Below are 72089 nucleotides of genomic sequence, written 5' to 3'. Positions count from 1 at the left end.
ATATCTCTCAACTTACCATTGCCTTACCGTGCCCATGAAGGTTTTCACCAATCAGACTCTCTCATTTTAATTTCTACCTTAATTCCTTATGCCGAGGAAGACAAGTAGTTCCCAAAATGCATTATCATATGAATTGCTTGCTTAGCCTTATCATTCTCAAAGATTGATCTGAAGGTCTTTCTTTGGTATTAACTTTACTTTTGGATAGAATTAGAAAGAAAGGGTGGCATGAGGCTCAATTGACACTTAAAGTTGGATGGACCTTACAACTTTTGGAATCGACTCAAATGGCGAAGATTAACTCATGCCCCAGTTTCTTTGATGGGGTAATTCTAAATTCTTTATTTGGTTGGACTAAACCTAGAGTAGGGCTGCCTACATATCTAACCCCCAAAAGAGGAAAATCAGGTCAAACGTAGTTTTGACAACTTGTTCTTTTGCTTGATTATGATTTCTTTTCTTCTTTTTTAATTTTATTGACTCTTTTTCTCTTTGAGACTTTTTCTGATTCTATATACTTTTTTGATACTCTTCTCTTTTTGTTCTTTTGACACACTTTTTTTCTTTTCTTTATTTTTTTGAAAATAGACTGAATTTATCCTTTTGCTTGACACTTTTCTTTTGAACTCTGTTGACTTTATCTTGATTTTAAAAGAGGGGTATTAAATAAAAATAGAAATAAAGCTCAAACGGGGTAAACAAAGAATGACACGATGTTTGGATAGTAGAATTGGAATGCCTTCATCATATCAATCCGTAAAAATATAAGAACAAAACAGTAACACCTTGAGTCTATACCCCAAACATCACAGGACGCTTATGACCTCGAAGGACCACAAGTTAATCCATGTCTGGTACCCGCTGAGAGCACTGAATAATAAGATTGAAATAATACAAAAATTAGGTTGAAATGCCATAAGGTTCATAATCTAAATACTGATAAATATAGCAACTGATAAAAACATCTGATAACTGAATACTGTCTGAAACTAGTCTAGTCTGAGAAGCCTCTAGCTGAACTGTCTGGATGTGGAGTTGATGGGAGAAATCCCCAACTAGCTATGACTAATAACATACTAAATCTACTGCAATATTGAAATAAATAATATCCTCGATGGATGAGGACTCACTACTGAATATGTTGCTGCTAATTGAATTTTGCTAAGTGCAGTCAGGAACCTGAGCATCCGAACCTATGATATGAGACATCATAGTATAAGAGAAGAGTATGCATCAGTACTTTGAATGTAATGGTATGATAAGAGAGGTAAGCTAATATACATGGGTTCATATGCATGAATAATTACTGACTGAATGATATAGATATAACTGAATGAGAATACATGGATAATTGAGACTTCTGTGAATACCGAGTATGCAATACTGTGCATATGCATATGTCTACTATATCTGAGATCATATTCAAATTGAATACTGAGTACTGATATCTGAGTGACTAATATCTGAGATTACCGATAACTATATTACTGATAACTAGCTGACTGTTTCTGACATGCCTGATTCTGTAAAATAGAATTAAGTTCTATAATGAGTCTAAAACTAAACTGCAACTATGAAAGTATTCATCTAACTGACATACCCTGATTATAAATTGAGTTGGGTTCCAACCTTTAACCTCAGTTGGAAGGGTGTTAGCACCTTGCCAAGGGATACTAACAATGCTGGGTCAACCCTAATATGGCAGGAAGAATCATGAATTATATATGTATGGTTGCATCAACCCTAGTCTAGCAGGAAGACGTCTTACCCTACGCTGGCTACGTAGTTCTGTAACACAAGGACTGTTTCTAAGAGTCAAACCCTCTGATGGCAGGAATGCCCCTATCCCTAGGTTTGCTCGATGCTGAATCCTACTTTTAATTGAATGGACACTGCACTGATCACTAGACTGTATTAGGCTTGACTGAACTGTTATTGATCATATTGATTGACTGAACTGGACTAAGTTAACTGAGTTTTATAACTGACCGAGTAATACTGTTCGTGACATTACCTAGACTAGTCTATAGATACTATAATTCTTGGTGAACATCTGATTATCGGGTATTGAATACCCCCGGGACTCGATAGCATCAATAGTAAAGCATGGGATAATCTTAAAAGTATAATAATAATTTCTTGTTAACAATGCATTCACTTATACATTTTTTCAAACACTTGAGAGACATGAACTTGTACATGAATGAGAACACATGCTAACTTGTCATGATATGACTATTCAATTTACATAGGCATTCTATCAAACACTTGGAGAGCATAACTAATGCATATGATAATGGTCATCACATAAGCATCATGAATACAATACTCAACTTGCAGTTAGAAGGTTTAATATGAGGATCACATAATTCAACACACATACTATCTTGATTTTTATAAAACTTGCAATTGATCATGGATTGAATCCCCAGAAATCAATACATACATGAACACAATCAAATTCCAACATGTAAATCATATAATCATAAACTTGTAGTTTAAAAAGGGTTCTTGAACTCCAAGGGTGGAAGGAAACCCAAGGATGAACACCTAACATATCTTAGTAATCAAATTCGTGAAGATTGATAGTGTGTTCTCGAAGCTTGGACTTGAAATTGAATGACCTAGGATTTTATTCTTGAGAAAATTTGAGAATAAATAATGAATTTTGCCTCTAGGGTGGCTTAATCTCGTGTTTCAGGGCTGAATACAAGTGGAAAATTGACTTAATTACCGCTTTGGACGCAGGATTAAAAGAGCAAAAATTATGCCCAGTAATGCGCAGACCGACGCGATGCATTGATGGGGTAGATGCATGGCCAATGCGATGCATTGAATTGTGTCGGCTCACTGGAATAAACATGCTTGAACTGGTGACAACACTGTCGATGCAATGGGCAATGTGGCACATCAAGATCGCGTTGATGCACTATTTTAGACACCCAAATGTGCCTTAAACGACGTCCAAAATATCCGAAACTCATTCAAAAACACCTATCGACATCTCTGATCATGAATCAACTTAGAAATTGACATTTTAGGATCGTAAGGGTCGAAAATAAAGTCATTGAAATATCGAGGCCAAATGAGACTAAGTGTAAACACTTAGCTGAAATTTTCTAAGTCTAGGACCTCTTTTCATACTGTGTAGGATTGGATTAGACTAGGACTTTCACGAGGTCTTACAATATCTCCCCCTTAGGAACATTTATCCTCGAATGAGACTGACTAAGCTGAGAATACTGATAGACTGAGTTTATATACTGAATATGCACAACTGAAGCATGATTACATTACTGAAACTACTGATAAACTAAGTTTTCATACTGAACATGCATAACTGAAGCATGACTGAATTCTGAAGATATGACACATGACTAAGCTATTTTATGAAGGTATGCATGATATGAGAATGCAATGCAGCTGAAATTGATACCAAGTTTGTAAAGGTAATCTGAGCATGGAATTGAGTAAATCTAAGGAAGATTGTTACCTTGAGCTGAGTCTGAGTTTGTGGAGAAGAGGTGAGGATACTTGGTTCACATATCTGCTTCTGCTTCCCAAGTAGCTCCCTCAACAAACTAATTCCTCCAAAGAACTTTGACCTAAGAAACTTCCTTGTTCCTCAGTCTGCAAATCTGATGATCAAGGATTTTGACTGGGACTTCCTCATAAGAGAGACTGTTCTGAACGTATATACCCTCTATAGGGACTACAATTGCTGGGTCATCAATGCATTTCTTTAGAAAGGAAATGTGAAACACTGGATGTACTAAAGCTAAGTCGGAAGACAACTCAAACTCGTAAGCTACCTTTTTAAAACGGCTAAGAATTCTATAAGGACTGACATACTCGGGACTGAGCTTCCCCTTCTTGCTGAACCTTTTCACTCCCTTCATGGGAGATATTTTCAAGTACATAAAATTACCAATCTCAAATTTGAGATCTTTCCTCCTTACATCTGCATACGACTTTTGTTGGCTCTAAGCTATCTTAAACCTCTTCCTGATCAACAGAACCATTTCTAAGGCATCAAATACTAAGTCAGGCCCTACTACTGCGGCCTTACCTACTTCAAACCAACCAATGGGAGATCTACATCTCCTCCCATAAAATGTCTCTAACGGAGCCATCTGAATGCTAGAATGATAGTTGTTATTATACGCGAACTCAATCAAAGATGAATGGTCATCCCAGCTACCCTTGAAGTCAACCACACACGCTCTTATCATATCTTCTAGAGTCTAAATGGTCTTTTCTTCTTGAACATCTGTCTGAGGGTGGAAGGTTGTACTGAGGTGAACTTGGGTACCAAGACCCTTTTGGAAGGATAAAAGGTGAATTGCATACCTCGATCTGAAATAATGGACAACAAAACTCTGTGCAATCTAACCAACTCTCTAACATAGAGCTTGGCATAATCCTCATCTGAATAAGAGGTATGAACTGGAAAGAAATAGGATGATTTGGTCATCTTGTCCACAATATGAACTGGCAAGAAATAGGCTGATTTGGTCATTTTGTCCACAATAATCCAAATCGAATCATGTTGACGACGAGTAAGAGAAAAACCCATCACGAAGTCCATGTTGACTTCTTCCCACTTCTAAGTGGGAATACTAAACTCCTGCATAGATCCACTAGGATTCTGATACCTAATCTTAACCTGTTGACATGTAGAGAACTTAGCCACAAACTCTACAATGTCTCTCTTCATCCCACTCTTCTAATATATCTCCCGCAAATTGTGGTACATCTTAATAGACCCTTGGTGAATTGAGTAACGCAAATCATGTGCTTCTGCAAGAATTTGCTGCCTCACGCCATACATACATGGCACACATATTCTACCTTGGCAACGCAACACACCATCTTACCCTTGGGAGAAAACTCTACTTTCTGATCTTTGACTAACTCTTTCAGCTTAACTAAACTAGGATCCATGTCCTGCTTTTCTTTTACTTCGAAAACCAAAGATGATTCTAAATTATTCTGCACCCAAACACTCTCCTTATCCGAATCAACCAAACAAACACCCAACCTTCCAAGCTGATGAATTTCCTAAACTAACTTCTTCTTACCAACCTCAACATGAGTAACACTACCCATGGACAATCTACTGAGAGAACCATCCACTACATTAGCCTTGGCCGAATGATACAGAACACTCATGTCATAGTCTTTCAACAACTCTAACTACCTTCTCTGATGCAAGTTCAAGTCTTTCGAAGAAAATGCACACTGCAAACTTTTATGGTCTGTGAACACATTAACATGTACCCCATACAAATAGTGCCTCCAAATATTTGAGGCAAAAACTATAGCTGCTAACTCAAGATCATGGGTGGGGTAATTTCTTTCATGGGGCTTAAGCTGTCTAGAGGCATAGTCTATGACCTTACCACTCTGCATCATAACACACCCCAAACCAACTCTAGAAGTTTTATAATATACAACAAACCCGTCTGAACCATCTGGTTGTAGTGACTTGAGTTTTCAACTCTTGAAAAATCTTAGCACAAGAATCTGACCACTGGAACTTGACTTTCTTCTGAGTCAATCTGGACATAGGAGATGTAATATACAAAAATCCTTCAATAAACCATCGGTAATAGACATCCAAACCCAAATAACTCCTGATATCTGATTGGATGGGTCAGGGCCAGTTTCTCACTACCTCGATCTTTTGAGGATCAACTCTAATGCCATCACCAGAAACTAGATGATTGAGGAAAGCTATTGACCTTAGCCAAAATTCACATTTACTGAATTTGGTGAATAACTGATGGGCTCTAAGGATCTGTAATACTATTTTGAGATGGTATGCATGATCGTGTTCACTGCGGGAGTAGACAAGAATGTCATCTATGAAGCCTATGGCAAACATGTCCAAGTACTACTTGAACACTTTGTTCATCAAGTTCATGAAAGTTGTTGGGGCATTGGTAAGACCAAGTGACATGACTAGAAATTAAAAGTGACCATACCAAGTTTTGAAAGTTATTTTTGGAATGTCACATTCTCGAACTCTCAACTGATGATAGCATGATCTGAGGTCTATCTTACAAAAGTAATTGGCACCCTAAATTGGTCAAACAAGTCATTGATTATAGGAAATGAGTACCTGTTCTTCACTGTACTTTATTTACCTAATGGTTATCAATACACATTCTGAGAGAATCGTCTTTCTTATACACGTATAAAACTGGTGTTCCCTACAGGGAATACTGGGTCTGATAAATCCATTATCTATAAGGTTTTTCAACTATTCTTTTAGTTTCTTGAGTTTTGTTGGTGCTATTCTGTATGGAGAAATAGAGATAGGCTGGGTATCTGGAAGAAGGTTTATTCTGAAGTCAAATTCCCTTTCGGGAGGAACTCTGAGAAGGCCTTCGAGAAACACATCTAGAAATTCACATGCTACTAAAACTGACTCGAGATTAGGGGTCTCAGAACTAGAGTCTTTAACTCGAATGAGATGATAGACACACTTCTTAGATATCATCTTTCTCGCTCTAAGATAGGAAACAAGCTGACCCCTAAGTGCTGAAGTACTACCCCTCTATTCTAGGACAAGTTTATTCAGGAACTGAAAATGGACCACACTATTTCTACAGTCAACTGAAGCATAGCATGAATGAAACTAATCCTTGTCGAGAATAATGTCAAAATTTATCATCTCTAACTTTACTAAGTCTGTTGAAGTAACTTTTTGAGATACCATAATCGAACAATTCCTGTAGACTTACCCACTAGGGTAGAGACTGAGAAGGGCTCTGCTAGGATTTTAGGACTGACTCCAAAGTCAACAACTATATAAGGAGTTACAAAGGACCAAAAAGCTACTGTATCTAGCAAAGCATAAACATGTAAATGATAAACTTATAACATACTAGTGACCACATCAGAAGAACTTTCCTGATCCTATCGGGAGTAAAGTGCATAGAGTCTATTTGGGTGTTGCCCACTGGTGGCACTGTAAGTGGCACCCTACTGAGATGGGCGACTTGACTGAGATGGGGGGCGATTATGCTGACTTTGTGAACCCACCTAAGGAAACTCTCTGACCCTATGGCCTAGCTTTCCATATCTGAAACATACATCACTGTCGTCTCTGTACATACCTTGATGGTTTCTGCCACACTTCTAACAAAGAGGATTTGTTCGGGCACTGCTGACACTACCCTGAGATTTAGAGCCTGGTGCCCTATCTTTATTACCATTTTTGAATTTGGTACCAGAGCACTGGCTGAGGACGAAGCCGAAACTGAAGATTTTGGGTAGAGCTGAGAACGATTACGACCCTCCAACTTAGGCTGAGTGAAGTTGAAGCTACCCATTCTAGCCCTCTTATTCTCCCTGTCTTTCTCCTTAGTCTCCTTCTCATCTATCTATTGAGCATAGACCATAAACCTAGCCAAGTCCATCTCCTTAATTAGTATCATGGTCCTACACTCCTTGACCATATTGTCGGATATCCCAGATAAAAACTTCCTCATCTTAGATCTGCTATCAGCTACCACATAAGGAGCATATCTGGCTAACTGAGTAAACTTGAGAGAGTAATCCTTCACTAACATGATACCCTGCTTCAAGTTAATGAATTCCAATAGGAAAAACCTATCTAAAATGGTAGTAGCAAATTTCTCCCATTCTATAGGCCCTGTATCCGCACCCCTATCTACCTTCCACTACTTGAACCATGTGTGAGCCATATCTTACAACTGATATGCAGCTAACTCAACACTCTCTTAGAGATTTTTGTTGTTTATTATTGCTGCTGCTTTATTCATCATCTTCTGCTTCATTATCAACATCTTCTACTTCATTATCATCTTTATCTTCTTCTTGTTGACCATTATTGTTGTTGCTGTTGTTACCACTACTGTTGCTATTTAACCAATTTCTTAGGTTAAATTTTATTTCGTACGTCACTTTTCACTTTGGCATTACTTCATAAGAGACTTTGGTAAGTCAAATTATGATTTATAGTTGAATTTGTCATCTGGGTAACTGCTATTGTACTATTTTTTTCAACAATAGATACTCATATGTTGGATTCATATTTATGGTTCTATAGTACCGTAACATGAATCGAAAGATGGTCATCTATTGCAATATATGACTCATCTGTTGCAATAGATTAGTTATCTGGTGCAACATGATAAATATCTATTGCAACAGATTAGTAACCTGTTGCAACAGAACCTGAACTCAATTCTAACAGACGTATTGTTTATTATAACAGGGTAAATATTTGTTGCAACAGATTATTAACCTATTGCAACAGAACATGAACTCAATTCTAACAGACAATAAATATCTGTTGCAATATATTAATAACCTGTTGTGATAGAACCTGACCTCGATTCTAATAGATCATCATCTGTTGTAACAGGTAAGTCATCTTTCGCAATAGGTTAATTATTTGTTGCAACATGATACTCATCTATTGGAATCAACTTTAAAAGTGCCTCAGTACTGTAAAATTTATCCCAATAGGCGCTTCATCTGTTGCAACAAATATATAGTCTGTTACAACAGATGACTCGTCTATTGAAATCAACTTCAGGAGCATAATATGAATCCCAACAGGTAAGTAATCTATTGAGACTTATTACACGTCTGTTGGGATTTATTTACGGTACTACGAAATCACTATTAACTTTTTTTAACAAATGACTTTCTATAGGTACCACTAATGGAGAGATCAATAACAATAGGGGTTGATTGTCATAGCCAATGGATCGAGAAGAGCAATTGATATGTATGACATTGGAAGGAGGGTGAAATTCTAGAGACAATAGCTATGACAGTCCAAAGTGATGTTTCGTATGATGATTTTGTGAACTTAATCATCAGCTATTATGGACTGAATTATTAACTGAAAGAACTCATCATCAGCTATATGTACAGCTTCTTTGAAAATAAGAGGGTACTGTCTTTCAAGATAACCAATCAGGTTTAGTTGCATGCTTATCTTAATGATTCATCCAGGATGGTGTTAAGGGTGTACGTGATTGAAAAGACGAGAAAGAATAAGAACCAGAATGTAAAAGAACAACAACAACTAGACATCTTTGATTATAGGTTGGGTGATCTAGACATGAATATTTTAGATGATGATCAAACACCTACCCTCGTTGATGCGACCAATATGGTGGGCAGTTCTTATCGATCAATATAGCTTGGCAATCTTCGAAATGACGAGATCGGCTTTTTTAAAGAAATGTCATTCAAGGACAAAAATGAACTACCCACCACTTTGTTTGTATCTTTCTTGAAAAAAGATTCCAGAATAAAGAAGGTGCTTAATTCGAGCAGTGTCTTTAGCTGTTTTGATTTCTTCTAACAACTGATTCATCAGTTATAATAGATAGAGAATTTGATTCATCAGTTGTTTTGTGTGCAGATAAATAAACAACATGTCTAACATATCTTGATAGGGTAGGAAGAATAAGGTGTGTGTAGATGAATGAATCCACTTTCATCCGTAGGAGTTATGTATTATTGATTATGTTACCGTGACAGACATACATAAAGTGCAATAATTTTGTGAATGCAATTTTTAATCGATTAGACACTGATCCTTCAAACAAGATCCTGCATTGTACAGTTTAGTTTGATAGGTGCGAACCGATAAGGCTGAAGGATTCCAAGACGGTGGTGTCGATACCCTGTTACAATTTAATGATGATTTATGCTCATATTTTTGTGGCAAGTTTGGGGAATGGTTCAAGTTTTTGGCTGCAGTATAAATATCCAATAGTGATTGGACCGATTTTAATAGCGCAATGGACTTCTTAAAAGGCCTCCTAAGCCTCACACTACAGCAAACAATGATGTTACCAATAGAAATTCCCCTGGTCCAAATTTATATGGATGGGTTGCTGGAAGAGACTATTATACAACAGAAGATGCTTGAGAAAATAACTGTGTGGGAAGGGGGAGATGGAGAAGGCCATATATCATCCCAGACCTTGTTTAAGAGGAAATACATGAAAGCAAGTAAGGAACTTCTAGCAAATCTAGACCATGAAATTGACATGATAAATAAAAAAACTGAATAAGCTTCAAATATTGAAGTGTGTCCAAATATAAAAATCCATCAGTCGTTGAAGAAAAAAAAGAATGGTCAACAGGACTGGAGATGGACACTTTGCTAATACTGCAACTAGCGAGCGTGTCCTCAATGAAGACTCACAAAGTACAGGACCATACCTCTAAGGAAGAAGCTTTTCGAGAACAGGAAATTGGTAAGATTGTCAGTCAGAATTGAAACTTGGACCAACAACTCCCAAATTAAAAATAAGGGAGGCCAAGGCATCAATTTCTGAAGTCTAACTTGCATACCATGCCTTCTGTTTTTTGCTATGATCAGGTCAATGGCAGTAGAAACAAAAAGGTTTGAAGTTGGGCAGAAATCCCAAGCCTTGTTGTTTCCACTACCTTTGACCTGACCAAAGCCATAAAAAAGAGGCATGAGATGCAAGTTTAACTCAAGAAAATTTCATCTTGGCTTGATCCCGTATTTTTAATTTAGGAGTAGTTGGTTCAAGTTTCAATTCTGACCGACAATCTTACCACCTTCCGTGCTCGCAAAACTGCTTCCTTAGAGTTTTGGTCCTGTATTTTATGGGTCTTCATTAAGGCCTCGCTCGCTAGTTGCAATCTCTAGCAAAGTGACCAGCTCCAGTCCTCTTGACCATTCTTCTTTTTCTTCAACGACTGATGGATTTTCATTTTTGGATACACCCTCACATTCGCAGCTCATCCAATTTTTTCATTTTTCATGTCAATTTCATCTGCCAATTTTGCTACACTTTTCTTTCTACTATGTGTTTCCTCTTAAACAAGGTCTGAGATGATATATGGCCTTCTCAACCTCCTCCTTCCCGCACAGGTATTCTTCCAAATACCTTCTGATGTATAATAGTCTCCTCCAGCAACCCATTCATATAAATTTGGACAAGGGGAATTTATATTGGTTCCATTATTATTTGCTGCAGTGCGAGGCTTCGTAGGCCTTTCAAGAAGTCCATTGCGCCATTAAAACTGGTCTAATCACTATTGGATATTTACATTGCCGCCAAAAGCTTAAACCATTCCTCAAACTTAACACAAAAACATGAGCATAAACCATCATTAAATTGTAACAGGGTATCGACACCACCTACTTGGTCGCTTAGCCTTACCAGTTCGAACCTAACAATCTTAACTGTAAAATATCATATCTTGTTTGAAGGATTAACACCTAATAGGTAAAGAACAAACATTCACAAAATTATTGTATTGGATGTGTGTTTTTACGATAGGTTGATCAGTAATACATACCTCCTACATATGAAGTGATTCCATCTGCAAGCAACTTATTCCTCTGAACTCATCTTTACTCTAGCCTTTAATACTGGTCAGGCAAAAAGGGATCTAGTTTTACTTTATTTTATCTTTAAACAAGAGAAAAATACATTTGATATCGAACAAGAGAAGAAAAAAAAGAACATTACAAAAGGGTAACACAAAATTGAGTGAATTAATCGATAACCAATCTGATGCAGCAGATTACCCATATGTTCAACTGATGAGGCATCTATTACAACAGATGGATGACATATTGTAATAGATGAGTCACCTATTGGAATAAATCAAACCAATCTTGCTACTGGTTTGATTTCTTCAAACAATTGCTCCGTCTGTATAAAAGGGTAACACAAAATTGAGTGAATCAACAGATGACCAATCTGATGCAACAGATTACCCATCTATTCAACCAATGAGGCATTTGTTGTAACAGATAGATGACATGTTGCAACAGATGGGTCATCTGTTGGAATAAATCAAACAAACCTTGCTACTGGTTTGATTTCTTCAAATAATTGCTCCATCTGTTCCAACAGATGATTCACCAGTTGCAATAGTTGAGGAAACTGTTGCAACACCACCACCAACAGCATCGACAACAAAGAAAAAAACCATCAATAATACAAGTACCACTTGTTCCAACATGACCCCCCCCCCCCCAACAACAGCACCACCAAAGTAACAAATAAAAGACATAAAAAAACTATACTGACAACAAGGCTTTTTAAGTTCTCCCAATAGATAACTTTTTTTTGCATATTTTAATAAAAATAATAGTTCGTTCATTGAAGACTTAAAAGTCACCTTTTCTTCAATTTTCTCAATAAATAGGAAACTGATAATGGGTAAATCATTAATAGCAACAGATGTAAATATCTAATTTAAGTGACATACAAAGAAGAAGACGAGATAGAAAGAGCAATAGTGAACCATACATGCAATGTCAAAAAAGTAAAGGGATCAGAACATCTAGTTCAGTCAAGAAAAGATATTGATCGGTTGAGATTAGAAAGGATCCTCATTCGAAAGAAGAGAGAAGAGAGAAAAAAAAAGGAAAGAAAGAGAATTGAGAATAAAAAAGAGAAGAGAGATAGATGAGTTGAGTCTTACTTTATGGCTGAAGGAGAGAGTATTCTAGATATGGGTTTTAAATATCTATTAATACTTTTAAGGGGCACAAGGAGACGGTGACATTCAAAAGATCAGATAAGACTACTCACTCAGGAGATTTTTGAGTTATCCAAGTAATATTTTTTACCGCCTTAGTATTTTATCTTTTTTATCTCCAACAAGAAATACCTAAATTGCTTTAAAAAAAGGATCTTAAAACATCTAAGTCATACTTTGCAACAGATGACAATTTCTATTTGAAAATTTCCATAGCTCGGTCATCTGTCGCAATAGATGGTAGCGCCTATTTGATAATTTACAATAGATGAGTAATATGTTGTAACAGATGACTTAATCTATTTGATTATATCCAACAGAAAATACATCTGTTGTAACAGATTGAACATTTGTTTTATACAATTTTAATTAAGTTTATATTTTCAACTATTACCTTAATTGATTAATCTAGGAAAAGGGACGAGTTCTCATAGGGTCAATTACAACTTCAGTTGAGTCTTTTAGCAATTGCATGATGAGACAGTTTTGCGTTCCTCCCGACCAATGTCATCGATCGATCACTCTGAGCTTAACCGATTCTTATTACCTTTTGTGTTCAACTAATACCTTAATTGATTAATATAAAACCAGGGACGAGTTCTTATATGGTCAACTAAAACTTAAATTGAGTCTTTTGGCAATTGCATGATGAGACGGTATTGTGTTCCTCTCGACCAGAGTCGTCGATCGATCTCTCTAAGCTGAACCAATTCTTATTACTTTATATGTTTAACTAATACCTTAATTGATTAATCTAGGACCAGGGGTGAGTTCTCATATGGTCAACTACAACTTCAATTGAGTCTTTTGGCAATTGCATGATGAGACGGTATTGTGTTCCTCCTGACCAGAGTCATCGATTGATCACTTTGAGCTGAATTGATTCTTATTACCTTATATGTTCAACTAATATCTTAATTAATTAATCCAGGACTTGGGGTGAGTTCTCATAGGATCAACTACAACAGATGGCAATGCCTATTTGATAATTTACAACATATTGGTAATATGTCGCAATAGATGACTTAATCTGTTTAATAATTTACAACAGATGGGTAAGTTGTTGCAACAAATGACTTAATTTGATTGATAATTTACAACAGATGATTAATCTGTTACAACATGTTAAACATTTGTTTTTATACAATTTCAATTGAGTTCATATGTTAGACTAATACCTTAATTGATTAATCTAGAACTAGGGGTGAGTTCTCATAGGGTCAACTTAACTTCAATTGAGTCTTTTGGCAATTGCATGATGAGAGGGTTAAAAATTACGCATATCTTTTATAATTTTAACATATAATTAAGATCAATTCGGACCAAATTAACATTTTTAAAACTTGTCATTCTTTTCCAAAATATAAATCAACCTATACAAATCATTTGAGGGAAAAATATTTCATCAATTCAAATCTTGAGTTCTTACTCTTTTCTCTCTCAATAATATAGTACAGACAACAACTACTCAACAAATTGCTCAACCCTTCACAACACATCAATTTTTTTCTCATTTTCAACCACATAGGTGTATTTTTGATTTTATTCTTGCTTGTATTAGTCGTTTTCTCTGTCTTCGTAGGTAACAGAGTTCTAAAAGATTATTATATTTGTTATTTTCTAAAAAAAAAATAAGGGCTTTTAAGTTAATGATGAAAAAGAAAACTTTTAGTTGTATTATCTTTGAGAATGGGTTTACAATTTTGAGTTTTGATGGTAAAATTATAGGAAGAACTCGAGAAAACTCTAGTTTTTGTTGCAGTGTTCCGTTGACTGTCGTGGTATTGTAGGATGGTGTTTGTGGTGTTGGTGGTTGTGGTGGTGGTGGTAGTCGTCGTCGTGATAGCACTGGTGGTGGCTGCTGGTGGTATTGGTTGGTGGTATTTGTAGTGGCATTGGTTAGTGGTGTTTGTGGTGGCTGTTGGTGGTGTCGGTATTCATGATATTTGTGGCATTGGTTGGTGATGTTTGTGGTGGTGGTTGTTGGTGTGTCGGTATTGGTAATGTTTGTAATGTATTTTTTTAAAATCTATGCATACATCAATTGTAATATAATTTTTGTTTTTCTGTTGTGTATAGGTAAAATATATCTCCTAAAAGAAAAGAAAGTGAAAGTGAATCAACATTTGACCACCCAACAAAAAAGGCTATAATACAGAGGGATTCGGAGGAGCTTCCTGAACAATCTCAGTCAGGGAAAAGTGAAGCTGAGGAGAGATATGAAAACAATGTTGAGAGAGGTAGACAAAATTCTATAGATGGTGATGAATAAAATAAAAGTGAGAAAGAGGAGGAATTAAAGAGTAAGAAAGAGAATGATCATCAACATGATGATAACGGATCACCGATGGGGCGTGAATTAATATCGACATCCAAGCCTCATCTTGTCAAAACTTTTAGTATTGACAGGTTTCAAGTTGCGATGCCGATAGATAACCCTGCAAATAAACTAAAACTAACTGGTGAACTTATACTTAAATGTCATTTGGGGAAACCTTTTAATTATTTTAGGAATATTATGAAGATAGAAAACATAGACAAACTTTTTAGAAGGAGCTGCTTTGGATGATTTCTGGAGCTTCCTAAGGACTCCCCCTACCTGTTTCCAAATGAGGATGGTATATGGTCTTCTCAAGCACAGGATCAAGTATGTGGGGGTGATAAAGACTCGGAGGAGGAGGGCAAAAAGATGAATGAAATCTGGATCAACTACTGTGGTATGCCGGTTTGAAATATAAATCTACTTTTGTATACAGGGTATTTTTAATATTTTCACTTTTTTTCACGTGGAAAATTGAATTAGCTTTCCAATGATACCAATTTTGTCAAAATCCGACATCGGAGGAGAGAGTTATGGCCAAATACAGAAGGCAGTAAAACCGACCAGGTGCGACGGTGAGGCCAACGGACCATCGGACTAGCGACGGACCGTCGCAGCAAGGTAGTGAGAACTAACTTTTGCCTAGGAGTGATGGCCCAGGACGACGGACCGTAAACTAGCGACGGACCATCACTCAGGCCGTCGCAAGAGAAACAGTTAGGACACCTTCTGGATAAAGTGCAATGGTCAGGTTGCCAGACCGTCAAACCTGGGACGGACCATTTCCCAAGACATCGCAGCCGAAATAGTGAGAACCCATTCTTCCTAGAAGCAATGGTCAGGGCCGACGGATCATCAATCCATCGACGTACCATCGCACCCATCGTCGCAGGTCCCATTCAATTTTTTGAAGTTATTTTAATAGGGGTATTTTGATCATTTACCACCAATTTATATATACCCAGTTATATTCAATTTCTGTCCATTTTGTTCATTATTATTTCAACAACAATATTAGGGTTTCTCTCTAAAATTAATTCCCAAGAACAAGAATCCAAATCTTCTCTAAGAAACTAAGAGATTTAAATCCCTCAAGTTTAAGAACATCAATAAAACTCAACCCAGGTATGCATAGTGTTCATTCATGGACTCCTTTCATCCATGAAGCTCAAGAATTTCTTTTCAAAGTTCAATTGTATGGATTTTTCTTATGAATTTCATGTTGGGTTGCTTTTGTTCATGTTAATAATGACCAACTGAATTCTAATCCATGTTGGGTGATAAATTGTATGTGGAATTGATTAGTGTAAAGGTAGATTCATGTAAACCTATGATTAAACCCTTGAATGATGAAATTAGAATTGAACCATTTTGTTTAATTGTTATATAATGTTGTCTGCATATACTATGCCTATCATGTGTTTGATTAAATGCCAAGATGAAGGAAAATGCCCAATTAGTATGATATAATAAAATCCCTATGTATGTACAAGTTATGCCTATCATATATTTCGATGAAATGTTTCTATAAATGTATTACGGATTATGTTGTTAGTTATATGTTCAAGTAAGTTATTCTTGGTCAGTTTCCTTCCATCGAGTCCTGGGGGTACTCGTACCCGAAACATTAGTTGTGTGCCTAGAGGCATGTCATGTTTTCACGATACTCTCAGTCAAACTATGTTCCTTAGACTTCAGACAGTCTTATGATTCAGGAAAACTCCATGATCTCATAAACTCAGTCAGTTATCAGATATCAGTCGTATTTTCGTCAGTTAATGGAATTTAGTAACTCAGTCCAGTTAGTTCAGTTAATCATGTTCAGTGTCTATTCATATGAGAGTAGGAATTAGCACCGAGTGAACCCAAGGATAGGAACTCACCTGTTATATGAGGGTGTGATTCTTAGAAGAAATCCTTGCGTTCTAGAACTATGTAGCCAGCATAGGTTGAGACATCATAGCCTGCTATATGAGGGCAGATGAGGTGGATTAACATGTTATAGGAGGGTTCCCCACCGTTCTCACTAGAGTTACCTGTTATATTAGGTTCACTCACATGTTTTCCTTACCAGTGGCGCGGTATTGACACCCTTCCAATCAGGGCATAGATTAGACCCTATTTCAGCTATAATGCATTATTTAGGGCATGTCAGTTAGATGACTACCTCTCACAGTCTCAGTATAAGTTTCAGTAAAAGAACTTAGATAGTTCTTCAGAATTCAGGACTGTCAGATACAACCAACTCAGATACAGTATAGAATTCAGCTAGTTCCATCAGATTCAGGATTGTCTGATACAGTCACCCATGTTATCAGTTATCAAAATTCAGTTATTAGTCATGCTAGTCATTAATATACTCATGTTATCACGATTTCAGATATAGTTACTATGTATGCATGCATGTATTCTCACGTTCATATTTGTTATTTAGCCAGTATTGTTCATGCATATGAACCCCATGCATTCAGTCTACCTCATATGCATACCAGTACTTTCAAAGTATTGACGCATTTGTGCTATGGTGTCTTATACCAGTACATTCATCCTTCGAGGACATGATTATTTCTCTACTATCTCATTAATTAGTTTATTAGTTGGAGTTAGTTGGGGACATGTCCCATCAACTCCTTACTCAGACAGTTTAGCCAGTTAGAGGCTTTCCAGACTATTATGTTCAAACAGTTATTTCAGTTGTTTAGGGTATTTCATACCCCTTTTCAGTGTTATATTTTACTTCAGATATGTGAACCTTATGGCCTTTCAATTCAAGTTTCCGCATTATTCAGTATTTTATGCAGTATACAGGTACAAATATCAGTCTGGGTTAGCTTGTGGTCCTTCGGGATCATGAGCATTTTGTAGCATTCTGGGTACCAGATTTGGGGCATTACATAATCGCATCCACCCATTTTTTACAAAAACAAGAACACAATTACAAAATAATTTTAAGTCAATAATTAATCAACTAATTAAATTAAAAAAATATTACCTTTGAAATCTTACAAGTAAAAAACCTATAACCTGAATTTGTTGAGTCCAAGAAATCTTCAATAGAGATTCATGACCTCACTTACAATATTGAAAATCTTTATCACAAAAAATAGTGGAAGATGCGCTCGACATTGTCAAGCTCAATTGAAAAAAATAAAAAAAAAGATGAAGAACAAAAAAGAAAGACCAAATGCAAATAATTTAAAGAATTTGGATAGATAAAAAAAGATGATGATAAAAAAGAAAATTTAAGAATTTGTGGTTAAATTTTAGGAAAAAGATGAATATATAAGAAAATGGGGGGGAAATGACAGTTGGGGGCCAAACCGGACGCCAAGTCAGCGAAAATGGGGGTTCAACCAACCTTGACTGCGTGAATTACACACAAGCAGCCAACAGGGCGAAAAGTGCCAATAAGGTCTTCCTCTTATTTTAAATTATCCGAATTAGAGTATATTTCTACTGCAATAATGAATCAACTGTTGAGAAAAATTTCTACATGAGTAAGACCTGTATGATAATTTTCAACGGATGAACCATCTGTTGTAACATATGACTCATCTTTTGCAATAGATAGGTCATATGTTAGTACAAATAAAAGCAATACAAAGAGCTGTTTAATTTGCTAAAATCTCAATTAGTTGGAACTAGCAACGGATGCACAATCTAACATAAATCATTATATATATTAGAATGATGATTAGATTATTCAAAAAAATTATTAATTAAAATAAAAACTTAATTATACTTATACTTACTACATTCTTCGGAGGGTTGAAGAGATCAAGAAATTTTGTATTTTTATCAGTTTTGGCTGACAACCATCTCAAGATTCTTGCACAGAAAACTTCTTCCTAGCAGTTTGCTTATTGCCTCAAATAAGGAATGGCTTCAAACTCCCAAGCCTATAAAATAACACCAATAAATCAAAACCATTATTGTGTAAAAAAAATAAATGATATCGTAATTAAAAAAAAATAAACATTTACCATGAAAGCCCATGAAAAGCCATATAAGTTGACTGTCTTTGGCGCTAATGGAGTCAACAAATATTTGACAGTCATTTTGAAGCTTTCATAACCCCAAGGATGGTTGTTAAATGCCTCAAGATCCTCGGAGAGCTTTATTAAACCAACGTTTATGTTGTTGTTAACGTCTCTCGCCCAAAGAATATTATGTACAAACCAAACCAAGCACAATGACTACTTGTGCTTCTTTAAAAGTCCTTTACCTTTCAATTATTCTATCAAATTTTTGTTTTTGAAGCTTGGACCAACAATGGACACCAGGTCATCATGATCATACGACTTGCCTTTGCCTTTTTTGGGTGTGCGGGGTGCTTTTTTCGGTTAGAATAGGTATAAATTGAGAAGGAGAATGAGGATAACATTTTAGTTCAATAACTATGGCAAACTCCTTTTAACCAAAACAAACAGGCATGACATAGTAATTTATCTACACCTCATCCATCATATCTTTGTTTTCATACATAAACCTAAGCTTGAGAAGTTTATATACCATTTTTATTTCGAAACAAGCATTATTGTCCTTTAGCAAATCAAGATATTTCGCAAAGCAGTTGTCCCTGAAATAAGCATCTAATTTTTATTCTCGAAGTATGTCGAAAGATTTTCTCATGGCTGACTTAACCACGAAATCACCCATAAAATCTGCGGCACCATCGCACTGCATTCTCACAGGATAACAATCAATGCTGAAGGTTTTAAACAACTCTTCGGTGGAAGGGTTATTAGCATTTTGATCATCTCTTTTGAAGTTTTCCTCCTCCCCGTGTTATTATATTCTGTTCCTGATTGAGATAAGGCTTGTAAAGCAAGCTCATAGAGTGGTAGATGTAGCCTAGCTGCTTCACTTATTTCTTTACTTGAATTTGATTTAGTTTCTGTTATTTTGTGATCCATATTATCTAAAATTAACAAGAATATAAAAAAATATATTATAGTTGATTAATGCATTGTTAAAAAAGGATAATCGTAAATCTAACAAGCAAAATAGTAAAATAACAGTTCCAATAGAACATCGATCTGTTGCACCAGGTAATATATCTGTTATAGCATATAACCAATCTGTTGTAGCATATAACCAATCTTTTACAGTGGATGAGTAATCTGTTGCAATAATACAAAATGTATCACTCATCTTTTAAGACAGATGGATTGTCTATGCAATAAATCACACATCTGTTGTAACATATGAGTGATCTGTTGGAATAGTTAAATAATCTATTACAACGGATGAGTAATCTATTGCAATAATACAAAATATATTACTCATCTGTTGAGAAAAATGAATGGTCTATACAGCAGATCACATATTTGTTGCAACATATAAGTGATTTACTAGAACAGTTAAATAACCAGTAGCAATGACTGAGTAATTTATTGCGACAATACAAAACATATTACTCATCTATTGAGAAAGATGAATGGTCTATGCAACAGATCACACATCTTTTGCAGTATATAAGTAATCTATCAGAACAGTTAACTAACCTGCAACAATGACGCCGAGTAATCTGTTGTGATAATACAAAATATATCACTCATTTATTGAGAAAGATGAATGGTCTGTGTAATAGGTCACACATCTGTTGCAATATATGAATGATCTGTTGGAATAGTTATCAACGGTCAATATTATTTAAATTTTTTCCAACAGAAGGGTCGTCTATCGCAGCAGATGAATGATCAGTTGGAAAAATCAAGTCTTAGATATGTCATGTTGGAAGAGTTGATAGAATTTTATCCAACAGGAGGTTCATCTATTGCATCTGATCTTTAATCTGATGGTTCCTCCATTGCATTAGATGGTTAATCTATTGCATTAGATTTTTAATCTGATGGTTTCTCTGTTGTATTTGATAGTAAATTTATTGCATCAGATGGTTAATTTGTTGCAATATATGGTTAATTTATTACAATATATGATTAATCTATTGCATCAGATAGTTAAACTGTTGCATCATATGCTAAATCTGTTTTCTTAGATTTTTTATTCGATGGTTCTTCTGTTGCATTAGAAGATTAATTTGTTGCATCAGATGGTGAATCAATTGCATTAGATGTTTAATCTGTTGCATCAGAATTTTAATCTGATGGTTCCTTTATTGCACCAGATGGTTGATTTGTTGCATCATATGATAAATTTGTTGTACAAGATGATTAATATGTTGCACCTAATCGATAATCTGTTGGAGAAAAAATAGTAGCACGATTTTGTTCAATAGAAAAACAACAATATCACCATTTTTATCAAGAATAAGAACAGAACAAATCAACCTAGCAACGAGGGCAACACGAAAAAATACCCAAATCGTTGTTTTGTTTGTATAAACACAAACAACAAAAATCAAATTAAAGCAAAAAATATTGAAATTATTAACCAATACTATAAGAGAAGTTGGCTCGACTTCCTCATTTTCTTCAAAACTAAAAAAGCCATAAGTTTTTACCTGTGAAAAAAGAAAATGAACGATGAAGAATTCAAAGTTGTTGTGGCCAGAGAGCAAGGCTGTCATGTCGATTAAAGGTTGAAGTCGAAAAGGAACTTGAACCCAAATATTTATCATCGGAGGTTGAAGTAGCCGGGGATTGAAAGGAGAAATTTGCAGAACTGTTGGTTGAGAGAAGCTGTCGAGAGACGATCGATGATTTGGATTGAAGATGGGTATGGGTTGCGTTGATTTATACTTTTGTAAAGATTAGAAAGTTTTGAAAGTATTAATCAAGCACACAATTAACTTAATCAAGTTTTCTAATTATGTTTGACCCTTTAAGTTGTTCAATGTCACCAATCTTTCATTCAAGACTTTAAAGACACCTTTCCTTCAATTTTCTCTAGAGAGTATGGTATCTCAATAAGAAGTACTACGAGGATGTCCCCACTTGGTCCCTTTCTTAGCTGATCTTGTCACTCCGAGTTTTTGTAATTTAGTTTACTTTTCCAATATAATTTGTATGCTATTGCACAATAAAATATTTACCTAGTGCACACTTGAAAGATAGTGAGTGCAAATTTCCCAAGAAACTTTACAAAACAAGGTTATTTATTGTTACTTGTTAGTTGCTTTACCTGAGCTGTCTATAAAAATAAAACGGATTATTAAGACTCAAGCATGTAGCTGCAAAGACGCAAAGCAAAATATGATTCAATACGCAAATTGACATTTCAATTTCCCCTGTTATTGTTCTGTTCTGTCCTTTTGCTATCTTTTCTGTATTCAAGTGCTTCTTCTTGACTTTCAAAATCAAAAAAACAAATAATGCCATGGCACTATTTAACAAAGCTTGCTCACACATTGCTGACAACTGCATAAACTACCTCAAAACCAATCCAAAGATAATACAACTACAGCAACATCAAAGCCCCTGTGCTTTGTACTTTTCATTCTTCACTCAACAGTAGACCAATCAAAAAATACACATGCATACATATTCAAACATATGAAGGATAAACTCAGTCCACAAGCTATTGTGGCTTATAATTCTTGCAAAACCAATTGGAACAAACTGGCTAGTGATTCATCAGATTACAATTTGCATGTGATTCTTGACCATGGAACAAGTTGTGCAACTGCATTAGCGGATGCACAAATTCAAGATCCAGTAATAGCAAAGGGGCTAGAAATGTACGGTTGGTTGTACCAGTTGTGAACACCATTCTTGAGGGGGTAAAGCCTCCCAAAAAGCTAGACTAGCTAGCTTAATAATTTGTCTTTCATAAAGATGTGGTATAATGGACTCCTAAATAATTAACTTTATCCCTTGATAATGATCACTATTATTCTATATCAAATGGAACTTTCTTGTTGGAGCAAGAACTAGCACGAAAGTCATCTATAAGATTAGCATGGTTGTTTCTATTATACCTTTTTGTAATAACTTGATATGTGAAACTTTACTTATTATGTATTTTAATCATTTTATTCTTTTTTGTAGTTGTTATATATGGATTTTGAGGTGTGGAGATGGTTGACATGGTTCCCGGGACATTCAGGAATAATTTGGGGGAATTTGAGATTTTTAGTGGCTTTAAAGTCATTAATTTAATTTCGGTCAACATTTTTTTTTAAGTATCAGATTGCAATTTGGACCATTTCATTTGTTCTGAAACATCAATTTAGGTTAGTAGCGTAGATAGTTTGGGCTCGAAGCCGCTATTTTATATTTCAACCCTCCATTTGAAAATTAATGAAATAAGTCAAAATGGTCTCAGGGGCTAAATTATAGTAAACACCATCTTTTTAAAAATTTGACATTGTCATTGAGTCTAGAATGTCAAGAATATCCTAGTAGCATATATTGTTTGGTTCTATGGGGTTCCGAACGAATTCTAAGGGTCCATTAAAGACCTTGAAGTTGAAATTTTAGCTGGTGCAACAGTTGATGTCTGGTGCATCAGGTCCTCATTGCGATCGCGTAGCTATGTGTGGGACAATGACATCCTTCATCACAATTGTGTGGTGGGTAGACCATGATCGCAATGTGTATTTTGGTAGACTAGGTTGGGTTTGTCCATCGCGGTCAAAAAGCCCTTCTCTTGCAGTCGCGATGACCATACTTAAGCCGCTCAACATTGACCCTAGCAATCGCGTGCAGGGGGTCCGCGATCATAAGGTACTATTCACACAATGTACAAATACTTATTTTTTACAATTTTAACTGTTTCTAGACTTGAGAGCTTCGGGAAAAGATGATTTCAAGGGTTTCATTCACATTCTATCTTGGCTAATCTCCAAAATAATTTTCCCATTAAGTTCCACTGACTATATCTTCAAAAACACCTTATTTTCTTGATTGGAAAATGGATTTTTAGGGGTTTTGTCGGTAAAGCTTTAAGTTGATTTTTCTTCGATGTAAACCTCATTTTAAACTTATTTTCAAGTGTGCTTACAACTGTAGACTCCTATAATTTGGGAGACATGTTTCTAAAATAAACTTTCAGTTTTACCCCTTTGCATTTTAAATTTATTTTTTGGACTGATTTTAGACTCACTATAAATATAGATAATATGGGTATCGTTAGCTTCCTCTTGACGCGTAGATAATATTTTTGATAGTTTTAGCTCGTGGAAAGGCTATTTGAAGAGGAAAAGCTCTACGTTGAGGGAGCTATACTATGTAATTTCAGGGGAGGAGAGGGGGGCAATGTTTGAATTTTGAGATTTATCTATATCTATAATCTATATCTATAATCTATAATATATTAAAAGTGTGAAGACGCTTAGAAAATTTATTTGAACTTTTTGTCCTTCATTAAAAGACTCTCCTTTAGACAAAACTATCTTTTAACTATTTTCTTCAATCTATTAGTTAATTATTTTTATTATATTAACTATACTTCTAAAATATAGGGGACTCATAAAATATATGAAAGGAGAATCAATTAATATTTTTCTTTGTACTGATCAATTAGAAAAATATTCCTAAAATAGGATATAAAATACTCCTAAATAGGACTCTATTAAGGAAATACTTCTATGAATATTGAGATGCACACTAAACTAGAGAAGAAACTGATTCCATTTATTGAGAAAATATGATTGATGTTCATTTAACTTGATTCGGTTGCATGTCTAGATTGATATTTGTAATGGTTTACAGGTGGTAGATGAGTGTCGGGCGGCTTTGAGGAAATTTTTGTGTAAAGGTTAGATTCATTATATTTTTTTAATGTCTCTATCATGGTATTGTTTTGTTGCAATTTATAGGTGGTAGATGAATGAAAATCGACTTTGAAAATTATTTTTGGTAAAGGTTAGGTTTAATTAAATAAATTCTCCAAAAGATGTTGAATTTAATTACTGTATTCATCTTTATTATTTAAACAAATATCTTATTTAGTGTAACGTTTGAATTCAATAAAGTGAGTTACACGCGCGAGGCGTGCACCCCTAAACTAGTACTTATTAAAAGAAAACAAAATTCTTGTAATATTATAGTACAGTATTTTCTGACCAAATTATTTTGGGATACATTTTCATATTTATCTATTCAAAAATTATGGTAAGAATCTTGACAATCAGATTTTGCTTTATGGAGATATATCAATGAAAAGCCTCACTCTCTTGCAATAAAAGTATCTACATTTACTGTCACATTCTACGTTACTTAATTTTTCCAAAAATAAATTTTACGCCATAGAAAGAAAAGATATAAAGTAGGAAAGCCCAACATCAACCCTACTATTATCCAAATTTTCAGTATGGAATGGGATTTTACACTGTATAGTTATCTATAAAAATAACGGAAATACTACTTTTTTGAGTTTTTTTATAATATATTTATTACTTTGAAATATATTTTTATTTATTACCTAGATATAGTATATTTTAAAAATATTTACCATCTACAACAACAATACTATATATTAAAAGCGAATTATGTATGCAATATGTATGTAGTATAAGTGTAATAAAATGTATTGTACTTGTTTTGATTAAAAAATGCACTATATATTGAAAATGAATTAAACATGCAATATAGATATATTATAAGTGTTTTCTTAAATATATTGTGCTTGTTTTGGTAAAAAAAATATACACTATATATTAAAAGTGAACTATGCACATATTAAATTATAGAGTACTATAAATGAAAAGTATTTCTAAGTATGATATATTTAGGTAAGTTTTTCTAAAAATAATGATTGACAAAATCTAATATTTATTGTATATAAAACTAAGATACAATAAATATACATTTTTCATACAAAACAATATACTATATTCTTATATATTTGAATAGCGAATTTATTATTTTTCAACAGACTCTATGATTATCAGAAGACAACAAAATAAAAATGCTCTTACGATTTTCTTCTTTCATCACAAATAGTTGTTACTGCTTTTTTCATGTGCTTTGTATTAGTTGTCATATTTTTTCTATCATCGTATTTTCTCATTCATAAGAATTTTAATTTGATGCACTTGAGCCTAGGATCTTTCAGAAACAACCTTTCTACCTCCAGAAGATAGGCAATGGCGGATGCACCTTATGTCAAGGGGTGTCTTCAAAATTATAAATACACACATATATATATCGACACCTTTTTTGCACAATTTTTTTCTAGAAGTGCCTCACCCCTTTGTACTAAAAACTACAATAGAATTTTAGGTTGTGAGTTGGGTTCGAAGTGATCGATGACACATTTCCTAGTAAGGATGAAACAAACCAGTCAACCTAGATACATTTTTGCATAAGCATTAGACGTTAAATTACTTGAAGAAATTGAAACTGGATTATTCTTTTTATTCTTCTCTCCAACTTTTTCGTTTGTTATCTTCTTTGATTGTCAGCAATCTTACAAAAATTTGTGTTCTCTACACAATCTATCCTCTCCAAGTCCACTTATAGAGTTACACCCAGTACGATATTGTTGTATAATATAAATTATGATATTTCTGCACGTGCTAATAATTCACGTGAGTTATGTTTGATTTTTGCCTAAGGATGGATCAAGCTGCCTAATATGTTTCAATGAAACAGTAAAGACAATAAATAATGAACGCGATAGTTTTACGTGAAAAACACTCAACTCACGAAAGGTGTAAAAATCAGCTCAACAAAGTTAATATGTGCATAATAGTGTTCAAAATCCATCTTAATAATTTCCCACTTCCACATAGGTAGAGCTATCTCTTGAGAAGTTCCATCCAGCCTCAAATGCTCAACCTTGACTTGCTGACATTTCAAACACTTTGGCAACAAAATTTGCCACATCCCTTTTTATATTATTCCATTAATAAATGTTTTTAGGTCGTGATACATCTTCGTCGAACCTGGATGAACTGTATATTTGGTCACATGGGCTTCGGTCAAAATCTTTTCCCGCAGTCCATTTACATCAAGAACACACAACCTCTCTTGGTACCTCCAAATGCCATCTCTCCAATCTCGAAAGCCATAACTTTTTACAAACCTACATCATTTTTAATTTGCACAATTATGGGATCCAAAACTTGTTTCTCTTTGACCTCAACCCCAAGACGATTTAACCACTTCCTAAAAAATTAATCCTCCATCCTCAGAGTCTAAAAGGTAGAATCCTAAATTGGCCAATCGATGAAAAACTTTCACTAATCTTCTTTTCTCCTCCACAAAGAGAGACAAACTCCCTATGAACAACCTGCTGAGAGCATCAATAACAACATTAACTTTACCTGGGTGGTAGTGTAGGCTCATGTCGTAGTCCTTAAGCACTTTGAGCCACCGTCTCTGCCTGAGATTCAATTTCTTTTGTGTGAACACGTACTATAAGCTCTTATAGTCTGAGTAAATATCCACATGCACCCCATGCAAATAGTAATGCCAAATTTTTAAAGTAAAGACCACAACTTCCAACTCTAGATCATGATTAAGGTAATTTCTGTCATTAACCTTACGTTGCCTGGAAGCGTAATCTACAGCCTTATCATGTTGCATCAAAACAAAATCCGATCCTATATGGGACGCATCACAATACACAACAAACCCCGTAGTACCCCCAAACATGGTCAAAATAGGAGCAGAAGCCAGTCTATCCTTTAACTTCTCAAAACTATCCTCACAAGCATCAAACCACAAATACTTTACCTTTTTCTAAGTCAACCTCGTAAGCGGAGTAAAGATAGTTGAGAAACTCTCCAGAAATCTCTTATAATAACCAGCCAAGCCCAAAAAGCTCCTAATGTCGGTTGGAGTCATAGGTCAAGGCCACTTCTTAATCGTCTCAATCTTTTATGGATCCACTTTAGTTCCCTCACTAGACACCACATGCCCAAGAAAATTCACAACACTTGGCCAAAATTTACACTTAGAAACTTTTGCATACGATTCCTGATCCTTAAGTGTTTGCAACACAATTCAAAGGTGATTGGCATGATCCTCCTCACATTTGGAGTACACCAAGATGTCATCAATGAATACTATAATGAATAAATTCAAAAGTTTTGTGAACACCTAATTCATAATGTCCATGAGAGCAGTCGGAGCATTAGTTATCCCATATGACATAACCAAGAACTCATAATGGCCATAACGGGTTCGAAAAGTAGTCTTGGGAATATCAGCCTCCCTAATCTTCAATTGATGATAGCCCAAACAGAGATCTATGTTAGTGAAACACTTAGCATCCTGAAGCTGCTCAAAAAGGCCATCAATCCTAGGAAAAGGTACTTGTTTTTCACAGTGATCTTATTCAGCTGATGATAGTCTATACACATCTGAAGAGACTCATATTTTTTTCGCACGAAAAGCATAGAAGTACCCCAAGGAGAAACATTAGGACGGATGAAACTCATATCAAGGAGATTCCTTAATTGCTCCTTTAGTTTTACCAGCTTTTTTGACACCTAATTTTTTTCCTCCATGACAAAGTTTAATTTCGAATTTCTTCGATTTTAAATGAGATTACAATATTTATTTTATCTGGATAAAACCTTTCCAAAATATTTATCCAGTTAATTTTTGTCATTTTAAGTAACGATTATATATTTTTGTATTCGCATATACAAAATCATATAATTTTGTTACTTAAATAATTAATTTACAAAAAGTCAAATTTTAATCAAGGATTATCTTGAAAATCAATTCAAATGGTTAACATCTTGATTTAATATAATTTAAAAAATAATTTATTTGAATAATATATATTTGATTTTAGAAAGTCAAAAACCTTGGAATTAAAGAGGTATTAATTCATATCAAATTTTGATTTAATTTAGCCAATTTATCAGATGTAAACATAATTGAAATCAAATTGAACACAATTGCAATGCAATTAGCCAGTTAATTTTCAAATTGGACAAAACTTAAATAGAATTGGCCTATCCTAATCTAATTGGGGTTATATTTTAAATAACCCCCCAAAATAATCTAATCTACCCTATCCTAATTAAAAAACCTCCCATTCCCCTTAAATATTCAACAGCAGCTCACTTCAATTACCCTAAACCAACCCTGACCCGCCAGGCCCAACAAACAACAACAGTTACCCCAACCCAATATTAATAGACTACAACCTGGCCCACGCTTCTCTATCTTCCTCCCTAATCCTTTTCCCCAACAAACAGCTAAACAACACCAGCTTATAAATGCAAACAATAGCAAAGCAACACCACAATAGCAATACCATATCAGTACAACATTGACAAACCAACGAACAACCCCAACTTCAACCCAGCAACAACGACGATAATCCAACAATATCAATAATGTTGAGAGTTGCTTTAGGAATATGCACGTCTTTCTCTGTTTTTTTTCTCCAGCTTTTTTGCTTACAATCCTAGTTAATTTAGGAGTTCTATCATTGGTAGGAAACTAATCAGTTGTCTTAATTTTGGTAGAAGTAGGTTGTTTCTTTGTCCTATTTTTAGTTGTAATAGCATCTATTTAAGTTGCTAAGTTGATGATCAATAATTGATAGTCTTTCGACAAGAAATTAATCCCTTTCTATCGCTCTGCATTTTCTCTTCTTTAAACTTCCATCTCTATTTCAGCGGCCAACATTTGACTATTGAATTTCTGTGTTGTTTCCCTTTAACGACTTGAAACCAAAAATTGGTATCAAAGCTTTAATCTTAAGGGACCTATGAGTGTTTGCATCAATCTGATCCAAGAAACAAGTTTTTCTTCAATGGCACCATCAACTTTCGATGGAGAAAGTTATCAAATCTGGGCAATTAGAATGCGGATATATCTGCAAGCTTTGGATCTCTGGGAAGCTGTTGGAGCTGAATATGAGATAGCTCCCTTACCGGACAATCCTACAATGGCGCAAATTAAAACTCACAAGGAGAAGAATACTAGGAAATCAAAGAAAATGGCATGCTTATTTACTTCAATTTCACATCTTCACTCGTATCATGTCTCTTGAATCAACGAAAGAGGTATGGGATTATCTCAAAACTGAGTATGAAGAAGATGAAAGAATTCGAGGGATGCAAGTGTTGAATCTGGTATGTGAGTTTGAGCTGCAAAGGATGATAGAAAGTGAAACCATAAAGGAGTACTCTACAGACTTCTTAATTTAGCAAATCGCATCAGATTGTTGGGTTCTGCTTTCAATGATTCAAGGATCATTGAGAAAATCCTAGTAACGGCACCTGAAAGATTTGAGGCTACCATAACAAACTTAGAAAATACTAAGGACTTTTCCAAGATAACACTTGCAGAGCTCTTAAGTGCTTTTCAAGCGCAAGAGCAACGGCGTGTTATAAAAAAAGGTGGAGCTGTCGAAGGTGCCTTACCTGCCAAGTGTCACGATGATGGACATCCTAAGAAGAAGAAGAAAAAGAAGAAGTACCAACCAACTGATGAAGAAGGTGTAGTACAAAGCAATAAAAACAAAATAAGTGGTTTCAAAAGAAACTACCCTCCTTGTAGGCATTACGGCAAGCTCGGACATGCACCTTTCAAGTGTTGGAAGAGGCCTGATGCTAAGTGCACTAAGTGTAATCAGCTTGGGCATGAAACGATCATCTATAAAAACAAAACTCAGCAGCAAGATGCAGAGGCTCGAGTTGTTAATGAACAGGAAGAAGACCAACTTTTTGTCGCATCATGTTTTATAAGCAGCGTCTCAAGCGAGTCCTGGCTAATTGATAGCGGTTGTACAAATCATATGACTCATGATGAGGAGATTTTTAAATATTTAGACAAGTCCGAAATCTCTAAATTCAGAATCGGTAATGGCGATTATCTTTCTGCCAAAGAAAAATGAAGAGTAGCTATTGAAAGCAACTCGGGTACAAAGTTAATTTCAGATGTATTTTTTGTTCCAGAACTTGATCAAAATTTATTGAGCGTAGGACAACTTTTGGAGAATGGTTTTAAGCTTAATTTTGGGGACAAGAAGTGTGTGATATTTGATCCAAAGGGTCAAGAAATCTGCCAAGTTAAGATGAGAGGAAAAAGCTTTTTGTTTGATCCAATAAAAGGAAAGTCGACTGCCTATTTGATCCAAGAGATGATAGCAGATGTATGGCATAAGAGACTCGAGCATTTTCATCACAATGCAATCTTACACATGGTCAAGAAATATATGGTTCAAGGACTACCATCCATGGACAAAAAACACACATACTGCAACACATGTCAATTTAGAAAGCAAAGCAGGATGCCTTTTGCCAAGGCAACCTGGAGAGCATCAGAGAAGCTTCAGTTAGTCCATACTGATTTGTGTGGACCACATAAAACTGCTTCTCTTAACGGAAGTAAATATTTTATAGCATTTATTGATGATATGACAAGAATGTGTTGGATTTATTTTCTCAGATTCAAATATGAAGTACCTAAAGTATTTTGGAAATTCAAAGCTTTGGTAGAAAATCAAAGTGGTTACGGGATGTAAATGCTTAGATCAGATAATGGTACTGAGTACACATCTGAGCGATTTGAAAAGTTTTGCAAAAATACAGGTATTAAGCATCAACTCACTGCCCCATATACTTCGCAACAGAATGGAGTCAATGAAAGGAAGAATAGGATGATAGTGGAAATGTCGAGGTGTTTGTTATATAAGAAAGGCTTACCAAAATATTTATGCACAGAAGCAGCTAACACTGCTATTTTTTTGCTGAACAGATTGCCTACCAAAGCAGTTGACGGCAAGACACCTTTTGAGGCGTGGTACGGCTATAAGTTGTCCTTAAAAAACTTAAAAATCTTTGGTTGTTTATGTTTCTCTCATATTCCATAGGTTAAGAGGGATAAGTTAGACAAGAAAGCTGAACCTGGAGTCTTTATTGCTTACAATACAATCTCTAAAGCTTATAAGATTTCTCAGCCTCATACAAAAAAAATTATGGTAAGTAGAGATATAATTTTTATGGAGAATGAGCAATGGGTCTGGGAAAAGGTTAATCAGAAGCATATCACAAGCAATCTACCGAATTTCGATGAAGACATTGATGATCAACCTGTGAGAGGAACAAGTTTGCTCTCTGAGATATACCAGAGATGCAATGTGGCCATTTTAGAGCCTTCTGGATTTGAAGAGGTTGTTTTAGATCCTAAGTGGAAATCCGCAATGGAGGAGGAACTTAGAATGATTGAGAAGAACAAAACCTAGCAGCTTGTCGAAAAACCTTAAGATAGAAAGATCATCGGTGTGAAGTAGGTTCACCGAACAAAATTGAATGCTGATGGTTCTGTTAACAAGCTTAAGGCAAGACTTGTAGTTAAGAGGTATGCAAAAATTTTTGGTGTTGATTATTCTGACACGTTTGCTCCAGTTGCTAGGATCGACATAATCAGGTTGCTTCTTACTATTGCTGCACAACGTGGCTGGAAAGTGCACCAGATGGATGTCAAATCTGCATTTGTTAATGGAGTTCTTAAAGAAGAAATCTGTATCGAGAAACCTGAAGGTTTTGTTGTAGATGGAAAAGAGAAAATCTACCGACTACATAAAGCACTTTATGGCCTAAAACAGGCACCAAAAGCTTGGTATAGTCGAATAGATGATTATTTGCTAAGCCTCGATTTTGAGAAAAGTGTTTTGAAATTTACACTACATGTTAAACGCAATAACAGTGGGATTCTTATTGTTTCTCTATATATCGATGACCTTTTGATTACAGAAAATAGCGCAAAGCTCATTGATAAGTTCAAGCAGGCTATAATGCAAGCTTTTGAAATGTTCGATCTTGGTCTGATGACCTATTTCCAAATGGAGATTACACAGGGAAAATATGAGTTTTTCTTTTGCCAGAAGAAGTACGCGAAGGAAATTCTCAATAAATTCAAAATGAAAAATTGCAAAGAGGTGAATACTCCCATGAATCCAAAAGAGAAACTAAGCAAAGATGATGGAGCCGAAAAGGTGGACGAAATATATTTCAGAAGTTTCATTGGGTGTTTAATGTATCTTACAGCAACAAGAATTCTATCAAGGTTCATGCATTGTCCGAGTGAAGTACATGTGAAGGCAACAAAAAGAATTGTGTGATACATCAAAGGAACTATCACCTATGGAGTCATGTTTCGAAGGACTCAACCTGTGAAGCTTTTTATGTACTCTGATAGTGATTGGGGAGGTTCCAAAGATGACTCGAAGAGTACTTCAGGGCACTATTTTAGTCTTGATTCTGGGATTTTTTTCATGGAGTTGTAAGAAATAGGACATTGTGGCTCAATCCACTGCCGAAGCTGAGTTTGTGGCAGCTACAGCAGCGGTAAATCAAGCATTGTGGCTGAAGAAAATTCTGATTGATCTGTATATGAAACCAATAGGAAGCATTAAAGTGTTCGTGGACAACCAAGCAGCAATAGCTATCTCTCACAATCCTGTGTTTCATGAAAAATCTAAGCACTTTAATATCAAGTTTTTCTTCCTAAGAGAGGTTCAAAAAGATGGAGATGTGATTCTTGTCTACTGCAAGACGAAAGAACAATGGGCTGATATATTCACTAAACCTTTACCTGTCAGCAAATTCGAGCATCTCAGACAGAAAATTGGAGTTTGCATTTCATAAAGCAAAGAGGAGTGTTGAGAGTTGCTTTAGGAATATACATGTCTTTCTCTGTTTTTTTTTCTCCAGCTTTTTTACTTACAATCCTAGTTAATTTAGGAGTTTTATCATTGGTAGGAAACTAATTAGTTGTCTTAATTTTGATAGAAGTAGGTTGCTTCTTTGTCCTATTTTTAGTTATAATAGCATCTATTTAAGTTGCTAAGTTGATGATCAATAATTGACGGTCTTTCGACAAGAAATTAATCCCTCTCTATCGCTATGCGTTTTCTCTTCTTTAAACTTCCATCTCTGTTTCAGCGGCCAACGTTTGACTATTGAATTCCTGTGTTGTTTCCCTTTAACGGTTTGAAACCAACAAATACCGACCTGACGCAGCATCCAAAAATCTTTTTGAATTTAAAAAATCGTACTTTATTGTATGATTACAGCTCACGACCTTATCCTCCAAGAAAACTCCTCACAAAATCCCTAAAATGCCCCTCCAAATATTTCCATCCCATATCGCTCAAATTGGGGAAATCAATTCCAAGTTATCCCTATAAGCACTCCCTCAATTTCATTGTTTAAGAGGTTAGAGAGGTCGGATAGCGGGAATCCCAAAAAGCATGGGATTTAGCTATCAAAGAAGGATTTCGGTGCTAAGGATTCTCTAAAACTCAACTTTGAGCTTGAATTCCTGTGCTAAGAAATTCGAGTGACCTTTCAACAGTGGTGATTCCGACAATAGCTCGAGTCCCGATTTGTTGTCCCATAAAAGGTAAACATCTTTCTCTTTTAGTTTTCTTTTGCCGTAATTATGACTTTATTAGCATCGTAATGATGTTGCTGGGGTTATTTACTGTAGAAAGCTTCGAAGGCTATAGGAATTATGTGTGATGAAAATTTGTAATAGTTTCGCCTTAGTTGTTCGTTGCTGGATTTCTGTGATGACCTTTTCATCCTTTACTGTTGGTTCCTGTTTAAGTGTGTCAATTAGTATGAAATTCATCTTTTACCTTGCTTTCTTTTTCACTTGAACTGATTGATTGTAAACAAATTTATAAGGTGTCGTTTTGATTTACTGGGATTTTTCGTACTTGTTTCTAGTCCGTTAGAACAAGTTTTCTTAAGTTCGAAATGTCCTTCTCACAGTTAATATTGTTGGCAATCACTGTTGGATTCTACATAAATTATATTTTTGGAAATGTCATGATCTCTCTTTTGTCATCATAAGATTGGTTTTGCCTACTTTCATGTTTGATTTTGTTATTGCTTCAATTGGCTTGGTTTGAAATACATGTTTTAATAATAGAGTTAGCTCACACCTAGCCTCACGCTTTCTTTCTTTTCTATTACCGCTTTACCAGAACGAAGTTAGAGTCTTGCTCATATTTTGATTACGTTCACTGATTTAATTTGTACTTGAAGAAATTTTTGGCTTGCTATTCTGATGCTTTATTGGTAAAATAATGAAATGTTCTAGTTTTAATATGGGTAATTCGTCCATAAAACCTTTCAATCAGCTTGTAAAGTGTTTACGTGTCATCTGTGTTTCTTCTGTCTCTTCCTAATTCCAAACTTTGACAGTAAATGTATTTCAGCAATTTGGTTGCAAAGACATCTCGGATATGGTAAATTTGTTACCATGTTTAAAGTGTTTGCTTAAAGAGTATATGATTGTTTGAGTGTATTCTCGTCCCTTTTCTTCCTCTCTATGTGATGATCTGAAGATATTTTGTAAAATAATTAACCATAAGTATGCACAAGATCATATAACTTTCCTCGTCTGTTCCCAGTTGATATTATTATCTAAATAAGTATCTCAATGATTGGCCTGTGAAACAGTTTTCTTTATACCCGGTTGTGTGGCTAAGAAAAATATTCTTTTGCTGAAATTACATGATGTTTGCTTTGGTTTGGATAGTGCTTTTGTTGCCTTTGATAACTTAAATGAACACTCTTCTAAGGATGTAAGCTCCCGTCCCTTCTATTCTATTCATTTCCCCAATTTTTTGTGATTGAATAGAAATTTTCTTAATATGCATAGTTCAATTTAGCTTAGAGTCGATCATTATCCTTTCTTGGAGTCTATTGTGTAGTTATTTAAAATGTGTAGCAATGATTCATTGAAAGAATAACTCATTAACAGGGCTAATGTCTTTCTCTGGAAAATTTTGAACACAAATATTATACCTCATGTCACCCCTTTCTCCGATTATTTGCTTTGGTGTTCAATTTTTCTGAGTTAATTTAAGTTGAATTATTTTGAACTTTACACTAACTTGTTTTACATTATCTTTTGCCTTTCACGTGAAGCTGATGAGTCCTAAGAAGACCCCAATTTCCCTATTGCTTTTTCGTTGGGCCAAAACCCAACTATCTTCGAGTCATATTCGACGCAAAAGAGCTAATGCGCAAGATAGACTAAAAATGAAGAAAGGAGGATAGTATACATATGGGAGATCAAATATACAAGTATAGGTGGCCAAGTATACAAGTTGTATACATTTGATATACAGGAAAGTGAGCAAAGAATATTACTGATATACAATTGATATACACAGTGATAATGGACCAAGTCCATGAGTCCAACATATGGACAACTTTCAGAAAAGGAAAAATTGCAGAAACTAACATCCTTAAGACTATAATTACAATAAATAACAACACTTTTTTAAAATTACAACTTATAGCAAAGGTAGCAATATTTTACACACTTCATAGTAATAGAAGAATATGTATTTTTCAATTGTTCATATGTATTTATGAGTAATACATATATATTTGTATATGTATTTATATAGCAACATTTTACTTAAATACAAATACAATTTGCAATTTTTCATAATTATGAAACTGTTGCTATAAAAGGTATAATTAAGGCTACAGAGTTGCTATTTCTGAAATTTTTCCTTCAGAAAATAGGCAGATAAGAGGCCCAAACTTCAAATTTTCTCCATTCATTTTTGTAATTCATACTTGGTTTATGTGCTTGTATTAAACTCTTAAATTTGGTTAAATCTAAATAGGAAAAAATTCACATACTTAAGGCCCTAATTATTAGTTTTATAGCAACAGTTTCATAATTACATTTTGTAGCAACTTCTATTTTGTATTTTTAAAAAAATGCTGCTATAAAAATACATATACAAATATTTTGACTTCCCTTAAATAACTGAAATTGGTTGAGATAAATATGGTATAATTACCAATTAATTAAATTTGTAGGTTCGTTTTTCATTAAAACAACTTCAATCACGTGATTTCCGTTACAGCTTAACAGCAGTAAACAATTTTCAAATTTCAATTTTCTCCATTAACGAGTTCATCAGGAAAAAAACACAAATTCAAAATTTGGTGTTAGTTTTTCTGAGCAATTTCTTCTAATTTGATAGTATCTTCTTCGAAATCAGCATCAGTTTCGAAACGAATCATTAATTTGTTTAAATCAAATTCAAGTGCAGATTCTTCAGTTCAATTTGTTCGAATTAACTATCAGTTGCAAATTCAACCATTATCGTAGTCTAAGGTACGTAATCATCAATGTTTTCCATTTCGATTTTTTGTCTCTACCATTATTAATGTTGCTATCTAGTTTTTTGTTGTCGACGTTAAATTTTTTTATGAAAAAATTGTAAAAAAAATTCTAGTTATAAGCAATGCAGTAGTAGATTCAACATACATAACAAAAAGAATAGTGAATTTAACTATTTGTTGCAAAATTTCAGTTTAGAAGTTGTTTCAGGTATTAAAATTTCAGTATTCAACTAGAATATGTTAACTTTATTGTATAATCGATTATGAACATAATTTAAACGAATTTCGATTTGAATTTTATTCAATTAATTTTTGAAATCCTAGATCAATGAATGATCGAATTCAGCGGTTGAATGTGATGAAATTATATTGACACATATCAAAATACAAATTAGGTATGTTCCAGATGTATTTTTGTTATGTTTAATGTTAACACTCCGTATGCATTTTTTATATGACTAATGTTCACAGTGCATATGTATTTTTGTTTTGCTTGTAGGAATTTGAGTGTGTAACTATATATGTGAAAATAGATTTTATACATGTTTTACTTTCGTTTGATTCAGTATTTTGTAGTTTGTGTTGACACATATCAACATACAAATTAGGTATGTTTCAGATGTATTTTTATGATGTTTAATGTTAATACTGCATATGTATTTTTTATATGCTTAATGTTAAAACTGCATATGTATTTTTGTTTTGCTTTTCGGAATTTGAGAGTATAACTGTATATGTGAAAATATAATTTATCCATGTTTAACTTTCGTTAGATTCAGTAGTTTCTATATTTGGTTGAAAACTTTTGTTGTGTTTGTATTTTACTTTAAACAATTTTTGTTTAAATGTATATCTTATGTTGGCTGCGTAACTTTGATTGCATTTTTGGTTAAATCAAGTAGAAATGGGAAGCATACCAGTCCTTGTGAAGCACTCTGGTCGATGGACGTATGAAAAAAACTTCAAAAAATATGTCACTGATGCTATACTGTTGAGCACATCAGCAACATTCGTTGAGCTACACGATGTTTTGGAATCTCATTTAAGTGTGGATTTAACCAGCAAACGTATTCTAGTGGAATATCAAATCACTGCTAATGCAGGGCAGATAGAAATACATAATGCTATGGGTTTAAAGGTGTTTATTTTTCAGAAAAAGCAAATACAAGAGATGAATTGTCTTCCGTTATATGTAAGCATTTTGGAGAAAGTTGTAGGGAGTAATGTGGCAAGTTCGTCTATATGTGTTCCTGAAAGAATTACCAACTCTGACAACTTGAAAACAGTGATAAATACAACAAATAAAAGAGCTTTGGTGGTTTCTGAAGATACACAAGCATTAGATGTATTTGAAATGGATATTGTTGAGGTGATTATCTCAGACCTACATCACAAGCATGTTGAGGAAGACCAGGTTTACTTGACAAAAATAAGTTTAAAGTCAGTCATGAAGGACTACTCAATTAGGGAGAAGTTTCAAACGCGAAGTAAAAGGTCAAGTAATAAGAAATACGTACATTCTATATCACTCTGTTCTTGTTTAATATTAGTTTGAATATGTATTTTGAATATATAAAATTATGTTGGATGCATATATACAATATGTTGCAAATCAAGAAACTGTGAGTTTTTAATACGTGCATCAAGCATAGGAGAAACTGGAATGTTTAAAATAAGAGAATTCATACCTCAACATAGTTTCCCAGTGAAGGACAATATCTATCCAAAGGTGCATGCTACTAGTATGTTGATAGGTGGTATGGTTAAACAGAAATTCAAAAATCGCAAACGAAAATACAGTGCGACGGAAATAAAAAAATGATATGAAGGAAGATTTTGGTATGGAATTGACATACACTTTATGTTGGAGGGCTAAGGAAAGAGCATTAGAAGAGTTGAGGGGTAAGCCATCAGCATATTATGATAAGCTGCCATCATACTTGTATGTACTGAATACTACCTATCCGGAGTCACATATAAGAATGAAGAAGACAGCTGAGAATGAGTTCTTGTATGTATTTATCGCTCTACATGCATTCATTAAGAGATTCGATCATTGAAGATCAGTCGTAGTTGTTGATGCTAGTTATTTGAGAAAAATGTATACTTGGGCATTTGTAACTGCATGTATAATGGATGGAGCAGGTTAGTACCATTTTATAGCAATTACATTGTATAACTGATTACTTTTTTTGATTTTGTATTTATGTGTAGCACTTGAAAATACATATCTCCAGTAGATATATACATATTTGTATAAAATTACATATATTTTCAAAGTTTCATGAATGAAACATGTAAAATTGATTATGTTTGATAGTGATGTGAGTCTACATTTTATTATATGTAATTGATATCATTTATTTTATTAAATATACAGTTTTATTTCCTTGTATTTTTAAAAAATACATATGTAGTTCGTATATGTATTTATATTTTACTGTGCAAAATTATTTTATATATACAGGTCATATATTCCCTTTGGCAGTGTGATCGATTCTGAAAATGATGCATCTTGAACGTGGTTCTTTGAGAATCTAAAGGAAGCGTACGGGGAAAGAGAAAATATGTATGTTGTGTCTGATCGGAATGCAAGCATCATAAAGGCTGTTGGTGATGTGTACAAAGATGTTCCACATTACGCATGTATGTAGCATCTATGGGAAAATGTGAAAAAACTTTACAGAAAGTCACACGATGCATTATCGGAGATCTTTTATACAATGGCCAAATCATATTCAAAGTTAGAATTTCACATATTAATGGAAAAAGTTGAGGCAGTTGATATTAAGGTGAAGAAATATTTGGAATTATCTGGTTACGAAAAGTGGGTTAGGTCCTATGCAACAGTTTATCGAGGATGGACTTTGACTTCAAATATTGCGGAGTCAATAAATGGAGTACTTGTATCAGCTAGAGAACTGCCAATTTATGACTTTCTTGAGGAAGTTCATTTACTGTTTGCAAAATGAAATTGCGAAAATAGGCAACAAGCTTCATATACCTTCACAACACTCATTGAAAAGTTTAATGACATACTCAAAGAGAACGAGGCTTTGTGTACTCGTATGACGGTATGATCTTTTAAATTTGTGAAATTTATAATTATGAAAATATAAGTATGAAAATACCTTCAATTCAATTTTAAATTAATGAAAAGATATACAACATAAACAATATGAACATATAAAAACATAATATGTATTCTGCATATGTATTTTTTTATTGAAAATTATTAACACTACATATGTATTTGGATGCTCAGAAAAAATGATGTCCTCTGCATATATATTTTTATTGCATATGTATTTTTCCTGCAAAATAATGGTGTGTTTACAACATATCATAGAATATGAAATTCATCTTTTTGTAGAATTGCATTTAACTTTTTATTTTTATATCAGGTTGTACCAGCCACAGAATATGTGTATACGGTACACGACAAAGAAAAGCACTTCATTGTTTGCCTCAAGGAAAAAAAATGCTCATGTAATACATTTCAACTAGATGAGATACCATGTGCACATGCTTGTGCGGTGTTAGAGAGAAAGAATTTTGAGAAGGCGCCATACTGTTTTGATTTGTTTAAACTAAAAACTGTTTTGAATACATATGATGTTCCCATCTACCCGTTGCCACACAAATATGACTAGATAATTCCAGAGAGCATACTTGGTGAAATAGTACTGCCTCCAAAATTCAAAAGACCTCCAGGAAGACCTGCAAAGAAAGATCGTGAAAAATTAGGCTGGGATATGTTTGAAAAGAAGAACATCAACTCATGCGGTGGTTGTGGGGCTAAGGGTCACAATAGAAGTTCTTGTAGGAAATATCGCAAATGATACATTTCTTCTTCCGTATTATTGCTGAAAACATTATTTTTAATTTTTTATAATCATGAAATATTTTAGTTAATACATTTGTGCATCATTTGTCAATTGAACACAGTAATATCTGAATCCTGCATATATATATGTTGTAAAATGTGAACATTGCATATGCGTTTTTAACATTGTGTATATATATTTTTGGTTAAATTTGGTAACTGTGATTAACCAAACACTTATTTGATTCGTAATTGTTCATTGATCTAAATACATGACATATTTTGCAAATATGTGTTAGCACAGTATATGTATTTATATGGTAAAAATACATTTGATGTATAATACATATGTATTTTTAAGAAAACCATCAACACAACAAATGTATTTTGTAACTAATATCTCACAATAAATTATGTAACTGCATTAAAACCTCAAACTTATCTTTAATTCAAATTCTCATTTATAATAATATTAAATGAACACATATCAAAATACATATTAGGTATGATCAATATGTAATTTAGAAATTCTTAAACTTAACACTGCATATGTATTTTTAGGATAAATAATTCATAAGTATTTTTTAGAAAAAAATATCAACATTGCATATGTATTTTGTAACTAAACTCTCAAAATAAAATGAATAATTGCATAATAAACTCAAGTTTATCTTTAATTTTAATCCTCATTTATAATGATAATTATTGAAAACATAATAGTTATGATCAAGGTGTATCTTTTTGAAATGCCTAATCTTAACATTGCATATGTATTTTTAGGTTATATAAATTTGATTTATAGTGCATATGTATTTTTTAGCAAAATGCTAACACTGCATATGTATTTTATAACTAAAATGTTACAATAAAAAAAAGAACAGCTTAAAAAACACAAGTATATATTTAATTCAAATTCGCATTTATATTGATAAAAAATGAAAACATATTAAAATACATTTTAGGTATGGTTCAGATGTATTTTTGGAATGCTTACTCATATCATTGCATATATATTTTTACGCTAAAAACACTTGATTTATACTACATATGTATTTTAAGCATAATATGAACACTACATATGTATTTTTTTTAGCTAAATCACATAGTAAAAGGTAGAACTGCATAAAATACTAATTTCATTCAGTTAAAAATAAGTACTATTATAACCTACAATTAGAACTACTTCAAAACATCAAAATTAGTTTGTACAATCAGAACCTACATTAAACCAGCTTCTGAACTATACAAAGTAATCAATCCATCATACATCAAAAACTTCAATGACACTAGTTATTCTACTTTGCCTTACAGGCCTCAAAGGTGCTTCGACATCACTATGAGCATTTGCGTCTTATTTTCGAGTCTCATAGTCCCACAAAAATGTTGTATATCTTTTACGGAGTGCATTGGAGTCGAATTCATTGGCAAGAACTTTGTGACCATAAGAAAGACACTCTGAATATGTAACCATATAGAGACCACAATCCCTACAAAAACAAGGAAAAAAAAATTATTAATAACTAAAATATATTTTTTTACAAACATACAATTTTGTTATATGTCAATTAAATAACTTACAAGATTCCATTCGATTGTTGAGGCAAATTCTCTTGAAATAACACATCAAACATATCTGACGAGTCTTTGTCTTTATATCTTGGATGATTTTCAACATCAATTCCTTTCTTAACGTAGAAATCAGACTGCTGGAGACACAATGGGATAATCTCAGCAATTTTTTAATCTCAGCAAGAACAGTCGAATAATGTCCAGATGATTCATATGAATCATATAAGAATATGCACCTCTCTGAGAAGGATAAAATTGCTAGTACCCAATGATATTTTTTCTTTATATTGACTTGAAAATAAATATCTTCCACCGTATGCCATGGCACAGCAGCATGCATACGGAACCCATGTATGTATTCATTAAGATGGACCGACTGTCCTTTCTCTATAAGGTTTGCATCATTCACAAAATAAACATCATGAACAGACCTTATTATATTCATAAAGTTGCAATCCACAGTGCTGAATTTGTAAGACCTGTTGGGATCATACTTCGACTTCTTCCTCAAGTAGTAGAAGCAAAATTAATTTGTTGTAGTAATTAACACCACAAATTTTAGCTCATTCAAAGTATTTAAATACTAGATTTAGCATGTGTATGTATTATAATAGACATATGCAATTTAAATTTTAACACATCCTTTGTTAAATAAAAAACATAGCAAAAATACATATGTGCACCTGCATATGTATTTAAAAGTAACATAATATTTATTTTAAGTAGTGCTACAACTGTGAAGGAAACATTGTCAAAATAATATACAAAAAGCACAGAAAAATACATATGTGCACCTGCATATGTATTTACAAGCAACATAATATGTATTTTAAGTAGTGTTACAACTGTGAAGGAAACATTGTCAAAATAATATAAAAAAATATAGAAAAATTATATATGTGCACCTGCATATGTATTTACGAGTAACATAATATGTATAATTTAAGTTGTGTTACAACTGTAAAGAAAACATTGTCAAAGTAATATACTAACTGAGTCTGCCCATGACTGGTCAGGGAACCCCATTGTGTAGAATCAATTTTTATCTTCAACAGTTTCAACTCTGAAATGCATCATTGGCATGGTTGATTTACCCCTTTTGAAATGATCTGGATTTGCCTTCCTATTTTTTTTTGTTAATCGGTATATGTTAAATCATAAAAACATAATTGAATTAAAAAAGTTAAAATAGTTCAGTAAAAACACCTTTTAGCATAAACTTTGAGAAGGTCTTCAGAAATTCAATCCATGAACTTGTTGACAATCTTCGTATCCACTATCCCATCAATTGGGTGATAAATAAATGAATGTTTCTGGAAGAATATATGTATGTGCACTTCTGAGCTCTTTATATAGTTACATAATACAAAAATGTAATTATTAAAAAGTATTTGCATAACATGTTATATTATAAACTAAATATATAACTAATTGTACTTAACAATAGCTGAACCAAATTTTATCATGTAAGGTGACTCCTTGAATTTAGATAGTCGTCTAATCTGTATTTTTTGAAGCGGAATTTGAAGTTCATGAGAGGGATGAACAATGATGTTTTTACTACTGTAGACATTCAAACTAGGAAGCAGCTCATCAGGGATTGTGTTTTGTGAATCATACCAAACTAGTTCATCCCTTTGTTCATCCGTGGTTAATTCGTGTATTTTAGGAGTTTTCATAATTTTCTCCTCCATACCAAGATCAACCTCTCCGTGCATGTCTGGTTTAGAGCTTGATCCAACGTTCTCTTTGTTTTCCTTTATAAAATGAAAAAAAGTTTATTTTGTTATGTCCAAAATAACACACATAACCTCAAACATGATCATAATACATACCCGACAATGATCTTGAACAACAGACTCGGACTTCTTATTATTGAAATATTCATCGTTGGGTTCTTCTCCACAGATTTTCGTTGGATCTGTTGTGATGGTTTATCTCCGGTATGCATTAAGACTTGGTAACAACTCATCTAGGATTGTAAACTGTGAATCAGACAAATTTGTTTAATCCATTTTCTCATCAGTGATCTACAATAAAAATGTAAGAAAATATATAATTGTCCTGTGGATTGTTAGGATTTTTACATCACAAAAACTAAAGTTCAATTCATTATACATACTCGAACATCATGATGAACAATCTTCTCAGAAAGATTATAATCCAAATTTATACTTTGTAGGAGCTCATCAGGAATTAAATATTGAGAATCAATTTCAATGTTTGTTTTATCTAGATGCAAATCAGTGCACCCCTTACAAACAAGTGAAAAAACATTAAAACAATATCAAACAAAAATTCAGTTGTATATGTTTATACAGGTCTATTATAAAAAAAAACATATAACTGCTAAAAAAACCCAATTACATATCTACATTCAAATGGATAATCATATGTTAGTTATTATTTACCTTTTTAGCATCCTGATTTTCACCCAAATTCTGAACAACGGTAGGACTGAATTATTGTGGTGATGTTTTGACACTAGCATAATCCATCTGTTGGGCTTCTAGATCTGTATCTTCATGTTGTTGCTACAAGTATAAGTTCAATAATCTATTAATGATTGAGTTCACTGAATATGTATATACCAGCTGATCTTGGGCATATTTATATTCTCAAAGCACTAATATGCACCCAGATTTAGACTTAGTTCAAGAAATTTTGTATGAATTCTTAAGTATAATTCAGCTTTTATTCCATTTCGTGCCTAATGGATATGATTAGTACTTTAAGGTTCTTATTCATAGTTTCTTTTTGGATTATCATCTGGGTTGTTCTTGATTTCTTGAGCTTACTATTTTAATGATTGGCCACCATTAGAATAAATTTATATTTCTATGTGAATCCGGGAGGAGAATCATAGGATAGAACGAAGAAATTAGGGAGCAAGGTTCCTATTCTTTTATAAAATAAGGGATTTGAATTAGCATCTAGGATAGGGATATACCTAGAAGCCTTGCTTAGTTCACTTGCAAGAAGAAAACTTCATGAATCTAGAAGATTTGTTGTAACTCTGTGGTAGTTATAGTTACAACATTCAATAGATAGAAGATTTGAGGTTGGGAGACCAAGATTGTGGCATAATCCTTACAAAACATCAACCCGATAACCAATTAGACTGTGAAAAGAATAGAGAATTGTATGATTGTTCAAAATACCTCAACCATGGAATCATCCTTATTAATGATTACAACTGTTTCTTAGTTTGCTTTAGTCATCATTTATTATTTCTTATTTAGTAATTTACATTTTATTTACAGAATCAACTTAATCTTGATACCATCAAATACTTCATACTCAATTGTCTTGAACTAAAGATTGAATAAATTTATGATTTATTGATCCTCAAAGGAACGATATCTGACTGTCTAAGCCATTATATTACTTGCATGATCACGTACACTTGTGTGTGCGTAGGACGCAACAAGTTTTTGGCGCCGTTGTCGGGGATCAAATAGAATTAGTATATTGCTTTAATTTTTGGTTTCTAATAATAAGTTTAAGTGTTAACAACTTAATCTTAGAGGCTGAATTTTTGCAGGTTTAGCTGAACATTGGATTGGTAGGGATAAAGAGTTAGTAGAGACCTTTATAGAACTAGAAGTAATTTTACATCAGAGACGAAGAGTTCAATACTACATTCAACAGGGACAGATGGCGGAAATACGCGATCCTATAGTTACTGATCCAAATGTTGGAAATGTTCCAGCTCCTGTTATTCCAGTTGTTCCTGTTCAACCAGTCGCAAGACCTATTCGCGAGGTGGCAATCCCACTTACGCACCTCGTGACTAGTAGTATTCTGAAGCCTGAACCAGGAGGTTGGTAGGAATTAAAAGAAAATATGGTGCTATTGTTGAGATCTGCGGGAGAATTTCAGGGACTCTTACATGAGGATCCACAGCAGCTCTTACAAACCTTCCTGGAGATAAGCGATACATATATTCTTAAAGATGTGAATACTGATTATGTCAGATTAACACTCTTTCCCATTTCTCTACTAGGGGAAGTAAAGAGATGGCTACTTGCTGAACCACACCAATCCATCACTACATAGGAAGATTGTGCTCAAAGGTTTCTTATTCGATTTTTTCCATCTCAAGAAACCGCACGATTGAGGAGTGAGATATTAAGTTTCGGATAGAAAGATAAAGAAAATCTCTACCAAGATTGGGAGAGATTCAAAGGCATGCTCAGAAATTGTCCTCATCACCATCAATCGAATGATGTTTTGGTGCATACATTTATAGAAGGCCTTGAGTATAATAGAAAGATTCTCTTGGATTCAGCAGCAGGGGGTCAAGCTTTGGAGAAAACATATGAAAAATTGTATACCTTGCTGAATCGAATTGCACAAGGGAATCTTGATTGGCATGTAGATTCAAGGAATGCTCCCAAGAAGGTTGCAGGGGTTTTGGAGGTTGATCAGTTCATTACGTTACAAGCATAGATTGTAGCAATGCGGAACCATATGACTACTCTGCTCAATAACTTAAAGTTAGGTATAACATAACCAGCAGCCACAATGAATGTAGTTCAAAAGGTATATTCATGGTGTGAAGTTTGTGGAAATGGTGAGCATAAAGCAGATGCATGTTCTGTTAATCCAGATTCAGTCAACTATATAGGGAATGCAAATCGTCAGGGTCAACAGAATTTTGGTAGTACCTATAATCCAAATTAGAGAAACCACCTTAATTTCTCATGGGGTGGGAATCAGGCACAAAAGATAAATCAGTATAAGGGACCAATGCAACGAAATCCACAGCCGGTTCAGAATAATTAGGTGACTGCTTTGAAAAGTAATATGGTGGAGATGCTTAAGTAGTTTATGGCTCAACAAGCACAGTTTACGGAGGACATATGTAACACCTCGAAAATGGGTCCCGGAGTGTCACACGATGCTTGAGGCTACGAGTAGCCCCAAGCTAACCCTTTAAGCCATTTTTATTCAGTTCAACATGAATCAATGAGGTTTCCATAAATAACCCTCAAATATCAACAGAGTAATCATCATCCAAGAATAAAAGAATTTCAGAAAGATAACAAAATACGACTTATTAGTCAACTCCCAACATCTATACTAGTCTGACAAGCCTCTAAAAAATCAATAAAACCAGCGAGCCATTGAGACATGCCCCAACTAACTCATACTCAGTTATCAAATATAAACAATTTCGTGAAATCGACATCAGACATCACATCCTCGGAACATGAGGACTCACCACGACAGAGGATGTAGAACAGCGTGCCCGAAGAATCACTGTCGAACCTGGAACTAAGCACCTGAACCTACATTCTGAGAAAATGCAGCCCATATCCGAAGATGTGGGTCAGTACCATGGAAAGGAACCGAGTATATGGGGGTGTATGCAGTTTTATAAACATCATCATCATAAATATTTATAAGAAATATGAAGGATATATGAAAGACTCACATAGCCTAAAGAAAATCATCATAATCATGAGAGGATGAAATAAGTACAATAACACATGTGAGTCATCATATAATTTGTCAATCACTTTCAGTTCATCAAGAATATCAATTCTCATAATGTAAATATCATTTAAATCTTTCGAAAGAATAACTTTCATAATTTCACTTTCAAATTACTTCACCATTCACCATAGACACAAGGAAACACACATACGCTGGGAGATCCTATAACCGACATAAACCATGTGAGCTGCATGGAGTCCAACGTACAACCCACGTTGGGGAGAGCCATCCTATCCTTGCCATCGGAGTAGGACTATCGATATCAAATCCACACAAACTAGTGATCACTATATAAATCAGCCTTAGGCTCACTACTACGAGGGCACGTAGTTCTAGGGAAGTAAGGTCGCTTTATACCTCCCACTCGGTGCTAAAGATTTCTGCTGGACTTAGCTCAGATTATTTCAAAAACAATCCACAACAAAACAATATCAGTAATATATAAATATACATCGGGAGCCATCATGCTTCCCATCTATCAAAATCAACCATGTTGTGGATTTCTTTCACACTCGAGTTTAAAACAACTCCATTAAGACCAAAAGGTCAAATCATTTAAAATATCTCAAATATTCAACATCAACGTGCTTATAACACACACTTTCTCAAAAAACATAATTTTCAATGGGGATTGACGACCCAAATATCAAAATCATGATAAATATCGTTCAAGATTCATGCTTTATATCTCCACACATGTAAATTCATCTTTCAAAATCATAAACATCAAGATTTCATAAAAATCATCATAAGATATGGGTTCATGCTTCAAATTCGTAAAAGTCAAATAAAAATCATGCCTTTGTAAAAAAAATTACTTTTGGGCACAAGAACGAAAGAGAGTTCTTGTTGAAAAACCCCACATACCTTAAATGATGAACTTTAGATCGATACTCATTTTTGAGATGTTAATCGTGCCTTTGAATGATGGTTCTTGGAGTTCTTGAACTAGGAACTTGGAATCTTGAATAAATTTGTAGAATTAATGGTGAACTTTGGAGGTTCTTGAAGTTCTTGAACTAGGAACTTGGAATCTTGAATAAATTTGCAGAATTAATGGTGAACTTTAGAGGTTCTTGAAGTTGGATGTAGGAGCTTAGGGTTTTTGTTTTTGAGGAAATTTGATGAAATATAACATATAATTCTTCTAATAGGCTTTAATATAGGGTTCTTTAGTGGGTTTAATATAGGGTTTAATATAGGGTTTAATATAGGCTTTAATATAGGCTTTAATATGGGGTTCTTTAGTGGACTGTTTTGATAGTCTGAAGTAGATCAACTATCACGTTTTAATCTTATATCCAAATTAGATGAAACCAATTTCATTAGAAAGAGGACTCTCATATCTTTCAGTTGATATATAGTTTCTCACTCAGATCATTGTGTACGAGGAGTTATGATCGTTTGAATTTGCCCTAAAAATTCGCTTTTGATAGGCTGAAGTAAATCAATCATAACTTTTTGCTCCGATAGACAAATTGGATGAAACCAATTTCATTGGAAAGAGTACTCATAGAAATTTCTGTTGATATATAGTAGATTACCCAGATCATTATGTATAAGGAGTTATGATCATTTAAATTTGGAGAAAAAATACACCAGGCCTCAGTACTTTTTCTGCACGCTTTACTGTTCACTACTATTCATGGTTCGATCGGAATGTTCATAACTCGTCGCTTGGGTGTCCGTTTTGGATTATCCATATATCGTTCGAAATATTATTTGATAATCTACGCAATGGTGGGTCATAATCTAAGACATTCCGCACGGCAAAATTTATAATTTATACTAGAAGATAGAACCCAACACGTTTACGCACAAAATTTCAATGAAAAATTTCCCGGGGTATTACATCATCCTCCCCTTGAAAACATTCATCCTCAAATGACGCTAGACATGCCAAGATTGGATAGGGAATAGAGCATATAGCTGAAACCATTCGTTAGACTCATCACCACATCGTTTCTCACTCCGAATGCATCATAGAATGCATAAATTCAAGAAACTACAGCTGAACACATAATAAATGACAGCTAAACTGCTGCAACTTTTATCAAAAGTGCATGATTTAAGGAAGAACGGTACCTTCGTCTTGATCGGAGTTCGCAAAAAATAGGTGCAAGTACTTGGATCACATATCCGCCTCAGCTTCCCAAGTTGCACCCTCAACAGATTGGTTTCGCCACAACACCTTTACCAAGGGAACTTTTTTGTTCCTTAGTCTTCGGACACTGAAATCAAGAATCTCAATAGGAATCTCATTAAAAGAAAGATTTTCTTGAATGTCAGTACTCACAGAGGAATCCACTACCACAGCATCGCTAATATGCTTTCTAACCATGGAGACATGGAATATTGGATGAACAGAGGACAACTCGGAAGGCAACTCGACCTCATAAGCTACCTTACCAACACGGTTAAGAATTTTTTAAGGACCAACATTACGAGGACTAAGCTTTCCCTTCTTTCCAAATCTCTTCACCTCCCTCATGGGTGAAATTTTCAGATACACTAAATCACCAACTTCAAACTTAAGGTCTCTCCTTCTAACATCTACATATGACTTCTGACGACTCTGCATAGTTTTCAACCTTTCCCTAATCAACTTAACTCTTTCCATAGCCTCAAATAACAAATCAAGACCAATCATAGCCGCTTCACCCACCTCGAACCAACCTATGGGTGATCTACACTTCTTCTCATATAAGGCTTCAAACGGAGCCATACCAATACTAGAGTGGAAACTGTTATTGTAAGCAAACTCTATCAACGGTAAGTGATCATCCCAATTTCCCTTAAAGTCAAGGGTACAAGCTCTCAATATATCCTCTAAGGTCTGGATTGTTCGCTCAGCCTGACCATCGGTCTGCAGATGAAAAGCAGAACTCAAAAGCACCTGGGTACCAAGACCCTTTTGAAAAGCTTTCCAAAATTGCAAAGTGAACTGAGTACCCCTACCCGAAATGATAGACAAAGAAACTCCATACAGTCTGACTAGCTCTCAGATATACAATCTAGCGTAATCCTCAGCAGTATATGAAGTATGAACAAGCAAGAAATGAGCAGACTTAGTCAACCTATCAACCACAACCCAAATGGAATCATGATGTCATCAGGAAGGAGGTAAACCAATCATGAAGTCCATATTTATCTCTTCCCAATTGCCGGTGGGAATACTAAACTCTTGCATCATACCACCAGGTCTTTGGTGTTCAACTTTAACCTGTTGGTATGTTGCACACTTAGCTACAAACGTTGCTATATTTTTTTTCATGCCACTCCACCAATAGATTTCCCGTAAGTCTCGGTACATCTTGGTGGCACCAGGATGAATAGAATATCGCGCCCTATGCGCTTCAGCCATAATCCTCTGTCTCAGATCATCAACATTCGAGACACACAATCTACCCTGCAATCTCAACACACTATCTCTCCCTTGGGAGAAAACCTCTACTTTTTGGTCCTTGACTGACTCCTTCAGTCTGACCAAACTAGCATCTAAGTATTGTTTTTCCTTCACTTCCGAAACGAAGGAGGATTAGGAACTACTCTGAACCCCTATACTACCGTCAGCAGAGTCAAACAACTTAACTCCCAATCTATCCAAATGATGTACATCACGAGCCAACTCTTTTTCATCTTCTACCATATGCGAAACACTACCCATGGACACTCTACTTAGGGTATCCGCCACAAAATTGGCCTTGCCCAGATGGTACAACAAACTCATATCATAGTCCTTTAATAATTCTAACTATCGTCTCTACCTAAGATTCAATTCTCTCTGGGTAAACACATACTGCAGACTCTTATGATCAGTGAAAACATCAACATGGACACTATACAAATAGTGTCTCTAGATTTTCAAAGCAAATACAACAGCAGCCAACTCAAGATCATGGGTGGGGTAATTTTTCTCATGGGGTTTCAACTGTCTAGAAGAATAAGCTATCACCTTACCCTTCTGCATCAATACGCAATCTAACTCAACTCTCAAAGCATCACAGTACACGACAAAACCATCAACACCATCAGGCAAAGTCAAAACAGGGGCTGAAGTGAGTCGAGTCTTCAACTCCTTAAAACTCTTCTCATAAGATTTGAACCACAAGAACTTCACTTTCTTTTAGGTCAACCGAGTCATAGGAGATGCTTTAGAGGAGAAACCCTCAACAGAACGGCGGTAATAGCTAGCTAAACCCAAGAAACTTCGGATATCAGTCGGAGAAATAGGTCTTGGCCAATTTCTAGCAGCTTTCGTCTTTTGGGGATCAACTCTAATACCCTCGAAAGAAATTATATGACCCAGAAAAGAAACTAAACTTAGCCAAAACTCACACTTACTGAAATTGGCAAACAACTTGTGATCTGTAAGGGTTTACAAGATAGTTCGGAGATGATTAGAATGTTCATCCTCACTACGGGAGTACACCAGTATATCATCGATAAACACTATGACAAACATATCCAGATATGGTTTGAACACTCGATTCATGAGGTCCATGAAAGCTGCTGGGGTATTAGTTAACCCAAAAGACATAACAAAAAAAGTCAAAATGGCCATAATAAGTTCGGAAAGCAATTTTTGGGATGTCACACTCCCTAACTTTGAGTTGATGATAGCCGGAACGAAGGTTTATCTTTGAGAAATTACTTGCACCTTGCAATTGGTCAAATAAATCATCTATTCTAGGAAGGGGGTACTTATTTTTTACTGTGACTTTATTTAGTTGGCGATAATTAATGCACATACGCAAAGAGCCATATTTCTTTCTCACAAACAACACAGGAGCACCCCAAGGAGAAACACTGGGCCTTATGAAACCCTTATCTAGTAGATCTTTGAGTTGTTCTTTCAACTCTTTAAATTCTATAGGGGCCATACGGTAAAGAGAAATAGAAATGGGCTGAGTATCGAGAAGAAGATCAATCCCGAACTCTATCTCTCTATCAGGAGGTATCCCTAGGAGATTTTCCAAAAAGACATTAGAAAACTAATTGACGACGTTAACAGACTGGAGAGTTGGAGTCTCAGACTTAGTGACTTTGACTCTAACCAAATGGTAAATACACCCCTTGGAAATAAGCTTTCTAGCTTTGAGGTAAGAGATAAAATGACTCGTGGGTGACACAGAATTCCCAAACCATCATTATTTCTTCTCGCTCGACATGGAGGAATATTTATGAAAGAGGAGAGCACGAATCAATAGCAGAGAGAGACACTTTAAGCATGATAGACTTCTGAAAGAAAGAATCAAACTTTTTCATAAAATGTCTTGTAGCCTCTTGCTCATAGATGTGGTGTACTACACACCGATGATCAAGACTCTACTTAACGCGGCTTGTTAGACTCCCTAGGACACCTTAAAACCTTAGGCTCTGATACCAAGTTTGTAACGCCCCAAAAATAGGTCCCCAAGAGTCACACAGTGCTTGAGGCTATGAGTAGCCCCAAGCTAACCCTTTGAGCCATTTTCATTTAGTTCAACACGAATCAATAGAGTTTCCATAAATAACCCTGAAATATCAACAGAGTAATCATCATCCAAGAATAAAAGAATTTTAGAAAGATAAACTTATTAGTCAACTCCTAACATCTATACTAGTCTGACAAGCGTCTAAGAAAATTAATAAAACCAACGATCCATTGAGACATGCCCACACTAACTCATACTCAGTTATCAAATGTAAACAATTTCGTGAAACCAACATCAGACATCACGTCCTCGGAACATGAGGACACACCACGATAGAGGATGTAGAACAGCATGCCCGAAGAATCACTGTGAAACTTGGAACTGAGCACCTGAACCTACATTTCAAGAAAATGCAGCCCACATCCAAAGATGTGGGTCAGTACCGTGGAAAGGAACCGAGTATATGGGGGTGTATGCAGTTTTATAAACATCATCATCATAAATATTTATAAGAAATATACAGGATGTATGAAAGACTCACATAGCCCAAAGAAAATCATCATAATTATGAGAGGATGAAATAAGTACAATAACACATGTGAGTCATCATACAATAACACATGTCACTGTAATTCCAGTGGCCTATCGTGATTTTCAGCGCGTCGCGTAACTTGGAAAATTGACAATTGTTAATTTACAGTGACAAGACGTAAAATTTAGCTCATCACGGTGGGAAGTTAAATGGCAATTGACATTCTCCAGTAGGTCTACACGATCCTACCGTGTCGCAAAGAGGGTTAAAATCAGACATAAACATTTAACTAAACCTAGCCCGACCTACCCTTTTATAAATAAATCTTCACCAAAACCCTAAACCCTTTTATTTCAACATCATACGCCGCCTTCTTACCCTCCTCTTAGATTAATTTTCTAAATTTTCCCTCTCTTTCATCCTTTTCTTAATTCTTGAGGTATAATGGAACCACAACCAAGCAAGGGGAAGGCAAAGGCAGGACCTTCTGCCCCTGCTAGGAAGAGGAGTAGACCATCTGAGGGGCAACAGACTAGGGTGCCCAAGGCCCCACTACTTCAGTGGGGGCAGGTTTGAAAATTTGGATTCCAGGCCGTATATAAGGATGGGAAGCAGTGGTATACTAAGCATACTGATGCTAAGTACATACCGAAGGTATATATTGATCATGCCAGCTTAATGAGAGAGTATTAGTCCATGGTACGGAGAATTGAGGCACTAAATATGAATTTCATCTTCCATCAGCCGACTGAGTGCATTTTGAACCTTGTTAGAGAGTTTTATGCCAATTGGGACACTAGTCATCCTAAATATTTGTTGAAGGTTTGAGAGAAGGTAATTTGATTCACAGCTGCTAATGTTAACGATTTTTTGGGTATACCAAAAACAAACCCAAATTTCTTGAGGCATTTTATTATTTCACCTTCGTATGAGAATATTGGGCATTTGTTTTGTGGTCAGTGATCTTCATCCCATTAGACTAGGAATTGTGTTATAGGTTTGCATTCTTCCTTCCCCTACACTCAGATGAACAAGGAAGCAAGAATGTGGGGTCGTATTGTGTATTCATGCTTGATTCAAGGCAAGCATATGACTGAGGTTACTATGGATAGGGTATGTTTGATTTATGCCCTAATGTGTTCTGATATGGAAATAAATATGGGGAGTGTAATTTTTTCTACGATAAAGAAGGCGCGTACCCAGGTGGGTCGTAGCTTTAGATTTGTAGGTCTAGTGACTAGATTTTTATGAAGGCATAGGGTGGATGAAGAGGAGCTGGATTATAAGCCTGAGGTAATCATTCGCCCTGTGGATATAACTACTGCAAGATGCACATCTGGGGCATCTGGCACAATTTTGACCATGCTAGAGCGACATACAAGGACTGATGAGGTGCTGGGCAGGCTGTATGGTCTCATGATGATGATGATGATGAGGACAGGAAGCAGACCAGCTACACCAGAGGAGCTCAATGCTGTAGAGCTCAACTATCCACTTGGCCACCATGCTAGGACCATGTTGATGATTGGCCCAGATTTTGTTAAGCCAGTTGATGATGATGTACCCACTGATGAAGAGAATAGTTATAGGGATTCTAACATGGAGTTTGATGAAGATGAGCAATCTGATGAAGATGGAGCTGTTGATGATGGCGATGATGTGGACGGGGCTCCTGAAGACATGGCTGCTATAGTCTCATTTGAGTGATCAGGAAGTATACTGCCACCCTACCATAAGCTTAATTTGAAGCACTGGGACAGTGCTTTATTTTAAGTATGGGGTGGTGGGTTTGTATTCTGCTTCATCTTTGTTTTTTTTACATAGCTGAACAATTTTTTTTTTCTATTTTGATGTGTTTGCAAGTACTAGCTATTCGAAACACTGCTCTGTAATAGCTAGTAACTTTGACTTTGTGGATTGCAATTTGCCCTCTTTGGCATTTATCGCATATTGCTTCAGTTTAAAGTATTATTTTATTATTATTTTTGCCCTCATTGGCAAGTTTAGTTTCAAGTAGTTACATTTGCCTTTGCCCTCTTTGGTAATTAGGAATAAATAGTCATAGTTAGTTTCCATTCCCTATGATAGATGGTTGATGACCGTTTTAGGGGAGTGGTCATACGAAGTAAAGAAATTTAGGAGAACCTAATCACTATCTTAGAGGAGTGTGTGAAATGGGTAATCTTTACAATAATAGAAAAAAATTCTAGTATCAATAAGAATAAGAGTATTTTTATTTTAGTAATGATGATTTAATCTCGATAAATGCAATTTGATGTGTTGGCTTAATTTTGAATTCAATAAAGAACATGATTGGGAACATTGGGCTGACTCCGTGCATGCACTGCGAGTGTGAGGATTTGTATATATTCTACATGAATAGAAATGACTAGAACTTGTCCGGTGTGTCTACAAAGCGAAATAAAGGATGTTGGGTGTAGGAAGTGATGTAGGAATTTCTTTGACAACCTTGTTTCTAACTTAAATAGACTTCCCTTGGTGCATAGTCTTAGTCAGCCCCGTAGAGCCTTTAGCCTCTTTCTTTGGTAGCCTGTTATGAAATTGTATCCTTTCTTTACTAAAACATAATTTGAGCCAAATAAGCTCTTGAGCGTTTTTAATATAAGGCTAAGAGGATATTAAGAGCAAAAATGAGGAGGAGAGAAGTTAATCATTTAATGCCCCCAAAGTATTTGTTATTGATGTTTAATGATGCTGGGTTAATTGGGAGTTAGTAAATAGAAATGTTACAATGAACCTATTTTGGCCCTGGTCCAGTTGGATAACATGAACCTTCATGAAGGTTTTTTGCTTAAGTTAAGGGTGGCTATAATAGGGGTGCGTAACATGAAAAAAAAGAGAAGAATGTGGAAGGAATGACTAATACTCCCAACGTAGTTTGAGAAAATAAGCTAATTGAAAAAGGTGCTGATAAATGATAAAGCGAGGAGAAATAGAAGGATAAATTGGTGTTGGAAAACAGAGTTAATTTATAATTCTTGTACTAAAATGCTTAGGGGCAATAGTCACTATTTCTTTAAATAGTACCTACCTGTCCCTAAGCCTTTATTACAATCCTAAAAAGACCAAGTTGATCCTTCACCCGAACATCCGACTATTAGTGAAGTAGGACACTAAGGGAAAGCTTATGGTTCATTAACTAGCATGTACGAATTCCTTGTTGAGAGCGAGTGTTTTGATTTGATACTCCACTATTGATGCCTAGATATCATTGTGAGTTAATATGGAGAAATTTTCTTTAGTTAGGATGCAAGCGGAGGAAAGCCAGAGTACTTATTGTGTTTCTTTAATTGAGTTTGCCAACATGTTAGAAATTCATTATTGAAGATAGAAGAATTTGTACTAAATTTTATCATGAGCTAAAAACTGTTTTGACAAGATGAAGCAAGAATACGTTATTGCAAAGTGTAAGTGCCCATTACAACATAACATTGAGATTGTGATGTAAAGAGGAAGTAATTATGTTTTTGAATTTATGTGTTCAAGGACGAACACGGTTTTTAAGTGTGGGGTGGTGATCTTGGGCATATTTATATGCTCAAAGCACTACTATGCACCTAGATTTAGACTTAGTTCAAGAAATTTTGTATGAATTCTTAAGTATAATTCAGCTTTTATTCCGTTTCATGCCTAATGGATATGATTAGTACTTTCAGGTTCAAAATTATGAAGAATTATGCATAATTAGATACAACGAGGATATGAAAGTAGTGAAGGAATGCAAGGGAGTGAAATTAAGCTGAAAAATGGAAGCCGGAAAGTAGGAATCTCATTTGAAGACACTTCGCGTCGCGTGGATCAACCAAATAGCAATGGTCCAATTCCAGTAGAGATTCCAAAACTACCACATCGCGGAGTAGTTTCATTTATCATATTTAGCGACCTGAAGGTTTAGCGAGTCGCATAGGATAATTATTTTGCAATTGTCCCATTCCAGTGGCTCACCGCGATAGAGACGCATCGCGGTGAGGGTGCATTTTACAATTGTCAGGGAATATTTGAGCTCCGTGATTTCCTAGATTTTAATGGAAAATAGCTATCAAATTCATGGTGTGACGCATTGGGTGGACAAATCGGGAATATTTTAAGTATTTTTTCCCAGCTATAAAAGGAAAAATCCAAGAGAATGTGGGAAGATTTTTTGTCAAGCAGAGCAGCGATGGAAAAGCAGAAATTTCCCTCTTTTAGGGTTCTTAAATATTCTTTTGAATTTCTTTACTTCAAGGCTTGTTTTGGGTATGATTTATTTCTTATTTTGGATGATGAATTCAACATGAGTAGCTAAATACCCTATTTCTGGGATTGAGGCTAAGAACATGATTCATCTTTAAGATTCTTATTCATAGTTTCTTTTTGGATTATCATCTGGGTTGTTCTTAGTTTCTTGAGCTTACTATTTTAATGATTGGCCACCATTAGAATAAATTTATATTTCTATGTGAATCCGGGAGGAGAATCATAGGATAGAACGAAGAAATTAGGGAGCAAGGTTCTTATTCTTTTATAAAATAAGGGATTTTAATTAGCATCTAGGATAGGGATATACCTGGAAGCCTTGCTTGGTTCACTTTTAAGAAGAAAACTTCATGAATCTAGAAGATTTGTTGTAACTCTGTGGGAGTTGTAATTACAACATTCAATAGATAGAAGATTTGAGGTCGGGAGACCAAAATCGTGTTATAATCCTTGCGAACCATCAACCCGATAACCAATTAGACTATGACAAGAATAGAGAATTCTATGATTGTTCAAAATACCTCAACCTTGGAATCGTCCTCATTACTGATTAGAACCGTTGCTTACTTTGCTTTAGTCATCATTAATTATTTCTTGTTTAGTAATTTACATTTTATTTACAGAATCAACTTAATCTTGATACCATCAAATACTTCATACTCAATTGTTTTGAACTAAAGATTGAATAAATTTCTAGTTTATTGATCCTCAAAGGAACGATATCTGACTGTCTAAGCCATTATATTACTTGCATGATCACGTAAACTTGCGTGTGTGTAGGACACAACAAGTTTTTGGCACCGTTGTCGGAGATCAAATAGAATTAGTAAATTGCTTTAATTTTTGGTTTCTAATATTAAGTTTAAGTGTTAACAACTTAATCTTAGAGGCTGAATTTTTGCAGGTTTAGCTGAACATTGGATTGGTAGGGATAAAGAGTTAGTAGAGCCCTTTACAGAACTAGAAGTAACTTTTCATCAGGGACGAAGAGTTCAATACTACATTCAACAGGGACAGATGGCGGAAATACGCGATCCTATAGTTACTGATCCAAATGTTGGAAATGTTCCAGCTCCTGTTATTCCAGTTGTTCCTATTCAACCAGTCGCAAGACCTGTTCACGAGGTGGCAATCCCATTTACGCACCTCGTGACTAGTAGTATTCTGAAGCCTGAACCAGGAGGTTGGTAGGAATTAAAACAAAATATAGTGCGATTGTTGAGATTTGCAGGAGAATTTCAGGGACTCTTACATGAGGATCCACAGCAGCTCTTACAAACCTTCCTGGAGATAAGCAATACATATATTCTTGAAGATGTGAATACTGATTATGTCTGATTAACACTCTTTCCCATTTCTCTACTAGGGGAAGTAAAGAGATGGCTACTTGCTGAACCATACCAATCCATCACTACATGGGAAGATTGTGCTCGAAGGTTTCTCATTCAATTTTTTCCATCTCAAAAAACTGCACGATTGAGGAGTGAGATATCAAGTTTCAGATAGAAAGATAAAGAAAGTATCTACCAAGCTTGGGAGAGATTCAAGGGCGTACTCAGAAATTGTCCTCATCACCATAAATCGAATGATGTTTTGGTGCATACATTTATAGAAGGCCTTGAGTATTAGCTTTGGAGAAAACATATGAAAAATTGTATACCTTGCTGAATCGAATTGCACAAGGGAATCCTGATTGGTGTGTAGACTCAAGGAATGCTCCCAAGAAGGTTGCAGGGGTTTTAGAGGTTGATCAGTTCACTGCGTTACAAGCATAGATTGCAGCAATGCGGAATCATATGACTACTCTGCTCAATAACTTAAAGTTGGGTACAACACAACCAGTAGCCACAGTGAATGTAGTTTAAAAGGTATATTCATAGTGTGATGTTTGAGGAAGTGGTGAGCATAAAGAAGATGCAAGTTCTGTTAATCCAGATTCAGTCAACTACGTAGGGAATGCAAATCGTCAGGGTCAACAGAATTTTGGCAGTACATGGGGTGGGAATCAGGCATAGAATATAAATCAGTATAAGGGACCAGCATAATCCATTTGTTGGGCTTCAAGATCTTTATCTTCACATTGTTGCTACAAGTGTAAGTTCAATAATCTATTAATGATTGAGTTCACTGAATATGTATATACCAACTGATCTTAGGCATATTTATATGCTCAAAGAACTAATATGCACCCAGATTTAGACTTAGTTCAAGAACTTTTGTATGAATTCTTAAGTATAATTTAGCTTTTATTCCGTTTCATGCCTAATGGATATGATTAGTACTTTTAAGTTCAAAATTATGAAGAATTGTGCATAATTGGATACAGCGAGGATATGGAAGTACTGAAAGAATGCAAGTGAGTGAAAATATGCTGAAAAATGGAAGTTAGAAAGTAGGAATCCTCATTTGAAAACACGCCGCGTCACGTGGATCATCCAACTAGAAATGGTCCAATTCCAGTAGAGGTTTGTGAAACTACCGCGTCGCGAAGTAGTTTCATTTATCAGATTTGGCGACCTGAAGGTTTAGCCATCGCGAGGGATGATTATTTCGCAATTGTCCCAATCCAGTAGCTCACCGCGATAGTAGCGCATCGCGGTGATGGTGCATTTTACAAATGTCAGGAATTATTTGAGATCCACAATTTCCTAGATTTTAATAAAAAATAGAAATCGAAGTCGTGATGCGACGTGCTGGGTAGACAAATCGAAATATTTTTAGTGTTTTGTCCCAGCCATAAAAGGAAAAATCCAAGAGAGTGTGGGGGGATTTTTCGTCAAGCAAAGCAGCGGCAAAAAGCAGAAATTTCTCTCATTTAGGGTTCTTAAACATTCTTTTGAATTTCTTTACTTCAAGGCTTGTTTTGGGTATGATTTATTACTTATGTTGAATGATCAATTCAAACATGAGTATCTAAACACCCTATTTTTTAGGTTGAGGCTAAGAACATGATTACTCTTTATGATTCTTATTCATAGATTCTTTTTGGATTATCATTTGGGTTGTTCTTAATTTCTTGAGATTACTAATTTAATGATTGGCCATTATTAGAATAAATTTATATTTGTATGTGAATTTGAGATGAGAATCATTGGATAGAACAAAGAAATTTGGGAGTAAGGTTCTTATTCTTTTATAAAATAAGGGATTTGTATTATCATCTAGGATAGGGATATACCTAGAAGCCTTGCTTGGTTCACTTGCAAGAAGAAAACTTCATGAATCTAGAAGATTTGTTCTAACTCTGCGGGAGTTGTAATTACAACATTCAATAGATAGAAGATTTGAGGTCAGGAGACCAAGATCGTGGCATAATCTCTGCGAACCATCAACCTGATAACCAATTAGACTGTGAAAAGAATAGAGATTTGTATGATTGTTCAAAATACCTCAACCCTGGAATCGTCCTTATTACTAATTACAACCGTTGCTTACTTTACTTTAGTCATCATTAATTATTTCTTGTTTAGTAATTTACATTTTATTTACAGAATCAACTTAATCTTGATACCATCAAACACTTAATACTAAATTGTCTTGAACTAAATATTCAATAAATTTCTAGTTTATTGATCCTCGAGGGAACGATATCTGACTGTCTAAGTCATTATATTACTTGCACGATCATGTACACTTGCATGTGCGTAGAGATGCAGCACCACCCCATTAAAAATACATATTACTAAAAATACATTTCTAAACACACTGCATATGTATTTGGTACTACATATCATATGTATTTTGAATGCACTGCATATGTATTTTTTTATTACTTTGCATATGTATTTTTAGCAATATTCTGCATATGTTTTTTTTAATACACTGAATATATAATAATAAAACTTTTACCTTGCTTTGTTCAATTGATTTGAGCATTTTTTCAAACTTTTTCTTCACTAATTGACGAATTCCTTTAAACTCTTGATGAACCTTTATTCATACAAAATCAGTAAACACAATATTTTTTAATATAAAACAAATATTTGACAAAAAGATTACCTCGTCGCGGAATGCATCAAAAACTTTCTTAGAAATGAAGGCTTCTTTCTCAACATGACTCTTAGGCTTTGACACGGCTACTTCCTCTACATGACTATTTGGCTTTGACTGTACTTGAGGAAAAATAACCCTAGTTGTTTGCTTTTCTTTCTTCATTTTTGAAGAAGGTACCTGTCGGTTGGAATTTACTTGAAAACTGTTGTCTTTATTCCAGCAGCCTTTGCAACACGAGGAGCTGGTGTCCTCGTTTGGGTATGCTCGTCAACAATATTGACTTGTTTTTTCCATGAAGGTTTCTTCACTGCTGGGGTTGATGAATCAATCTTTTGTTTCTACTTTGAATGTTCGTTGATCTTTTTCGGTGGTGGATCTTGGAAGTCATCATCAGAATCAACTGAACATTCATCTTCAGTTAAATTCTTCTGTGGTATTTCAAGCTTTACCAATTCCATTTTAGTTGGCTCTATGTTCTTAAATACAACCTACAAATATGCTAAACAATATGTTAAAGAATATGTTAAACAATTATAAATGGAAAATATTATATGTATACTTTACAATACATATCAATACATATATATTTATGCACAACAAATCTTGCCATTGTCCTTGAACATAGCATTTATCAAAAACTGAAAACGTGGACGAGGTGCAATCGTCTTCCAATTTAATGATTGGGGAATCCGATTATCAAACTTCGATGCAATCTTTGGTAGGACATTTGAACAACACTCATAAAGCCACACTTTAATAGCCATTGGCATTCCCTGAATCAAATAAAATTTACCACCACCTTTCAACCGGTTGTTCAAACTTCTTGCCAGATCTTCAAAAGATAAAGAACCCCATGGAAAATCCTTAAATCTTCCACTATCTATCAAATCAAAATGAAGACAGGATATAACCACAGTTTCAACATTAGATAACACAAATAAATGCAGGAAATATAGAATTGCAAATTTATCAACATCCTCATCATTATTATCCCCCCATACTTCCTCCGTGAATGCCAGAAATAGTTGTCTTTTCTGTATAATTCCTGCCCCATTGAAATACTTCTGAATCATCCTATTTGGTACACCCTCTTCAAAAATAAAGTCATACCTATTAGACACATAATTCAATCTAGTTATGATAGCAAATTTCCTGGGAGTAAAACTAAGAGAGGTGCCATTAGCGAAAAGCAGAATACCAGAAAAAGAACTACCCTTCACCTCAAACATCATAACACATCTGCACAACTGTGTTTGTACTACACACTGTTTCTTTTTTATAAAATAACCAAAAATGTTATTTTCGCAAAAATTTTAAACTGTTCCTTATTTTAAATTGTGTGTATGCTTCCATAAATATCATTATCACTGTACGAGCACATGTGTGGTGCAAATCTTAGAAGTTTTCTGACAATCAATATTTCATCCCCCATAACCTATACAATGTAAAACTATCACTTCTTAATCTGTAAAAAGAATTCAAGCAGACAAAAAAAAACATATAACATGCATATGTATGTATTATGATTAAAATGCATATGTACTTTGATCATATCATAACAGTCTATTGACTAAAACCAACACTGAAAAATATAAATCAATTATGCTAAAAATACATATAGCCACTATACTATTCGTGGGTAGTTAAACTATAAAAAAAATATTAAAGCAGTCAAAAAATATATATAACATGAATATGTATTTTGATCATATCAAAACTGCAACCAATAATGAAAAATACATATCAACTATACTAAAAATACATATAGCCAAATACTATTCATGAGTAGTTAATTCAACAACATATTTTCACAATTATACTATCATTTTCACAAATCAACTTTCTGTAATCCCTAAGTATCATCATAACATAAAATACATATTAACTACTTGAACACAATACTTAATAGACAAAAAAATACATTTACAAACAAAAAATACCTCATCCTCACTTTCTTCTTCAGATTCATCAACATAGGATTTGTCAACATCGTCTTCAATTTCTTTAGATTTTCTTTTCGTCTCATACCGATTTTTAGTTTTTTGCTCCTTTAGAGAATGAATTTTCTTCAACCCCTTTTTTTTCAAAATTTCAGTCATCTTCACTTTGTCATTGCGGAACTTCGATCTAATCTCCTTCGATCTCTCAAATTTCTTCAACTGTAAAGGATTTGAAATTACTTTAACAAAATCTTCTTGAGTTAATCCAAAACTAAAAGATGGCGCATCAAACACTAAATTCATATTCCTTATACCACAGTTTGTAGGTGTTTTTGTTATGTGTTCATCCATTAAAACATAAAACCCTTAAAATCTGAATTTCAGATGAATTAAAGTAGAAAACAAATAAACCGCTAACATGCAATATGAGTTTAATAGTTACCTGAAATAGGGGAAGCAAATACTTATCACAGATCGTGCAACAATCGTGCAAAAGGCAGTAAAATTGAGGCGGGAGTGATGGTTAATGGCGAAAAAATAGGAATAAAAAATTAAAATTAAGGAAAGAGAAAGAGAAAGGAGTGAAAAGGGGGATTTTAGCACAGTAAAATCACTTAGACGGTAAAATAGTAGGGACCACTTAAAATAATGCCACAGATGCTACCCAATGTAATTAGAAAAAAATATTTCTATTTTTTATAGTTTAGTACTTAAGTATACTATCATATGTATTTTTTCAATCTAAATAACCTCTCCTTTGATTTGTTATTTTGTTTAATCTTGGTATTTCTCTTTCTTTATTTATTATTTGTAACATAATATACTTTGCAATTAAAAGAACAAAAATGTTTTTATGTTTTCTCTTAAAATGAACCTTTGAAAATCAAAATGTTACTTAGTTTGTTCACGTGTTAAATTGATTTATTTAAAGAAAAAAATCTCCAACATAAGAAATTTTTCTTCTTGATTAAGATGAAAACGTTTTTACTAATTAATCCAATTTCATAAGTTGTTTAATTGCCCTTTTTTCTTAAGAAATAAAATTTTCTATTATCAATAATGATATTCAAAATCACTTTCTTTCTCTTTTGATTGAAAATAATTTGTATTTTCTTAAATTGATGAAAGAATTAGATTTAGTTAACCTTTTCTTTTTTCTTAATTTAAATGAAAAATTTTCACTTGAACAAAATAAATGTCATATTTTGCAACAAATTACAAGATTTTACAAAATTAGCATCATTTTGTTAAAATTAGTCAAATAGTGTTTTAGTTCATCATTTTTTAATAGATGCTCTTGAGTGCCTTAAAAACCTTCTCAAGGCCTTACTTGGATCCTTGCTCATTTTCTCTAATTTAAGATTTTGTTTTTATTTTCAAGTCTTTAAAATATTTTCAGTTTTCTTAATATTTTCTTAAAAAAAGAAGTGGTGACTCTGTAATTTCTTAATTTTTTTCAAAATCTTGTTTAAATTTTTGGAATAATCATAAGAAGTTGAAAACAATGCTTTCAAACCCTTCAAGCAGAAAAGAAATAAAACAGCTCTGTCAGAGCTATCCTATAAGGAGGAATAAAAATGGGAGGAGTATCCGGTAGAGATTAATCTCAAAGTTTTTTTCCCTATCCAAAGGGATCTCAAAAAGATCATCAAAAAAAACTTTGGAAAATTCATTAACCACAGGGACAGACTGCACAGAGGGACTTTCCGAGTTAAAATCCTTGACCCGAACTAGATGATACAGACACCTTTTGGATATCATTCTGAACCCTAAGATAAGAAAAAACTTCCGTTTGGGTACTAGGGAACTCCCATCTCACTCTGTTACCAGTTCATTAAGGAAATGGGAAGTCACCTTTCAAGTCCTACAATCCTGAGAAGCGTAGCACGAATGAAGCCAATCAATCCTCAAGATTACATCAAAATTCGCCATATCAATCTCTATCAAATCCACCAATGTTTTCCTATTAAAGATGGACACCACACAACCCCTATATACTTTTCTAGCAACAATAGACTCACCCTCCAGGGTGAAAATTCAAAAAAGATTGTAAATACTTTTGGGACAAAACAATAATATACAACCAGCCACATAAGGAGTCACATAAGATAGGGTGGAACCGGGATCAATCAAGTAATAAACCTCATGGGGGAAAATTTGTAACATAATAGTAACAACATCTGGGGATGCCTTAGATTCCTGGTGAGTAAAAAGTGCATAAAGGAGATTCTGACCAGTTCCCGTCCCTGAAGTAGTACCTTTAGCAGCAGGAGTTTTAGAATTAGCATCCTAAGCCTTATTAGCCCCAGGTGTACCCCTAGATGAAGGATAATTTTGCCTATATCACCGGGCTAGCAACAATTAAAACACAAATTCCTCCTATTCACACAATATCCATTATGAAACTTCCCACAAAAATGGCAAAAAGGGTAAGGTAGGGCCGACTGAGCTCCACTAACCTAAGACTAGGAACCTGTACCTTAGAACCATTGCTAAACTGAAAATACCAATCACCTGAAGGATTAGAAGCAGGAGTACTAGCTGACGAATAAGAATTTCTCGAGTTCTTTTTCTTAGGCCATTGCCTACCCTCTTTTCCATTATTTTGTTGGTTTGCACCGTGATCTGCATACATAAACTTATTACTATGGCTTTTCTTCATTTTTACCAACTTCTTTTTCTCATCTTCCACCTGTTGTATATAAACCATTAGCCTAGATATATCCATGTCACTGTTTAGCATATCAGCCTTACACTCTTAACACCAAATCACGGGACAAACCAAAAGCAAACTTTCTCATCTGAGACCTCATACTAAACATAAGCTCCAGAGCATAATGGGACAATTGGGTAAACTTCAATGTATACTCCTCAACATACATCCTACCCTACTACAAATTCACAAACTCTTTATCTTTGGCTTTCCTCAGCACATGAGTAAAGAAGTGATCAAGAAAATCACCCGCGAACTCTTCCCACACTGATGGCTCGGCCTCTTCACCTCTTAATTGACACGCCCCAAAACCAGGACATGTCGTATGGGCACTTCAAGCCCATATGAACCAAAGGTTGCCCCAATAACCTATCACCATCATCACAATGATCACAAGGGTTGGGTGGATCCGAACCATGTAATGAGATAGCGGAAAAACATACCACAGGTTATAAGTTAACAATATCTAACCATTTCATTAGGTTCATCAACTAACCAATATACCCAAGTACACAGTCATCCATAATACCTCTATACAACCCAAAGTTTAGAAATGTATATGTCAGGAAAAGCCCCCGACAATAGACAAACCAGGTCAAAATAAGACCAAGTCTAAAGGTAGGAGCCAAAAAGGAATATCTTCTGAAGTAAGTAAGCTCACCACGCCCAGGTCAATGCATGAACCACTTTAATTGCATAATCACTGTGCAGGAAGAGAAGAAGATGTTTTGGCCCCTATGTCGGTGAGGATATAGCGTCCAGAGATGGTTAGCAGTTGAAACTCTAGCATGTAACTCAAGGATAAGGATAAAAAAGCATCATCATTCAACAACAAGCAATACATTGTATTCAATCACATTCATAACCTTATCCATATATATAGACATATCATATGCTAATCAAGGGGACAAGATTTATCTATATTTTGGAAGCACTCATTCATCATGCATACAATGGTTGACTCCAACTTTCCACATTTATAGATTCAAGAATTCCTCATTAGGCATAGGACTTTAACCATATTCACATATTATCAAGTAAGGGACTCTAACCACATGCACATCTATTCAAGTGAGGGAATCTAACCACTCATACATATTCATATAAGTGAGGGACTTTAACCGCTCACACATATTTATTCAAGCAAGGGACTCTAACCACATGCTCACATATTTTTCAAGGGACTTTAACCTCATGCCACATTTGATAAGGGACTCTAACCCCAAGCCAATTCATTTAGCAAGGCACTTCGACCTCATGAGATCTAACTATGCAAGGGACTTTAACCACAAGAAATTTCATTAGGCAAGGAACTTTAACCTCAATCCATCACGACTAACATTAGTTGACATTGGGACTCTAACCTTTTTTCCATGCATCCATATATATTCAATTCCACACATAAGGACTTTAATCCATTTAGACAGTTCAACATCATACATGACCACAAGCCTTAATTGCTCAACCATTTCAATAGGCCAATGCCTTAATTCAACTATTCATATAATTCAAACTATGGTACTCAAGACCCTTACAAGCCATTCGCATTTCATTAGCAATTCTATACCAAAATTGAGTCCCACACACAATTCACGTTCATTTTTATGTTAGGGACTTTAACCCCCTTCTTATTCATCAAACCATCAAGGTCATCAATTATAAATACATGGCTCTTTTTTCCTTCACAATATCATTTATCAAGCATTCATACATATTGGGTCATTTCCCTAGTTCAAAACATCACCAACACGTGACTAGAAAATTCACTTAGATATTTTCACAAACACCTTAGTGCTTACCTTTAACAAGGTCATTTTATGGTGGAATTCATCAAGATTAGGGTTACTCATGAACCACAAGTTATACCACATACAAAAAGCATCCACATATGCAAATCATCATCAATAACATGTATAAACACTAGTCTAAGTAGGAATCATCATTGTTCCTTATTTTGCAACAAAACCTTTTTCATTTGATTTCAAAACCACTATGTACACTTACTAATTCAAGTGTGAAATACATGGGTTTTAAAGTTATTTAAGAAGAGGAAGATATACATGACTTCAACAACTTGAATTACTAAGAATATTGACTCTCATTTACCTCTTGAAGATCACCCTTCAAACCTTAGCCTTTAATCTTTTTGTAAAAAATTTTTAGATTGTTTTGGAGTATTTGAGTCTTGTAAATGAGGGATTAGGAGGATAAAATTCCTTATATAGTTAAAGGACTTAGGGTTTTAGGCATGGGAAATGACCAAAGGCCCTTAGTTAAAAGTTTAAAAATGACCCCATCAAGGGGTACGACTCCCTAAGTAATCGTACCCTAGGACATCTATATGTTAAGGGTATGAGTGGACACCCTCGAGTCATAACCAAAGGGTACGACTCAACCCCTAACTCGTAATCTTCATTCGTTTGGAAAATAGTCCACTCAAGTTAAAACTTTGTTCCTTTCAATTGAGTAGTATACAACTCCTATACATTGTTTACGACCAAGGGGAGGCTATGACATATAGTGTATAGTGTGTTACCCACATGGACTGATCATGGTATGAGAGGGGGAGGGCAAGGTTAGTATGAATAAAGTCCCTAGTCGTTCCCAACTAAGACACATCAAATGGTGAAGATCTTCTATGGTTCAATGCCTAGGTGTTTCAATTCTCCCCTACTTAGATCTTTTGTCCTCTAATGAGGGATAAGACAAACATTAACACACGTTAACACATCAATACACATCAATTCAACCTTTAGACAATGTCAAAGCATGCATTCAACAAGGACATAACACACATCATGGTCATCATCAATCCATTTATTTTATCTACTTTGGGACTCATACCCATATCTTATCAAAACACTTACTCATTAGATGACCTAGGGACTTCAACCCATTGACTCTCAAAGATATAATGCAACTCAAAGCATTGGGGACTTTAACTCATCATCTATCAAAGACATGAATCAATTCAAGGTACTAGGGACTTAAAGCCATCACAATAAGATACACCTAATTTCAATAATGCAACTCAAAGCATTGGGGACTTTAACTCATCATCTATCAAAGACATGAATCAATTCAAGGTACTAGGGACTTAAACCCATCACAATAAGATACACCTAATTTCAATGCATTAGGGACTTGAACCTAACACAACACAAATCAACTCAACACATTAGGGACTTTAACCTATTATCTATCGAAGACAAAAAATCAAAGAAAGGGTATTAACTCATACCTCCATCATAAGTTTCCGGAATGGGAAAAAAATATGGATACTTGGACTTTATGTCCTCTTCTGCCTCCCAAGTAGCTTCCTCAGACTTTTGGTTCCTTCATAGAACCTTCACCGAAGCCACTTTTTTCATTTCCAACTAGCGTACTTGCCATTCCAAGATCCTCACCAAGATCTTCTTATAGGACAAAGAGTCTAAAATACCAACATCATTCAAAGGAATAACCAATAAAGGATCACCCATATATTTCGCAACATAGAGACATAGAAAACCGGGTGAATAGAGTTCATACTAGAAGGCAACTCTAACTCATAGGCAACATTGCCAACCTTCTTCAGGATCAAGTAGGGACCAACCAACTGGGGACTAAGCTTCCTCTTTTCACGAAACCATATTACTCCCTTCATGGGAGATACTTTCAAGAATACTTAATCACCAACAGTAAACTATAAGTCCCTATGCCTCACATCTGTATAGGATTTTTGGTGACTTTGAGAGGTTTTCAACCTATCACGAATCACCTTTACCTTCTCTAAGGTTTGGTGCACTAAATTGGTGCCAACCAACTTACCCTTTCAACCCTCATACCACCCAATAGGAGATCAACATCTCCTATCATACAATACTTTAAAAGGTGACATGCCAATACTAGAGTGGTAACTATTATTATAGATGAACTCAATTGACACGACCCAACCTCGAGCCTTGTCATGATAGGCATCCCAAGTCCGTGCAGTATCGGGGAAAGCCCTCTATTACCTAACCCAACCACCTATATTCAGCCTTAGGTAGGTTTAATTTTGAACATATAACACGATAGCGTTATTGTTTCCATTATGACTCTGGGATACAGTCACAACCGTGACTGATCCAATCAAGTCCAAAAGCCCAACCATACCAAACCATAGGCCATAACCAAAGAGAATACCAAAACATAATATAATTAATCCCAAAATTAAATAGGAAAAAACAACCAACAATATCATCTATAGGTGTAAGCCCCAACACCAATATCGATGCCAAGGAAAACACCAAAATCGATCCTACCCATACCAACCCCCAAAAGTACCATAAAGCCTCTATCCAAAAGAGTAAACAAATTTGGTTGGGACATGCCCCTAACCATGGCCGAAACTAATATCCAAATTAAAGGAAAATGTGTCTAAAGAAATCCATAACATGAAATGTTGCCTCCCGAAGGGTGTTTAGGTATTATGTTGTGACTGTTTGTGGCCGAAATACTGTGGCAAACCTCATAGAGCTTGAGATGGTTGACTTTGATGCTATCTTAGGAATGGACTAACTCCATTTATGTTATGCCACACTAAATTGAAGAACCCAAAAATGTCACTTTTTCTTTTTTGAGTGAACCAGTCTTAAAATAGGAAGGGCATTCTTTAGAACCTAGAGGAAACTTTATATCTTATCTTAGAGCCCGTAAACTTATCTCAAAAGGGTTTTTGTACCATCTTATCCAAATTAAAGATTCTAATACCAAAAGTCCTTCTTTTTCATCTGTCCTGGTGGTAAATGAGTTTCCAGAAGTCTTTTCGAATGATCTCCTGGGAATACCACCTGATAGGGAGATAGATTTTAGCATTGATTTATTGCCAGATACCCATCTCATCTCTATTCCACCATATAGAATGGCTTTAGCAGAGTTGAAAGAGTTAAAAAAGTAGCTAGAAGATCTCCAAGATAAATGTTTTATTCATCCTAGCGTTTCTCCCTGGGGTGCACCTGTAATCTTCATGCGAAAGAAAGATGGCTCCCTTAGTATGTGCATAGATTACCCTCAGTTGAATAAGGTCATGATTAAAAATAAATATCCTCTTCCTAGGATTAATGATCTTTTTTACCAGCTTCAGGGTGCTAAATATTTTTCAAAGATAGACCTTCATTCGGGATATCATTAGTTGAAGGTTAGGGAGTTAGATATTCCCAAAATAGTGTTTTGAACTAGATACGGTTATTATGATTTCTTAGTTGTCCTTCGGGTTGACTAACACCCCTGCAGCCTTCATGGATCAAATGAATAGGGTCTTTCATCAGTTTCTGGATCTATTTGTCATAGTACTCATTGATGTCATCTTGGTTTATTCTAAGAGTGAGGAGGACCACGTCAATCACTTTTGAATTATTATTTAAACTCTTAAAGATCATAAGTTGTATGAAAAATTCTACAAATGTAAATTCTGGCTAAGTTCTATTGCTTTCTTGGGGCATATTGTGTCTAGTAACTGGATTAGAGTGGATTCCCAAAAGGTT

The 72089-nt window shown here is 34.8% G+C and overlaps 1 protein-coding gene and 2 non-coding genes across 3 annotated transcripts; 1 reads left to right on the top strand and 2 right to left on the bottom strand.

The window, feature by feature from the left end:
* The first annotated feature begins 36150 nt into the window (after positions 1-36150).
* LOC124897881 lies at positions 36151-38454 on the top strand. Its single transcript, XM_047411466.1, has 2 exons — positions 36151-36825; positions 37736-38454. Exon 2 carries the CDS (start codon positions 37738-37740, stop codon positions 38386-38388), a length of 651 nt encoding a protein of 216 aa, XP_047267422.1. The 5' UTR covers positions 36151-36825; positions 37736-37737; the 3' UTR covers positions 38389-38454.
* A 7887-nt stretch (positions 38455-46341) lies between these two features.
* LOC124898215 lies at positions 46342-46448 on the bottom strand. Its single transcript, XR_007055191.1, has one exon. It is a non-coding gene; the product is annotated as a small nucleolar RNA R71 (small nucleolar RNA).
* Positions 46449-59409: 12961 nt separating this feature from the next.
* Positions 59410-59516, bottom strand: LOC124898393. Its single transcript, XR_007055354.1, has one exon. It is a non-coding gene; the product is annotated as a small nucleolar RNA R71 (small nucleolar RNA).
* Positions 59517-72089: the final 12573 nt, after the last annotated feature.

Source organism: Capsicum annuum, chromosome 4 (genome assembly GCF_002878395.1).
Source record: "Capsicum annuum cultivar UCD-10X-F1 chromosome 4, UCD10Xv1.1, whole genome shotgun sequence".
Classification (NCBI taxonomy): domain Eukaryota; kingdom Viridiplantae; phylum Streptophyta; class Magnoliopsida; order Solanales; family Solanaceae; genus Capsicum; species Capsicum annuum.
The sequence above is the reverse complement of the archived record's forward strand: the minus strand, read 5'-3'. Positions and strand labels throughout refer to the sequence as shown.

Coding starts and splice junctions, on each gene's coding strand:
- LOC124897881 (XM_047411466.1), top strand. CDS start 37,738: ATGGGAAGCATACCAGTCCTTGTGAAGCACTCTGGTCGATGGACGTAT.